Source organism: Eulemur rufifrons, chromosome 6 (assembly GCF_041146395.1).
Source record: "Eulemur rufifrons isolate Redbay chromosome 6, OSU_ERuf_1, whole genome shotgun sequence".
NCBI classification, from domain to species: domain Eukaryota; kingdom Metazoa; phylum Chordata; class Mammalia; order Primates; family Lemuridae; genus Eulemur; species Eulemur rufifrons.
This window is the reverse complement of record NC_090988.1, coordinates 28,255,008-28,317,003: the sequence shown is the minus strand read 5'-3', so window position 1 is coordinate 28,317,003 and position 61,996 is coordinate 28,255,008. Positions and strand designations below refer to the sequence as shown.

General features: G+C 37.8%; 2 protein-coding genes across 2 annotated transcripts; both read right to left on the bottom strand.

The window, feature by feature from the left end:
* Nucleotides 1–7,317: 7,317 nt before the first annotated feature.
* Nucleotides 7,318–29,159, bottom strand: LOC138384793 (caspase-13-like). The gene is made up of 10 exons (XM_069470471.1): nt 29,102–29,159; nt 28,371–28,433; nt 20,606–20,881; nt 15,926–16,035; nt 14,776–14,949; nt 13,379–13,613; nt 12,502–12,645; nt 10,902–11,011; nt 9,072–9,175; nt 7,318–7,346 (listed from the first exon to the last, which is right to left on the bottom strand). The coding sequence occupies exons 1-9, from the start codon at nt 29,157–29,159 to the stop codon at nt 9,077–9,079; spliced, it is 1,269 nt and encodes a 422-aa protein (XP_069326572.1). The 3' UTR covers nt 7,318–7,346; nt 9,072–9,076.
* A 914-nt stretch (nt 29,160–30,073) lies between these two features.
* LOC138383869 (caspase-1-like) lies at nt 30,074–43,038 on the bottom strand. The gene is made up of 10 exons (XM_069468994.1): nt 43,020–43,038; nt 42,132–42,398; nt 39,180–39,242; nt 36,025–36,140; nt 35,178–35,351; nt 34,513–34,747; nt 33,970–34,113; nt 31,371–31,480; nt 30,802–30,905; nt 30,074–30,154 (listed from the first exon to the last, which is right to left on the bottom strand). The coding sequence occupies exons 1-9, from the start codon at nt 43,024–43,026 to the stop codon at nt 30,807–30,809; spliced, it is 1,215 nt and encodes a 404-aa protein (XP_069325095.1). The 5' UTR covers nt 43,027–43,038; the 3' UTR covers nt 30,074–30,154; nt 30,802–30,806.
* Nucleotides 43,039–61,996: the final 18,958 nt, after the last annotated feature.

Sequence of the window (61,996 nt, the reverse complement as noted above, 5' to 3'; positions counted from 1 at the left end):
TGTCTTTTTTTCCTTTGGGTAAATACCTAGTAGTGGGATTGCTGGATCAAATGGTAGGTCTACTTTTTGTTCTTTGAGGTTTCTTCATACTATTTTCCATAGAGGGTGTACTAGTTTGCAGTCCCACCAACAATGTAAAATGTTTCTTTCTATTTGCATCCATGCCAGCATGTGTTGTTTGGGGAATTTTTGGTAAGAGCTATTCTTATAGGAGTTAGTTGATATCTCATTGTGGTTTTGATTTGCATTTCCCTGGTGATTAGAAACATTGAGAATTTTATCATGTGTTTTTTGGCCATTAGTATGTCTTCATTTGCAAACTTTTTGCCCACTTTTTAATGGGATTGTTTGATTTTTTTTCTTGCTGATTTGCTTCAGTTATTTCAGATTCTGGTTATTAGCCCTTTATTGGGTATAAGCATGCAAATAGTTTCTCCCATTCTGTAGGTTGTCTGTTTGCTCTATTGATTGTGTCTTTGGCTGTGTAGAAACTTTTTAATTTGATCAAGTCCCATTTATTATTTTTGTTGTTGCCATGATTGCCTTTGGGTTCTTCCTCATAAATTCTTTGCCTAGGCAGGTATCTGTAAGAGTTTTCCCAACATTTTCTTCTAGAATTTTTAGGTTTAAGCCTGTTATCCTTTGTGAATTAATTTTTGTGAGTAGTGAGAGGTGCACATCCTGTTTCAGTCTTCTACATATGGTATCCAGTTTTCCCAGCACTATTTATTGGATAGGGATTCTTTTCCCCAGCATATGTTTTTATCTGCTTTGTCAATGATCAGATGGCAATATGAGGATGGTTTCATATCTGGGTTCTCTGTTCTGATCCATAGATCTATGTCTCTGTTTTTGTGCCAGTACCATGCTGTTTTGGTTAGTATAGCTTAAAGTCTGGTAAAATGATGTCTCCGGATTTGTTCTGCCAGCCTAAAGACTATGTGTTGTGGTGATTATCTCTTTACAATGAATCTCTCAGGGGTCCTGTGTGCTTCTTGTACCTGATATCCAGATTTCTACCAAGGCTGGGGAAATTTTTGTCAAATGTTCCCTCAAGTAAATTATCCAACCTTTGTACATTTTCTTTTTCATTCTGAGGGATGTGTATGATTCTTGTGTTTGGCTTCTTTACATAATCTCACATTTCTTGTAGGCTTTGTTTGTTCCTCTTCTCTATTCTTTCTCTTTGACTGATTTGTTTAGCTCATAGGTGTTATCTTCAAGCTCTGAGATTCTTTATTCTGCCTGATATAGCCTATTCTTAAGGCTTTCCATTGTGGTTTGTAATTCCTTGAATGAATTTGACATTTCCAGAATTTCTGTTTGGTTTTTCTGTAATATTTTGATTTCATTAGATAATTTTTCATTCACTTCCTGCATTGTTTTTGTGGATTCTTTGTGTTGGGCTTCTATTTTCTCTTGTATTTCATTGAGCTTTCTTACAAGCCATATTCAAAATTCTTCATCTGTCATTTTAACCATTTTGTTTATGTTGTTATCTATTAGCAAGGAGTTATTGATTCCTTTTCAGTATGTCCTTTTGCTCTGATTTTTCATGTTTCCAGAGTTCTTTCACTGATTCCTTTTTATCTGTCTTCTTAATCAAGAGCTCAGGGTGCTAGGGCTGGCTTATGGCCCTGTCTCCAAGTCCCCAGTGATCAATCCCTGACCATGCTGGAGAGAGGAGTGCTGGTCCTGAGTTGCCTTTGCAGTGTTTAGCAGGTTTCATGTACCTCTCAGGTTATCTCTGACCTGTTGTCTTCACCTCTTCTCAACCTAGTGTAGGGAGTACGGTCCCCAGCTTAATCTTCAAGCTGATGGATTGTACTTCTGGGTGTGAATCTGCTGCTCGCTGATTGCTTGAGTTGAAAGGCACTATGTTTAGCTATGGGAGTGTTCTAACCTGTCATTGATTGTAATTTGTGTGGAGGAGCCAGCTGCCAAGGTAATCTTTTGTGCCTATGGTAGGCTCTGGTCCCCCTGGTGGGGCATACGAATACCCCAAGCTTTAGGAGGGACCCTGTAGCTCCCAGAGTTTACTTGGTCCCGACTCCACCAGAGATGGGGGAGGCACAAGACAGATTGTGGTTGGAGTGCAAAAGCCTGAGGGGCTTTGCTAAGCCTCAGTGGGGATCAGAGGTTCCTTATCCTGCCTCTAGGGGAAGATGCTGATATGGAGTTCAGGGTGATCTCTCCAAGCCCAGAGAGCTGCTCCTAAGGGGAGGGGCCTAATCATGTGATTGCTAAGGCCCTAAGCCAGGCTTTTTCCATCCCTGTCCACTAGCCCAGTTTCTCTGTGGGGTGGGGTGTTTGCCTTCCCTATTTTCTACCTGGAACTCCACAGCAGTCTCCCCTATGATCAGTCCACATGTGTTCCCTCTCCACCCAAGACCAGCTCTTGAGCTGCTCCATATTTCATGTTTGTGACCTGCTGACATGTGTCTGCATGATGCTGGCAGGTAGGGGGATCTCCAGTTTTGCACCCCTGTTCCACCACTAGATCCCCAGGTGAGGTAGGTAGGCCTCTCTATCTGCAGAGGTCTCCATCAGAGGAGAAGCAGCAGCTGACAAGTCTCTTGGATCACGCTGCACTTCCTATTATAGGGAGTGGTGGGAGGGGTCGCTGTTCCAGTTTAGCCCACGTGCCTGAAGCATTCAGTTGCCATGGGAACCAGGGGCAAAGCTAATTCAGTCCGAGTGCCCTTCTCCAATATGGCAGTTCTCCAGCAGGGGCCGGGGATGAGGCGTGCTCACAGACCCCTGCTCCTCTGCGCCCCTCCACACCCTCTGTTGGATATGGCTGCAAGGGCTATCTCACCATCCAAGCCTGGAACCACGTCCTCTCCCTTATGTCTCCCCGCCCCACCCTCAGGACTGGGGAACACCAAGTTCAGCCCCCTATCTGAGCCACCATCGGGTGATCCTGCCAAATGCCTGTGGGCAGGAAAATCGCAGACTGCAGCTGTCCTGTGGGCTCGGCTGGGAACACGCCCCCATGGCTGAGAAGCAGGCCTCTCAGCACAGAGCACTCTAGTGGCCACTATGGTGGGAGGACGGTCTGTGGTCTCCCAGCACTGCTCTTGTGTTTTGGGGCACCGGGTCCTAACCACCCAGTGGAGCTGCCAGCAGGTGATCCGCGCAGCTCTGCCACGGTGGCTCTGCTCTCCGAGGGGGCTTCAGCTGGGAATATGTCCCTGTCACCAACTGACAGGTCTCTCAGCACAGAGCACTTTTGTGGTTGCTCTGCAGGGGGCGGGGGCCATGGCTAGAAGCCAGCTTGAGCCAAAATTACATTCTGGGATGCCAGGAATGGAGGAGGTACACAGGGGGAGGTGTCCAGACGCAAGAATGCCACTTCTCTTTTCCCTTTCACTGGGCTCTGGGCCTCTCTGGATTTGGTCTGTGCCACCGATCTCTCTTTCTATTCTCCTGTCTCCCAGCTCCGCAGCTCCTCTTGGTGGGATCCCTGGACTCCTCTGCTGTGTCTCCCCATGGGCCACATCCTAGCAGTAGTTGTTCTCCACTCTCTTCCATACAATCCTCTATTTTTCTTCTGGGACAGTCCGTAAAGCTGTGTCTCTAGTTGTCCATCTTCCCAGAATGTTCATTAATTTGCTATTTTTAACTGATTTTTGGTTCTTCTGAAGGTGCTTGCTTGTATGGATAGTTGTTGAAAATCGTCATCCAGCTCCTTTAATTTCACAGGACAACGTAACCACAATTATATGTTTAGCTTGCATCTTTGTGAATGTCTTTTCTTATACTTGTGTAGAACATGTAATGCAATACTGATTTTATCAGTAGCCCTAATCATTGGTCTCCTTGTATCCATGCCCTTTGCCTTAACTCTGAACTGGCCTGATGACTTGGTTTTGGCCAACATGATACAGTAGAGGGATCTTCTGCAGTTCCCAGCCCAGGCTTTACAAAGCCTGTGCACTTCTCCCTCTTGGAAACCTGAAACTCCACAGGAATAAGCCTGGGCTAGATCACTAGCTGATAAGAAACGTCACATGCAGAAGAGCACAGTTGTCCAACCAAGCCCATACCAGCCTGATACTTTCCAAATACAGGAGAGATCCTAGCCTGGTTAGTAGAGATGTCTACCTTATGTGCAGGTGACCTTAGACACAGGAATGATTCCAACAGAGACAAGAAGAAACACCCAGCTAACTGGTTGCCTTGGGAACAATAGTCAATGCTTATTGAGTTTTTGGGTGTTTTGACATTCAACATTAGATCACTGAAAGATACATACTTACCTATAACTTTTTTATTATAGTGTCAGGATCATACAATCATATTACCAATAATGTACTTTTTTTGCTTGACTTCACAATGTATGACAAACGTTATAAAAAACCAACACATTAAGGATTATCTGATTTTTGGATGGCCGTATGGTATTAAAAGTGTTGATAGATTAAATCTTAAAATATTTTGTCAAATTAATACTTTCATGAGATAACTAATCCAGTAGTACTGAAAGGCATATAATAAAAACCATATTCTCTGGTACAACTCTCCCCAACTTCAGTATCCCATACTAGATGTAATTTCCATAAATTATTTCTGATTTTGTTTTCTGGTGATAATATTTGGAATTCTCAATTATGCCTATTTTATCTATTTCCTGATATATAGAATACAATGCCAATGACTACCTCATATAAATGAAATGTGGCTGCTATATCACTGGCCTAGTCTCCCTAATATTTGATGATAATGTGATTTTCAATTCTTTTCTTGTTTAATTTTGAAACATTAAATGATATATTAAACTTCATTTCTTCTTCCATCGATGTGGCTCAGCAGCTTAATTCTCTATGTAAGTTGATTATTAATAGTTGCCCTCAGGCAATTTTCTCTGTCTTTCTCACCTTCGATTATATCATCATTTTCTTCTAAATGTTTATTTTGGCAAAATGGATGTAACAAAAAATGTACCATCTTAGCCTTTCCTAAGTGTACAATCCAGTGGTATTAAATACATTCATAATTTCCTGTAACTGAGATAGGGAACTGGCGGGCACTGTTTAACACAGAGTGAAAAAGCCTCTAACCACCCTGATGAAAGACAGGATGCAGTGACAGAAGTTAAGAACAGTCAAAACCAAGATGGCAAGGAAATTGGCTGCTGCTTAACCTTGCAGCTCATTATGCCCTAGCTATAATGTATCAGCATGCTGACAACTACTCCATCCGCACCATGACAGTTCCAGGAGGGACCTCATAAAGTAAAAAAACGAGAAGGTTCCCAGTTTTAGGAAATCACCACCCCTTTTCAAGAAATAACAAATATTCTTCTGCTTAGCTTATGATCAGGACATTGCTAAAAATAAATAAATAAAATAACTAAAAGTGCTATTCTCCTTACCAGGGAGAATTAGCTTCAACTCTGTTTGTAGAACAGATCTTCCTCCATATTTCCTAAATAAAACTCTCTTTCACTTTACACTGTCAGCTTGCTCTTGAATTATTTTTTGTGTGAAGCCAAGGACCCACTTGGAATTCACGTGATTCCTAGCATAGGGAATTACTTTCCTGTAACATAGCTATCACCCCTGTCCACCTTAAGAATTCTTTTAATCTTATAAATCTTAAACTCTATACCCATTAAATAATAACTTCTCATTCCCTCCCCTCCCAAGCCCCTAAAAACCAGCATTCTGCTTTCTGTCTCTAAGACTTTGACTTCACTAGGCACCTTGTATAAGTGGAATCATACAGTGTTTGTTTGTTTGTTTTCATGACTCGCTTATTTTATTTAGCATAATGTTTTCAAGGCTCATCCATATTATAGCATATGTCAGAATTTCCTTTCTTTTTAAGGCTACTGATATTCCATTATATATATAAAAGATAAGAAAAATCTCAGGACCGCCACCCTTATTCCTTATGTAAAAAGGAGGGTCAAGCTTGGAAGCTGAGTTATGCAACGCCCCCTTCCAAATTAATAGCTGTTACTACGTCATGCATCAGCCAGATCCCTAGTAACAGACCAAAGGCCTCAGGCAACTACAAGGACTGCCCCCACTGATCATTCATAAGAAAATTCCTTGCTGGCCTTCTATAAGCAAGGACATGCAAATTGTAACTTTAGGTCTCCAGGCTACATCTAGTTTCTAAAACTAAAGTCTTTTCCATTCCACACTAATAATGAATTACAAGTTTACCTTCCCAGGTGCAGAACAGAGAAGATCAAGCATCCTTCCACCTACCCAGGGATATCTACATAATTAATGCTCCTTTCAGTTCCTTTTTCTTTTTTAATGTTCACCTTATCTTATGTAAAATGTAGATTTCCTGGGCCTCTCAAGAATGTAACCATTTTGCCTGACTGCCCACTCTCCTGCTCCTTTTTCTTTCTGTATGTCCTATCCCCCTTAGATGCTGAAGTTCCCAAATTCCCCTTCAGAAACAGCCTCAGATACTTCTATGGTTTGTGTTTTTCCTGGGGCATGTCCTCAAACTTTCGCTTAATAAACCTCCTTTGATTGAGATCTTTGCCGCCATCATTTGTTTTGGGTTGTCATAAGGATATATCATATTTTGCTTATCTATTCACCAGTCGATGGATACTTGGGTTGCCTCCACATTTTAGATATTGTGAGTAACACTGCTGTGAACATGGGTGTACAAATATATCTTTCGACCCTGCTATCAGTTATTTTGGGTCTATACCCAGAAGTGGAATTTCTGGATCATATGGTAATTCTACTTTTAAGTTTCTGAAGAACTGCCTTACTGTTTTCCACAGGGGCTGTATCATTTTGCATTACCACCAAGAGTGCACAGGATTCCAATTATTCCACATCCTTGCTAACACTCTTATTTTCTGTTTTTGTTTTTTTTACAGTAGCCATTTTAATGTATGTGAGCTGGTATCTCACTGTAGTTTTAGACAAACGATATCCTTTTACCCTATTGTTGAAAGTAAGTCACAGCCAGTTCTCTTCACTCAGTGAAGTGCAGATATTATTTGAGCCATAAAGCTAGAAAATACAGTTAGCTTCTTCTCCTTCATTTTCATTCACTCATCATTTTAATTACAATTATAGTCTCTATTAGAGAACCTAAAAAGACACAGTTCATTTTGTGCAGGTTTTTATTTTTCTTTCAAGAGATGAGGTTTTGCTGTATTGCCCAGGCTAGTCTCAATCTCCTGGCCTCAAGAAATCCTCCTGCTTCAGCCTCCCAAGTAGCTGGAGTTAGAGGTGCAAGCTGCTGCACCCAGCTTCGTTTGTTTTCATTTTTATTGAAATACAAAAGGTTAAATGCTTGTTCTGTACTGGTAAAGGTGCTTCTTGAAGTTGATAAAGGAGGGCTGGGCTGCCTGTGGTTTCCTATAGGAGACAGAAAAAACAGGTCAAGATGGTTATGCCTTGCAGCTTTCATCCCATTCTTCATGATTCTTCTTCCATCCACTTCCATGAGCTCTTGGTGCTTTCCTTGACTTCCATCTGTGACCTATGGAGGCTATTCACTATAAAGCACTCAGGGTTATCTTTGTAAAGCTTATGTTACAGTTTGTTCCTTCTCTGATCAAAAGCAACTCAAGAGTTTCCTATCTCACTCAGGATAAAAATTTTAAAAGACATACCACGTGATCACCAAGGTCCATGGGGTCAGCTTTCTGTCCATTTCACTGAATTTGTCTCTGCCATTTCCCCACTGCAGTTCTCATTCTCTCATACTGTCTCTTTACAGTTTTTAAAGCAAGTTTAGTGTATTTCTGCCCCAGGGCATTTGCACTTGCTTTATTCTGTGCTGGGACACTTTTACTGCATAAGAACCACATAGGTTACTCCCCTACCATTCTTTGTTCGGATTTCATCATTTCAAATAAGGCTTTCCTGAGTAATCTATTTATAGCAGTGCAAAATCCATCACTTTGTGTTTCCCTTAACATTCTTCATCTTTCTTCTTAGCTCTTATCACTCTCTGACCTATTATATATTTACCTGTTTATGTATTCAGGCAGAGCCTATCTCTACTCACTCAAATACAAGCTTTCTGAGGATAAAGAATCCTTTTATTTTGTTCAGTGGTATATTCCAAGCATCTAGAATAGAACCTAGTTCATGGTAAGTGTGGATAAATATTAGTTAAACAAATAATTCAAAGTCCAAATGTGGTCCGATTAAATGAATTGGGCACTGGAAGCTGTTCAGTGAAATATCTATGCAATTTTGCAACTGGGGTGTTAGAAATCAAGAGTAAATGCTTGTGTGGTAAATATTTGAATTATTGAGGCAAACTTCTCTAAAAATATAAAGTATGTTTCTGAGAGAGAAATTAATAATATGCTTTTAATATGGTGTGGTAAAAGCTGTTATTAGTGAAAAAGTAATCACTGGGTCTAAACTTGATATACCCATTCTAAAATATTTTGACCAAAACCAAAAAAGCTTAAATGTTAACATAGGAGCTTGAAGGAGTTTCTCAAAAGTAATTGAGAGTCTGAAAGTGGACTCTGAGTGATCTGTGATTTACACTATGAGAACAATCTGAGTACAGTCTGAGAACCAGAGCATGCATCGAAACAAATGTTATAGTCCAGGATATATTTTATACTGTCTGGTAATGGTAGCTCAATGTTAGTAATGTGATATTTGCATTAGAGAACTAAAGTCTTGCTTCCTCTATAGTTAGTTCCTCTGTTTACTCTGTTTTTTCTAGGGTCACATGCAATGTTTGGTAACTCAGTGTGTGTGTGTGTGTTTGTGTATGTCTGTGTGAGAGAGAGAGAGAACATAAGAGATAAGTGAATATAAGTAATAATGAGTACATTTCAATTTTAATAATTGCTATCCTGTGTCTTTCATTGTTTATCATATCCTGTCTTGGTTTTTCTTACCTCCTTGATTGATTAATTGATTGATCGTAGAGATGGGAGGGATCCAAATGCATATAGGTAGAATAAAAAATAGCAAAGAATAACCAAACTATGTCAACAAAGAACACAAATTTGACCATCCAAGCAGTCAGCTGTCATTCGTCATTGGACCTCACCACCATCATTACTCTCCCATATATTTTACCCATGCACAGAAGCTCTCTGTACTTACTATGTTCAATGTCCTGGAAAGAGGTAGAAATATCTTGTCATGGATAGTCGTTCAATGGTGGGCATCTGGGCTTGAACACTTGGTGTTTCAAATGATTGTTGTACCTAAAAAAGAAAAAGGCTCTAGATCAGGGGTCCCCAGCCTATAGTGAATAGGATGATTATTTCATTATATATTACAATGTAATAATAATAGAAATAAAGTACACAATAAATGTAATGTATTTGAATCAACCTGAAACCTTCCCCCGCTTCCTGATCTGTGGAAAAATTACCTTCCATGAAAATGATGCCAAAAAGGTTGGGGAACGCTGCTCTCGATGACATATGACTCTTTTGAAATCTCAGAAAACATCTTGTCCCATGAACCAGGAAATGCCAAGAATGAGGGGAGCTCCTGCGGTTGATGTGACAAGCCCATGGATATTCTATGTCACTCACAGGAGTCAGAATTCAAACCATGCCTCTTTGAGTGGACACTCCATGCCAGAATGTATTTATTAACTCGAAATAAACATCTCATTCCTAATCCAAGGCCTTTCGACCTCTATTTCCTTTGTTTTCCATTTCTGACCTATAGATCTGACAATCAAGTATCCCTTGGATCTGTTCATGAGAACTACATAAGGAAGGTCTCCCATGTTCAACCCCCACCAAGGCTGACTGCTCAATTTAGGGAGACCTAATTCCCAGGATCTTGTCTTTAAAGCCTGAACACTGACTCTTTCATATCCCCACCACCAAGCTGATCTCTGAAGTCTTTTACATGGACTGATCAATGATATCCCACTTACCCTAAATCCAGTGTTTCTAGTCTTTGTCTAGAAACACCCTTGAAACTATAATATCTAATTTCTATTCATCTGAAGAACTTAACATTTTAGATCCCTATTCATAGGAAACCTGACTCATGTTACCAAGGAATCTTCTCTAATCTACCAAAGGAGTATTTCTCTTTTCCCAACATAGTGTAACTGTTCTCTACAATTTTGAATTTAAAAACAATTATACTTTCCCATGTTCTTAATATCAATCCTATTTCTCTAAAAAAAGGAGGGAATGTATTCATTCATTCATGTATCTATTTATTTAATGGATATTAATTGAATGTGTGCTATGTGCCAGGCTTGTTAAGATGTTGAGCAAATCCCTGCTTTCATGAAGCTTGCATTTTAGTGAGTAAATATAGGTAAAAAATCAGACACATAAATAAAATACATATTGACTGGGTGCTGGTAGACCTATGAAGAAAAATATATTAGGAGGAGGACGAGGAATAAGGAAGTACCAAGTTGGGGAAGGAGTATGAAGTCTTCCCTTTTGGACCATTCCATTCAAAGAATGTATTATTTTAATTTTCTTTCACATGTTTTTATGGATCCTATCACAAACTGTGATCACACATTTGTTTATTGACTCACTTTTTTAGTGTTCACATCGTTCACAAACGTGTGAGTCCGCAGTAGGCGTATGTACTCGTGCCCCATTTACCCCCGTCACCAGGATAGGGCCCATTACAACAGACCACCCAATCCATATTTATTTAATACATTAAGCAATGAAAATTAATTCAAAGTACTTTCTGTGTTTTGAATTTTAAGAACTTATAGCCCATAACATGCAAGTTTATAGTTTATATTATTTTGTTCTACTTTAGTCACCTGCTGGGATATATTGACATCTTTTTCTAAACCAGAGTTCAACACCTAAATGACATATACCAGCTACCACTCTACTTTTGCTTGCCTGACAAAGTCACTTGAAATGTGAATAATGATAAATTCTTCCTGAACAAATAAATGAATGACTAATAGCGGAAAGAGAAGCTTACCTTCCGAAATACTTCCTCTAGGTGACAGCACCAAGAGTATTTCTGGAAGCATGTGATGAGCTGTGTGATGAAGAGGGAGCCCCTTGTGATGTCTCTCCAGGACATGTTATCTACAACGATAGAAACTGTTATGCCTTGGACTATGGTTTTCACTATTTTTTGTTTACATTTTTTTTGGTCATTTGTAAAAGAAAAGCCTAGCTCAGGAATTATCTTAACAGAACTTATAACCTGACATTAACTCATTTTCCACATAGAGAAAACAAAAAAGCTGGCGGAGGTTGAACTAAAGGGTCAACTTGTCAGAGCTGCAAGAAATTACAGAGTGATTACATTTGGACACTTGGAGCTGAAATTCTACTATGCGTCTTATGTTCATTCACTCAGCTTTAACATAAATGGGATTATCCCAAGTTATAGAAGAAAGAATAGAAGCTCTGAAGAATAAAGGAACTTCCTCATGTTCACACAGTGTGTAAGTGACCCAAAATGGCCACCTGGGTCCAATGTAGTTTACAAGTTACATCATGCTGTCTTTAACAATATAAAAAACAAAATAGATGAACCAAAGTTTCCATTATAGAAGACAAGTAAATCATAGAAATATACTGTACAGCATAGTGTCAGTAGTTAACAATACTGTATTATGTATTTAAATATATAAATTTAAATATACGCATATGTATATTTATGTATTTAAATATTTGGTAAGAGGGTAGGTCTTACGTGTGTGTTCTCATCACACAGAACCATAAAATGATGATGATTATTAATAGAGAGCTGCAGGAATCTTTTGGAGGGAGGGATATGCTGAAGTTATAAATTGTGGTGATGGTTTCACTGGTGGATTCTTATCTACAAATCCATTAGGTAGTATACAATGAATATGTAGTTTTGTATGCCAATTATGCTTCAATAAAGTGGTTTCAAAGAATAGGACTTCAAATTTTGCACATTTGAAACAGTCAAATGTGAAGGTCCTTAAGATGGTTAACTAGAAGTAAAAAACTAACCACTATTCCCTGTATTGGACCTACTCAGTCCTACCCTATTACTGTCTATTTCTTTCAAAGGGCATTCACATTCCTACTGGGGCATGAAATGCATCACTCTATGTAGAATCAGATGGCAAATATGAGGAAAAAGTCTTGGAGTGGATAATTTGAGAAACGGCAGCCAGTCCTGGGATCCACAAAATCTCTACTTAAAATATTAAATGGATTTAATAAAAAAAAGAAATCAATCATTTATGTTTAAATGGAGTTTAGTAAATGGGGTTCCTGGTATCAGGTTGCTTTTTTATTTGGTATGCAATTGACTATAAAGTGCAACGTTTATTTAAAAAAAAAAAAAAATGGCAGACTAGAGTCTACCTGCCAGCTCACCGCTCCCAAGAAAAAAAAAAGTACAATTTTTAACAGTGTGTATAGGAGGAATAGAATCTGTTCTTATAGCACGGATAAGAGAATGTAAAATATATTGACAAAACTCAAACTTTTTTTCAGATCATTTTTGCCCAGGGCCTATCTTGATTTTTCTAGAACCATTCAAAGGCAGCTTCAAGCCCACAAATCCCTGAATGCCTCTAAAAGTCACATACGTGGGGTGGAGGAGCAGAAAGCAATGAAGTCCTTCTCCACGTGAGTCTTGCAAACAGCATCTTCTTCCAGATTCTCCAGTGACTGTGAGGAGCTGGCTGCCAAGGCTTCTGGAGAGTCTCTGACCCACACGTGCCCACGGTTTGCTGGGGAGACATGAACTTGCTACACACCGCTGAGCCTCCCTCAGTGTGACTATCACAGTTGCCCACCTTGTTCTTCCTGAATGTTCATTCTAACTATTAATAATTTCATACACACACACTCAGACCACTTTGCCTTCTCTCTAATGCCATTGAGTAATGTGCCAATTAATAGTGACATCATCCTGTAGTTACCAGCTTTTAGCTAAATTATTTCTGCTTTTTATTTAAAGAGAGCTGCCAGTAACCATGATATTTTGGATGTCAGGAAAAAAATAAAAAAAACTTTGATAGCAATGACCCCAAGTCCCCTGATCTCCATACTCACTCCCCTTCAATATTTATGAAGAAAAATGATGTGCTGCTATTACATGATGGCCCAACATTCAAAAGTAATTCTTCTCAAACAAGATAATTTCAAAATGTCTATAAAACATTTACAAGACAAGCTACCACTAAGATACTTCCATTCAAAGGTGTGAATATTTCTGTTTAACTTCGATTTAGGGATTCTGATGATCTCCTTCACCACTTCCCCTGGATTAAATTGTATAGACATTTCTCAGCTGACCAGACAATCCTCATGATTCCAGCCCCATAGACAGAGTTTCCTCATCATTCAGTGCAGTGGATTTGCACTGGGTGGGTTAAGATTGTTCCCCCTAGATATAAACCATGCATCAAAGTTCTCTGCAAACTCCTTCATAACTGTTGGATTTTCCGTCTGAGAACTCACCACCTCTGCAGGCCTGGACAATGATGACCTTGGGTTTGTCCTTCAGACTGACGCAGTTGCGGTTGTTGAATATCTGGAAGACGGTGTCATAAGGCAGCACATCCCACGTTCCCTCACTGTGTCTCGTTCCACAGATTCCATCCAGGATGCCATGAGACATGAACACCACGAAGGTGCTGTCCGAGGACTTGTGCTCTGGTCGGGCAGCAAATTCCCGCAGCACTGACTCCATATCCTGGAGAAGACCAACGTCTCACTTCAATAGAGCAAGCATTGCAGCTATGTGACCTCCTAGATTTCCCATGAGCAGCACAAGAAACGCATGTAACATTCTGTCATGGTGCCTTCACCTAGTGCTGACTCAGTGAAGACAGCTGTTGTCTTTTCCTTCTTAATAGGCAGTGGGTCCAACTTTCTCCTGCTGCTGCTGCTGACATACCAGAAACTGTCTTCTCCATATACTGTCTATGCTTATATGTCACTTGTGTTACTTTTTTTCCTTTTGAGCTATATCTTTTCTCTCCTTATTTAACAATCACCATGTGTAATAAAAGCATCACACCACTTTCCTTCTCAAACCCATCCCACTGTGCTTAGAATAAAATCAAACCTCTGGCCTGACCCTGCTCCATCCTCAGGTTAGCCGCACTGGTCTTTTTGTGCCTCTCATGTGCCAGTTTCCTTTTCAGTTTAGCCCTTTCACATGTAGCTCCCCCTACTTGGAAGACCTTTCACTCACATCCTTCCAGAGCCATCTACTTCTGGTAGTTACAACTCACCTCCCGTGGTATCTCCTCACAGAGGCTTCCCTGGACCACCCCATCAAAGGTGCCCCCCCCCCAATTCTCTCTCATGTTTCTTTTTTCCTTTTCTGTTCACTTATTTTGACTTTCTTATCACGCTTACGTAGACACACACACACACACAAACACACACAATCTCTGAAATTGTCTGTTTGGCTTATATTTGGATTGTCCCTCTGCACTCTAACCTAGATCAGTGTGAGCTGGGAACTTCCCGTCTCACGGAAAGGCCTATCCCAGGTGGCAGGAAAAGCTCCTGACACCGAGTTCAAGACTCAATATTTGTGTTATGAGTGCACTTCTGCTTAACAGTCACCGCTCGAGTTGTCTGGGGAATCTCCGGGCTGACTCCCAATCACCTCACTTTGGAACTCAATAAGGATTGTGAAAACACACGCCAATCACATTTTGTCCAGTTTTATGGAATTGGGATGGTTGGAGCTCAAAAGAGGCGTGGATAATACCTTCGTTTTGCCAACACACACACACAAATACTGAGGATGTTAAAGCATTTGAGGTTTTCTAAAGCTGACTAGTTAGTGGAGGGATGTGTGTTGAATGCGTGTGAGTTTGGGGTGGGCGAGGGGCCCTTACCCTGGCTGTGAGTTTCTCTTTTACATCCACTCTGTAGCCCAGGCCCTCAAGCATCCCCTTCATCCCCACGATGTCATGGTCAGCCCCATTCCTTGGCGCAAGATGGTCAAACTCTGTATTGCATAGGATGAGAGCCAGGCGAGTGCGATCCTTTTTCTCCTTTATGGGATAGATCTGCAGGAGGTGGATATGCAGTGAATTTGATTATGCCCGAGTCTATTTTGAAACCCCATACGCCCAGCAGTGTTGCTTTATTAAAGCCTCGTACAGCTATTCTCTCCCCCAACGTCTACCAGAAGATCCTGTCTTCCTCTCTCCCAAGAGCCCAGAGCAAGGACCAGGCTATATTTGGAAGGATAACTCAAGAATGGACATGCTTGTATGTTCTGTCTCAGGGGGAGTAGGGGTGGGGGGAGGGGATGGGGGTATAACTACATGATGAGTGCTATGAGCACTGTCTGGGGAATGGACACGCTTGAAGCTCTGACTCAGGGGGATGGGCGCGACATGGCCAATATATATAACCTGAACTTTTGTACCCCCATAATAAGCTGAAATTTAAAAAAAAAAAAAAGAATCTTGTGAAACTTAATAGAATAATTCCTACTCATCCTCCCCTTTCTTCTCCATCTCTCAAGTCTTTCTTAGCATTGGAGGTTCAGATCCAATTTCATAAAAACCGAGAGACCTTTGTCATTGGCTCCAGTAATAATGAATTCACCAAAGATTATTTGCCTTTGGTAGAATTATTATTTTGATACTATTTTTGACACATCAACTCATAATGTTTTTCAAGCTTTAATTATATTTTTAAAATATGTTTCATATTCAGGTCTTTCAACTAGAGTAGAAACAGTTACTACTCAGCCATGTTATCTTACAAATATTTTGATTCTATGCCTGTAGTTGAAATTGTCATAAATCCCAAATAGGTAAGTGAATAAATAATTGAACAAAATAAGGCATCTGGATTTTATCATGGTGCTTAAACAGAATTGGAATCTGTATGGAGCCACATGTTCTCCTCACATTTATGAAAAAGGTTTCCACAGTTTTCACCACCAATTACTTAGTGTTTTAAGAAATTGTGCATTTAAGTGATAGCAATTGTTTCTTGCCACATCTCTATCTCATGCATAGAGCACAGCACCTCTCCAGCCCGTTCTTTACTCAGTCTCAGAAAGTCTTCATGAGGGCAAAGCTTGATGGTATCTGTAGATTCTGCTGACTCAGCTGGTCCAGCCTTGATTTCCGGAGGAGCTGCAGAATATGTCACATTATATTTATTGTTATTTCTGCCTTGGTGACCCAATTTATCACCTCAGAAGATTGAGAGAGTGGGTTTTGCACATAGGGGTTATAGTTGTATCTAACCTCTTATATAAGTAGATGCATTGTTACTGGGAGAAAAGAGAGAAGTCCCTGATGGAGAAAGCGGATCCACCCAGAAATGCAATAATAGATTCTGATAATTCTAGGGGAAACACCTTGATAACTTCCGGTCAAATCTAGCCTCTCTGTATTGATTAAAAACAGTTTGACTTTTCCAATGGTACTATTCTAGGGTACTCACCCATCTATACGGACCTTCTTTATACTCAGAGCAATAGTATATTGCGTAAATATTTATCAGTGCTATCTATTAGAAATATAATGTGAGTTCCATATGCAATATTAAATTTCCTAATATCCACATTAAAATATTAAAAATAAACAGGTGAAATGAATTTTAATAATACATTATATTTAACACAATATATCTAAAATATTATCATTTCAACATGTGTTACTAGCCAAGATTCAAGGATTTAATAGCCACATGTGGCCAGTGGATATGATATTAGATGGTACAAGTCCCATTTTGGAGTGATAATCCCTTCTTGATCCACACAACACATACAGATACCTTCATACACCATAATACTTATTAGAATCTTGAATCTTGTACCATCCAGTTATTATTTTTTCAGAACCTTAAACTGAATTCTTAACCTTTCTAGAGGAAATAGACTTCAATCATACCTCCCCATATAGTAAAGTCAGCTATTTAAAGGAGAAATGCTGAATAGTGACAATAGTGTTTTATCCAGAATTAAAGGAACAATTTTTTCGTTAGAGATTTTGACTAATTCTGGATGTCTTGTCTCCAAAGTGCTGAACAGCTAACACTAAGTTTTTCACCCCATGTTTTATAATGCAAGAAAATAATACATCTGTTTTGGAGAAGTTTGTTTCTGAGTATTTCTCAACTGTCTCCTAGACAAATGTAAATATATTTGGCATTGCTTGACCTTATTTGACTGAGATTGTGCAAGAGACTGAGAAATTCCAGAGCCTTTTTTAGAAGAGGAAAAGAAAAGGAATTTATAAACAGAAATTAGAAGAGAAGTTTACCAAGATCTAAACTACTGTGGTTTCTTGCCAAGATAGGAATGGATAGTCACGTTATTTCTGTTCAGTTACATGAAACAACATAGACATTTTCTGGTTAATTTTATTTAAATGAGAAGGTAATATTATCTGGTTTAAAATTTTCAGATTTTTATATTTTATAATTTTTCCTATCTCATTCTCTTATTTTTATTATATTTTAATGATACTTTTGAATAAATGTCTTTCTAAAAAATGTGATAAAAGCCTAAGGTCCAGAGATGTACCAAATTGTAAGAGTGTATGAGGATACCAAACTTCTGAGCATTTTTTTCATAGATTAAAAAGTGACACATGCTTTTCCTTCCCATTCCAGAAAATTTGGCCAACATGAGGGCATCCAGGGTCCTAGGATATTGCCTGATCAAAAGGTATGTTTTCTCATCCAAAGTTTCCCTTCTCCAGTTTATTTATAGGTTTGGAGTACTTTTTAACATCTCCTAACGACTATTATGTGGCTATGTACAAATATAGTATTTTCAAGTAAAATGAGGAATTAGACAGAATCTCTATCTTACACCCAACGATAAAATTAGCATTAAAATAGATTATTGCATCACAAAATAGTATATGGAACAGTTCCGTCCACTACCAAAAGGGAGTTCCTATTAGCCTGGCAGTGTGAAGAACAGGAATTGATAGTAGGAAAATGTGTGCTCTCTTTGATTCTAACTGATGCTATTCGCTTCTGTGACTATGCTTGCTTTTAGTTGTTTAATAAATATAGTTAATCAGAATGAAAAACAGAGATAAGAACAAAGGTAACTCCATGATAGGCTAGGCTTCCTGGATGTGAGAAGCCTAGTTCTGCTTCTGTATATATAGCTTGTTGGCTTGGTGCTTAGCATAAGTGGAGCCATGGCAGGCTTCACTAAAGTAAAGGAAAACAAAGCCCCGGGGAGGTAACTGCAAGTTGCTTTCTGATAAAGGGCTAGAGAATCCAGGTGCCCTCCAACCAACTAAGTAGATAAGAAGGGCAAGACATGATCAGTGCATGAACAGCTTGTGCAGGGCGTGTGTTCCCAGTATCGCTTGTAACCAAAAACTAGAAGGTATGCGACAACAGCCCCCCTCCCCCGTCGGAGACCCTCCTCTTCCCCTGGATGATGTTAACTACAACTGGCGCCAGTGCAAAAAGCCCCGAAACTTAGAGTCAACAAACCTAAAGCCAACGCGATCAGCCACTTCTAAACAAAAGGAACAAATAAACTGAAGGGGGATGAAGTGCAGACTAGTATGTCATGTGCAGACTAACGTGTTGTGTGCAGAATAACGTGTCGTGTGAAAACTAGCATACAGAAAAGTATAAAAGCCTAATCTTTACCCCAGGGCGGGGTCCTAGTTCCTGGAGAGGCCACTGCGTTGGTGCTCTGGAATTTGGACCCTGGCCTGGGGCTAGTTAATAAACTCCTTTGCCTTTTTGCAGCCTCAGTGACTCTGCCTCTCTGTTCCTGGGGCCAAGGGGAACCGGATCTAACAAGTGCAAGAGAAAAAAGTGAGCAAATTAAGAGTTTAGATAAACATTTTAATTTCTAGTTCTAATCTGTTATTTAATTAAATGCTTGGAATCCCATTAAATTGATACAAAAGGGAAGGGACTAGTATAGGGTAATACAAAGCCATCTCCCATGGAAGGTAGGGATTCAAGTAGTTACCTCTTTGATTAAATAACAGTGCTTGGCACATAGTATGTGAAAGAGAGAGAGAGAGTGTGTGTGAGTGTGTGTGTGCATGTGTGTGTTCAATGAAACTAAGAAATAAACAAATAACTTGGGTTCTTCCTATCCTCCAGTCCATATGCTCAATATTATGCTAGAAAACCTCAGAATTACATCCATGACCAAAGGTTTAGCCAGGACCTTCACCTATTCTAATAGCCCAGCCCGCCCAGCTTCCTGGCCTACTGGGCCAGTTCACCTAAACTGTCCTGGGATCACTCTGGAGACTTCAAGTGCAGATAGAGCCTAGGGAACCACTGGACCCTACCTGAGAGAGTCTACCTCTGCCTCCTTCATACCACAGCCTCTGGTAATTAGATAACTTATTTCAGTTTAAAGTTTAACACCCATTGTGATTCCTGGAGCTGTTAAAAGAATTTTGAAGCCCCTATTACTTTAATTCTAATTCCCATTTGCTGCATTATCTCTGATTTTTTAAAATCGAGATTATTCCTATGTCATCCCAGGTTTGAGAAAAAGCAAAAACTTTGAAAAAGAACCAGTTTAAATATTAATTAGAATGCAGCCTAGGTTACAATCTTGGACAACTATCATACTAGCATGTGCTTCCTGTTGGTAGGAACATGCCTTCTCCCTAGAGAAGGCTTTTTCAAAAAGGTCATTGGATATAGTGAGGTCTCACAAATTTATGTTGCCTTTTGTTCATCATCATCTGTCGTTACTGGTAAATTCCAGTATATGAGTACTGAAGATTTCAGTTTAAACTCTATGACAAATTGAGTCTATCACTGGTGAACTTGAATCTGAGAACATTTAAGCTCTAGTAATACTCATAATTCAATTTGGGTCAACAGTTTTGAAAAGTTAGAAAATTTTATACATTTTTAGAGGTTGCCCTGATCATATTTTTGTAACTCATAAAAATAGGTAAGTACTACATAAGTCTAAATCTTAGCACCCATATAATAATTATGATAACTAATATTTATAGCTTACATATCCTTCATTAGTTCATTCATCCTGTATTAATTAGATATCTTCTATGTGCCAGGCACTCTACTAATTACTGTTATTCATTGGCAGAAAAACCAGTTGCATTCTGCTGGGAGATAATTAGTAGATATTAATTCCATTTAATGAGATAGAGAGGGGATAAAAGCGGAACAGACTTGGTCAGGGAAACAAGTGTTTCATTTTACATATGGTAGTTTTATGAAGTCAGTGGAACATTCAAGCAGAAATATTGAATATGCAGCTAGCTGAATGAGTCTGAAGCTTGGAAGAAAGCTTTCTGGATGAGAGTTGATGTCTTGGGAGTTGTTAGCATATGCCTGGCATTACTGTGTTCCTAGCCTTACATGGCTTTGTGAGGCAGTACTTTATTTGTCTCCATTCCTAAGACTGATACCTAGGGAGCTAGGAAGGTTAAGGAACTTGGGCAAAGTCACATAGTTCACAGGTGACAGAATCTATGTTTAGGTTTAAGTATCCCTTACTCCAAAGTCTCTATTATTAACTATTTTTATGAACAGCTTATATACAACCACTCAGCATTTTAGCTAATTGCAAACTTGATCCTATTCTACAAAAGGACACTGATAGGTTTAGATAAAATGGTGGTTTAGTAAAGGAAGGATAGGAGGTTCACAGAGAACACAGCCTGAGCTTGGAGTTGAATAGATCCTGGAAAATTTGAGATGTCCATTGTAAATGATCCTTACCTTCTACACTGCTGAACATTTGGTCCACAGTAAGGACAGACTGGGTAAGCATTTCATCTGCCCCATGCTCTTCCACAGAGTTTACAAAGACCCAGGCCTTGTCATCAGTTTTGGTATCATAATTTTTTTTCCATTCTGCTTCCTTCAGTTTCTGTTCTTTTTTTTTCACCAAATTATCCATTATGCCATTGATGACATCTTTGTTCAGGTATTCCAAAATCTTAAGTGGATTTTTGTTTTGGTGGTTGTCCTCTGTCAAAAGTAGAAAGACTCCAACTGTGGGCACAGCTTACTAAGTTTAAACCTCACTTTTTCTGTAATGTGAAACACACCTGAGAATACATCCTATTTCACCATCTCCCCAAGAAATCATATACCTCTTTTCTCATATGTGTACAATTCTCTTACCCCATCAAATTCATGCAGGCTATTTAACAATTCATTCCCACTTGTGATTTTTGATAGCTTGTCATCTCTCTTCTGTGACACTGGGCCCAGTGCTAACTTCCTGGCCATCCACTGTATTCATATTTCTCTTTCTCTTGCTCACAGCCCATGATGATGAGGCTCTGCATGAAACATGTGTTCTCAGTAAAGGCCATGCTCTTGTTTAGGTTGTAAATTCCTCCTGCCAGATTGTAGGGTCTTTCCTCTTCTCTGTATTTAGTTTCCTTGGTGAAAGCACTATGTCTTTGAATCTGCATTTTTTTACACATATCCTATAGCCACATCTTTGTGCTAAAAATGCTTATAGGTACCTAATATGCCGGCCAAGCATATGAACTGATGAATAAATGGATGACTGTCTCTAGAGCCCTAATTCTTTAAGATCTTGTTTTCAACCAAAATTTAGAATTGAAAATAATCTGACAACTGAATTTCCATAATGATAGATTAATGTGAGACTGGATTTATGTATTAATCCTTCAAATAATTTGAATTTTTATGGATAAATACAGATATTAAAGTAATACATCTTTTATTTCAATAAAACAGATATGATTTGGGCAGGTAGATATGAGAAAGCTAGATACCTCATCAATTCTCAATTAACTCTATAAAAATAATTATCAAGTCCATCTATATGCAAGGATAGCTTTGCCACAAAATTGCATTTTCTAAGGAAAACACATCAGCATGTTGAACAAGAACTTTGGCCCCGAAGCACCAGCCTCATTGCCATATTATCCTGAGTTAATATTTTAATAAATGTTTGTTGAGCAACTATTATGAGAAAGGCACACAGAAGTTACAAAACAGGAAGAAAATTTACCTAATATCAATTAATTTAATAAATTATAATACCCCCTGTGTACTTATTATGATTAAAAAAGAAATACATACAAAGCAATGTAAATCATCATTAAAATTATCATTGTTACAAATCTCTGTACTAAGTATTTTACAAATATTAATATATTGGACCCTCACAATAAGCCAGTGGGAGAGTTATTATTTTTCTTACTTTATAGATCACTTAAGTAATAACTTGCCCCAAACCACACAAATTAGGATTATAATCCTGTTCTTACACCATATTCTATATAGTTAACTATGACTCAGCTTCAGCAGTAATAGTTGATATTCACTGAGCCCCCATCATACCAAGTGCTTTACTGAAATTTCATGAAAATGCCATGTAAAAGTACATTAATGTTTTTTGCATGTAAAAGGAAATGTACACAGAGGTTACTTAAGTAATTGACCCAAGTTGTGTGAAAAGAATAGAGTGTATAGTAACAGGAAGGCAAGAACTGAAATTCAGGGGTTTAACAACCAGAGCCCCCACTCTTAAATCATCAAATTGCATTATATGACACTTGGTGGAGATCTGCTTAAGAGAATTCAAACAAGATAATTAAGAGGCTCAAAAAAGGTAAGTGAATTCCAGCAGGGGAGATCACAAAGGCTTTTTGGAAGAGGTAGCAAAAACACTGGTTTTGAAATACAGTGTAGATATTGGAACAGAGAGTTTGAAGATTTGCAAACAGCACCAAGGTTAGTATGTGAAATACACACTTTGCCTAAGTTCTGGACTTCTGTTTTATTTGTGTACTCAATGAGCTAGGTAGAGTGTTGACTGAATGAATAATATGTGGAGAAATATGGCAAGCAATAAAACTAAGGAAGTTTACAATACAATAAATGCCACATATGACAAACTGATAGCTAATGTCATGTTCATAGTGAAAAGTTGAAAGCTGTTCCACTAAGATTAGGAACAAAAGAAAAGTGTTGAATTCACCACTTCTATAGAACATGCTAGATATTTTAGCCAGAGTGATTAGGCAAGAGAAAAAAAAAGGCATCGAAATTGGAAGGGAAAAAGATAAATTGCACCTCTTTACAGAAAACATGATCTTATATATAGAAAACCCTAATGACTACACCAAAAAATTTGTTAGAATTAATGAGCAAATTCAGTAAAGTAGCAAGATACAAAATCAACATACAAAAATTAATAGTATTTCTTTATAACAAAAAAACTATCTAGAAAAAAATAAGAAAACAATCCCATTTAAAATAGCTACAAAAACTGCAAAATACTTATGAATAAATTTAACCAAGGTGAAAAAAAAATACACTCAAAACTATTAAACACTGGTGGAAGAAACTGAAGATGATACAAATAAATAGAAAGATCTCTTGTATTAAGGGATTAGGAAAATTAATATTGTTAAAATGTCTATAATACCCAAGGTGATCTATAGATTCAATGCAATCCCTATCAAAATTCCAATGGCATTTTTACAGAAACAGGAAAAAATCCTAAAATTCATATAGAATCACAACAAAACCTGAATAGCTAAAGTTATATTGAGTCAAATGAATAGACTTGGAGGCATCACACTACCTGGCTTCAAAATATACTACAAAATGGTAGTAATAAAAAATAGCACAATCCTGGAATAAAAACAGACATATAGAACAATGAACAGGAAAGAAAGCCCAGAAATAATCCCAATTATTTACAGTCAATTGATTTGCAACAAAGGATCTAAGAATACACAATGGAGAAAGGACAGTCTCTTCAATAATTGATATTGGGAATATTAGATAGCCACATGCAGAAGAATGAAATTAGACTATTATCACTTGCTATATATAAAATCAACTAAAAATGGCTACAGACAGACATTAGAAGAGAAAATGTCAAACTACTAGAAGAAAATGTAGGAGGAAGCTCCAGGACATTGGAATATTTTTTAGATATGACACTAAAAGCGCAGGCAACAAAAGCAGCAATAAATAAGTGGGATTACATTAAACTAAAAAGGTTTTGCACAGCAAAGAAAACAATCAACAGAGTGAAGAGATAACCTCTAGAATGATAGAAAATATTAGCAAATCATACATCTCATAAGGGGTTAATATTCAAAACATATAATGAATGGAAACAATTCAATAGGAAAAAAATAAACCGATCAAAAAATGAGCAAAGGACCAGAATAGACATTTTCAAAAGAAGATGTACAAATGGGCAACAGATATATTAAAAAATGGTCAACATCTCTAATCATCAGGAAAATTAAAGCCTCAATAAACTATCAATTCATACCTATTAGAATGGCTATTATCAGAAAGACAAAAGACAAAAAGTATTGGAGAGGATGTGGATAAAAGGAACCCTTGCACACTGTAGATGGGAATGTAAATTAGTACAGCCATAATGAAATACAATATGGAGGATCCTCAAAAAATTAAAAATAGAACTCAAATATGATCCACCAACCCTACTAAGGGCTAATATCCAAAAGAGATGAAATCAGTATGTCAAAGAGATATCTGCACTTCCATTTCCATTGCAGCATTATTCACAGTAGCCAAGATACAGAATCAAGCTATTTGTCTGTGGATGGATAAATGAATAAAGAAAATGTGGTTTATATACATAAGGGAATACTATTCAGCTTCAAAAAAGAAGAAGGATATCTTGTCGTTTGTGACTACATGGAAGAACAAAGAGGACATTATTTTAAGTGAAATAAGCTAGACCATTCACCAAAAGAAAAATACTGCATGATCTCACCTATATGTAGAACCTACAGTGTTAAACTCATAAAAGAAGAGAGTAAAATGGTGGTTGCCAAGGGTCAGAAAGGGGATCAGATGGGGAGTTTGGGAGACATTGGTCAAAGGAAACAAAATTTCAATTGGATAGGAGGAATAAGAGATCTATTGTACAACATAGTAAATATAGTGAATAACGATGTATTGTATTCTTGAAAATTGCTTGAGACTGAATTTTAAGTGTTCTAACCACAAAAAAATGATGAGCATATTAAGTAATGCTTATTATAATTAGGTCAACTTAGGCGTTCTACAATGTGTACATATTGCAAAACATCATATTGTACTTGATAAATACATACAATTGTAGTTGCCAAATAAATAAATAAATAAATAAATTGTAAGAACAACAAAAAGACAGTCAAAGAGCCTGGTCTGAGGTTTTTCTTTTTTTTTTTTTTTTTTCTAACATATACATTATCATGGCATCAATTACATGCTTTAAAAAATAAATAAATGAGTCTCAAATTTATAGATTCAGCCCAGATATAGATCACAATATAGAAACTTACACATCCAACAATGAGACATCTTTTCTCCATATCCCATAAACTCATTAAACTCAATTTTTTAAACGGAACTGCTCATTTTTCATTCCCGTCCTTTGTTCCCTTCTCCACATACTAGTAAATAATATCTAACCTCGAAGTACAAGAAAACAGCAAAACCTGGTGACATTAAATCTCTTCTGTCTTCCTCATATATTTCCATCTTGATCAAATTGTATTGATTTTATTTGCCAAATATTTACAAAATCTGACCACTTCTCTCAATTCTGCTTGTTCATTATTTCTATTCAGGCCAATATCTTTCTTTTCTTCATTATACTAAGAACTTTATAAATCTACTCTTGCCCCCTTCTAATCTCTTCTTAACAGTGAAGCAGAGTGAGTGTTCCAATATAGAAATTTGATCATGGAACCTCTCAGGTTAATCTGACCTAGGCCTTCTCATTCAACCTCATCGTCAGATACTGTCCCCACCTTGCTCATTACATTTTAACCATTATACTCTTCCTTCAGTTTCTAGCAAGCCCCTACTTAGGGATCTCTATGATACTAGTCCCCCAACCCTCATTGCCTCCTGTCCTCCCACTGCTCTGTGTTTATCCTCAAGTTTCAGCTTAGATGGCACTTTCATCAGGGAATCCTCCATGATACTCCCAGGCTAGATAGAGTGTCAGAAGTCTGTGCTCCTAGGGCACTTTGTTTCTCCCTAGGCCAGCATTTTATTCCACATAACTGTGATTCTCAGCCTACTTGTCAGTATCCACCATTAGATTCTATGCTCTGTGAGGCCAAGAGCCATGAACTAGGCCTGCACTACTTCTAGCATTCAGTAATTATCTACCAAATCATTAGTCAAATAATTGTCTACCGATAATTATCTACCAAATCATTAGTCAAAAGATTATAAGAACAAATGGATAAAATGTAGGTGTGGCCCAACTCTTGAAGAATACTTAATAGCAAGCTAAGTAGGCTTGATTTTATTTAACAGGTCATTAAGTTCACATTGGGGGTTTTCAAGCAGAGGGAAGGTGTGTTCACTCTCAAATTCATTCAGTAATATTTAATGAGTATCTGTTTGTGAAAGATACTCTGTTATTGTTAGGGGGTACCATTTTGGTAAGGCATTTCTAAACATAAAAGTTCTCAGTTGAGTAGAAAGATATATATAGAAATAATTGAAATTCAAACTACTATAATAACTTAAATAATGGGTGTATGCACAGAAGAGCACGAGGAAGCATGAGTCAGGTGGAGGATGGACACTCACAGGAGGGAAGGCTGGGAACTGAAACCTGGAGGATTGGTCTGAGCCTGCCCCTTGGAGAAGGCGAGGGCTGCACCCCTGACAGGGAACAATGTGGGCAGAATCACAAAGCCTCCAGGGTGTCTGATGTAACCAGGGAGCTGGGAGAGTTGGGCTTTAGAAAGAATATGGCTGTAAATAGAAGACTACTGTCCAGACTGAAGTGGGAGTGATCAGAGACAGGGCAGCTATTTGAAGATTTTTAGAGAAAATTGGAGTAATGGCAGGACCTTGAGTTTTTGTATCAGGCCAACCTGGGATCACTCCTCTCAGTGGACATTTGACTCACGGCAAATTATGTTTTCCTTTTCAAAGTATCTTCTTCAACATCTAGCAATAATAGCACAAATTTAATTGGGTAGTTTTAAATATTCAATCAAAGACAACGTAAGATATAGCTGTCCTGTGGTAGGTATTTAAAAAAACAGTCATTATGTGTTATTTGTTTTGCTACAATTCATGCTGAATTGAAGTTGCAATGATAATAAAAATGGAGGGAATAATTTGGAGGACAAAATTCCTCAAGACCATAGATTTGGTCCCAAATTGTTGTAATGCTTTAATAGGATACTATTCCTCAGATACTTTAGTCAACAATAGCCAAGTATGCTCAATTGTTTATAATTATTGAACCACTTTATTTATTTTTTTTTTGTCTAGTACCTTCCAATTTCTCACATCTGTGATCTAATGATCCTCTGTTTCCAATCCAACAAGCAGTAAAATGGGCCTGCCTAGCCAAAGAGGAAGCCACAGTATTCATTTAACTTTCGTCCCCAGCCAAATGCTTTACTAGAATCATGAAGCTGACAAGAAAACAGTCAATCCTTGCATTTTAGGAGCTTATGTTAAATATGTGAGGTGAGACATAAACCCTGGAAAGATTTAACCACAGGGAGAATCAAAAGAGTAAAGAAACATGATAACAAGAAAGTATTCATGAGATAAATACAGTAAATTTCTGCTTTTTTATGAAGCAGAAGTCATGCTTTAGAGGAATTAGTGGAAAAATGCATAAATACACGTTGAATGGTAGAAAACCTGTCTGGAAAATTCAGACAGTTTTAAAAAGGTAATAGGGAGCCATTTTATGTTCCTGAATAAGAAATTTACAGTAATAAATACCTAATGTAAGAACTGAGAGTTAACTAACTGATCAACTTTCCTACAAATTCTAGTCTGTAGACAAACCTATGCCAGGCCAGCTATATAAGACTTATCTGCAGATCTTTTAAAGATTATAAATTCCTGTAATCTATTCAAGATTGAGCTATGCCAGGTCCGGGAAGGACAGTAATCTGATTTTTTATATGACTATATATGATTCATATATGTAATGAGGTTTAGAAATCTGTGGTATAGTCCAACCTGTTATTTTTCAAGTGAGAATGGATCCATAGAAGTTATATGACATTTTAGAATTCTAGCTGCCTGAATACCTAAGGACTTGATCTCTTACACCTTTTCAGCTTCTGTGTATAAGACAGGTGCGCTGGAAGGAGTGTGCAGGATGGACTGGAGAGCAAAGTCCTGGAGAGTGGGAGGCCAGTTAAAAGGGTGTGATTGTAACCCACGGAATATTGTGTTAGAGAGGTTAGTACCGGACCTAGAGAGAAAGGGGGAAAATTGGAATCACTTTAAACCGATGAAGAATGTCATTCAATATAAGGACTGGGAAAGAGACCAGAACTCAAAGGCTCTCAGATCTGCTTCTGGGAGGAAGGTTTATGATCTGGATGACAACTTTGGAATCCAGAGGAAGCAGAGAAGATTGCAGAGTGCATTTAGAGACTTCCAGGGGTTGTCTCTCACACAAATAGCTTACTATGGCTTTACCCTCCCTTTGATTCCCAGGAGCTGGAAGAAAGAAATCAATTACCTTCTTTCTGGCTGGAGGACATCTGGTGACTATACTCTGCTTCAGTGTCTCCAACAGCAGGTCCTGAGATTCAAGTTACACAACCAACCAGAGAAAGATTCAGCTTGCACACTATTGTTTCACCTCCCTTTTGTTATTTCTGCCTGTCACACAGCAATAAATAGTTTTCTAAGACCTGAATCTCTAGCTTTTCGTCAGAAAAGGACCCCTACTTACCAGCCATAGGGGACAGCCGCAGTCCTTTCGTTTAGTGCTGAAAAAAGCCTCAGACTCAAAACTAAAATTCACTGGGTCTTTCCTTATTGCAGGGCGTGTGGACATCTAATTACACATTGTAAAATTGCTTTTCAGAACTTGTAGGTTCATTTTCAGGAAGTCCCCTGTGATCCGTAAATTGGCTTCCCAGTCCTGAACTCTAGTTTCTTCCCTCAGATGGAAGAAAAAAAAAATGGAAATGACAAAACATTGTTCTGTAGGTTGGCACCTCAGACTGGGTTTTTCCTCCTTTTCCTTTTCTCTCTACAGTCCCCACACCTTCTTTTATCCATCCTTCTTTTCTCGTTTTGATCTCTCAGTATTTCTACTTCTGTTCACCTAAAAACTCAAATCCTAGAAGAGTTAAATCTAACAAATCTACTTTCATTGCCAGACAATAACAATCAAAATAGTTTGTGCTTCCTATTTAAATTGTGTAGATTGATCATGATGATGTTTTTCCCTCAATGTCTCACTGTCATCTTCATCTTTAATTAGAGATAGTTCTGCCAGAACCCTCTTGTCCATTCCCATAGCGTGCTTTTCTTTAACTGCCCAAGATTTCCGTAATATTCTTAACATTAAATTTTGAGTGAGGGTGACTCTTCACCTCTGCTTTTTGGTCTCCTCTGAACAAAGACTGATCATGGAAGCAGAATCAGGCTGTGGTAAAATGAACGCATGATTATACAAAACAGATATGCCTGTAAGAACTGTAAGGGAAAGCGGGGAAAAGGGGCCGTAATGGGTGCAACATGGAAGGTTTTCGAAAGGTCCAAAATTTATTTTCACTTTTAGTAAGTTTAGGATTAGAAAAGGCTCATAATTGCAAGTAGAAGGGTGGCTTTTCCAGTCCTTCCTAAATCTTGTTGCTGAGTGAATGATTTCACTCCAAACTCATTTTCCCTGCACCACACATTGACATCATTTTGCATACAAATGCACCCTAGCTTTTATTCATAGTATTAATAGCATTAACTGTCTGCTATTAGTTTCATGGTTCTTGACTGTCTTATCTTCTCAGTGGAACTGTGAACTGCTAAGGTTCTGTGGTGATATCAAAATTTACTTTGCATTCCCTAAATACCTTGACAAAGGGTAGAAACATAGGTTCTGGTCATGGCTTTGTCTTAGTAATTCTGGGATTTGGAAACAGTAACTTATCACACTATTCAGTAACTGTTATTACTGTCTGTCTTTTCCACATCTCTCCTGGTGAGTTCTAAATTCTTTTATGTCAGGCACCTGTATCCCTAAAACAGAAAGCCCAGCAAATGGTTTTTTGAAAGAAAGATGGTGCTTTTAGCCAGTTCAGCTCTTATGGATCAGGTCTAAAGACTAAGTCCATTACCTGCTGCAAGCTCCACTCCCTCTTTTCCCAACATGGAAAAAGAAAAAACAAAAACAAACAAACAAACAAAACAGGACAACTTTTTACTTTTTTCCAGATTTATTAAAATGTTTTAAGACTCTATTTCCAATATGTCTGATCCCCAAAACAGGTACAGAATGGCAGTACTCCTGGCTTCCTATAGGAAAAAGAAATAAGAGAAATATTTTTAAAAAGTTCTGCTAAAAGATATGCAAGTTATAAGGTCACAGCACCAATGGGAACATACACATTCATAAAAGGAAAGAGTTCATGCTATGTGTAAATATCCTTCTGCTGAGGTGAACAGGAGAAACATCCAAAAGTGAGCTTTCCTAATGTTAAGGCCGCCTCTAGATCAGTTATCAGCCAACTCTAGGGAGAGCAGTCTAACTGCAGGACTTTGAGAGAAGAGCAATGTGCTGTGCTCTGTACTGACCAGCAGAAAGGCATTCCTGCAGTACCCCCTGTGTATTCCACTGCAGGTTGAATGTCTGTTATCTGAAATGCTTGTTTTGCACTTCAGACTTTTTCCAGTTTTTGGAATATCTGCATTATACTTACTGATTGAGCATTCCTAATTTAAAAATCTAAATTCCAAAATGTTTCAGTGAGTATTTCCTTTGAGTGTCATGTTGGTGCTCAAAAAGTTTTAGATTTTGGTGGGTTTCAGATTTTGAATTTTTGGATTATGGATGCTCAACCTGTTAACCTGGAGACCTTGACCAGGATGGAGTATCAGTACTCTTTCCCCAGCCTCTCCTCTCCCTCCACCACAAACCTACCCAAGACATTCATACAACTTACTTATTTTAGTGTCCTGGGAAGAGATAGAAAAGTCTTGTCAAAGTTACCCTTTCAGTGGTGGGCATCTGTGCCCTACCATCTGGCAGGTCAAAGGAAAACTGGACCTGAAACAGAAGGGAAAGCCTGTAGACTTTTTTCTGTTTGGAGAATCTTCACTTAAGCCAGAAATACTGCAACAAATACAGCAAAATAAATGATAAAAACAAAAAGTATTTGCATCTATAAAAAGTAAGCAATATTCATATCTTAGCGTTGAATGACCCTCCTCACCACTTTTTAAATCTGCTACCAGATCTGATAGCCATGATGGACACAGGCAAGTTAGAGTCCACTCGTTTGTCTTTTCAGAGCAGCAGGGGAGTTAAGTAAACAATTGTTTTCTAGAGGTTATGTGTCACAACAGATTGAATCTGGCTTCCAGGATTGTCATCTCTCAAAGAACTTAAAAAATCCTTTGGAAAGTAGGGTATAGTGGGAAGATAAACATGTCCAGATGTTTTTTTAAGTTTCCAACTGGAATAGACAAACATCTAGGGAGGAAGAGTGGGAGAAGCACCTACAGCCCCTACCTTTCGGAAAATTTCCACCAGGTGATAGTACCAGGCATACTTTTGTAAATTCTCGATGAGCTTCATAATAAAAAGAGAGCCCCGTATAGGATGTCGCCAGGAAACATTATCTGTGAATAAAGCACACTTGAAATTTCAAGATAGTCTCTTGCTTGGATGTGGAGAGAAAGCCCTAGTATTAAAATTTCCACTCTAGCTGAGACATGCTATTGAATTTACCCTATTTTCTATACACCGTATGCCATTTTTCAGTGAATATGTTCAAAGTTCAACGAGTATATTTTTATCAACACAGTCCCTGAGTTCAAGAAGCTGTAGATTTAGTAGAGAGTAAGAGCAAGGCAGAATGGAGTAGAGGGGAGTGATTGAGGCTTGAGGAAAAAAATATCTAATTTGCAACCATGGGTAGTATGATTAAAGTTAATTATTCACTCTGAAATACAAGAGCCTCAACTGCAAAGGGGAAGGTAATGATTTCTGAGGATTAGATACAAGACACTACAGGTTTCTGGATAATAGAGCATATATAATACCCTATGCAGGGTAAGTATATTAAAAAACTTTTCAATCTATTTACTTCATGAATAATTTTAGTTAAAATTAAATAATATTGACCATAAGATATTTATAAAAACAAAATGTTAACCAAATATAAAAATAGTACAAACAGAACAAAAGTTCAAATCCAGGAAGGGTTCATGAGGGAATGATCACATCCTATTGGAGTATAAAAAATTCTTATGGAGAAGAGAAATATTAAAGAAGAAAGATATTAAGTTTTTACATAGTTGACACACAACGGTAACGAAGACATATAAAAATTATACGAAAATGTGTAAGAGAAAGCAGTAGCAATAGCTGTGTATTTCATCATGGACACATTCTTTAACCAAACCTTTTAGCCAATTATAGGTAATACAATACATATATATAAATAATAAATTACAATTCTATTTAGAACCACAGCTGTCTTAAGAGGCTGGCTCCAGTTAAACAAACTAGGTAAAAGAGAGGGCTGAGACAGGTGTCTCTATAAATGCTTTGTGACATTAAGGGAGTAGATGGTCATTTTTGTCGGGAGAGCACTATGATGTGGTTGGGAACATGGAGCCAGTGTTGGTAGTGGAAGTTGAAGGTAACTAAATTGGAGTCTCTGAGTGTCATCTGGAAAGGTGGGGTGAGGAAAGTGAGAGAAAAGAAGGAGACAGAAACCAGCAAGATTGATGTTGAGAAGCCAGGGGACCTACAAAGGACTACACAGACACAGGTGAGTGTCCTGTGGAAGGCTGGGACCAAAGGATTTTAAAGAACATTTATGCATAATATTAAAATCTGCTAAATATGAAAATACATATTTTTTTGTGTATGGGATCACTGTTTTGATCATTGGAAAAGTCAGGACATGGGCAACACAATGTAGAACCAGGCTCTCTCCTGAGCAGGGATCTCATTATAGAAAATCTGTAAGGTAAACTACCAGAGCAGAGGCAGGGCCTCTGGGCCAGAGGTGACCAAGAGAATGTGAGTCCTCAGGAATTTACAAAACCTAGTGAATGGAAGGATTCAAATGACTTTCATTTAAACCTTGGTAAGGAAAGTAACTGAGTTAAGTTACAAAATAGAAACATTTTTAATAACAGCATTCATTTCATGTGTACTTTACTCAGTCATGCTCAATGTATCCCTATATTATCTCATTCAATCTTTAGAACAATGATATTTATATTTATATGTATTTGTGAAGAATTTAAAAAAAAGCCCAGAGAGGCTAAATACCTGGAACTAGTTAACAAAGTACTAAAGGTAGAGTGAGGATATAATAGCAAGATTCTTACTCCAGGGCTTACATTTAGAATCACTGAGATGTATTTTTCTTCACACACTCCACATGTCTAGCTAAAACCCACGTTAATTCAGGACCCCAATATACCTGGCCTGCTTTTTTGCTTCTGTGGCCCCTGTCCTCACTGTTCTCCTATAAATACTTGATGCTTTTACAAATTGGCCTGCTGAGTGATCCCAGCATTGCAGACATTTTCTATGCAAAGTCAGATTCTAATTCACTTAGGTGTAAGATAGTCTTCCTTTTATTCATTTATTTATCTATTTTTTGGAATATTTTTTGTAATTTCAGAATATTACAGAAGTGCAAACGTTTTGATTACATGATTTGCTTTTGTGCAGTTTGAGTCAAAGTTATAAGTGTGCCCATCACCAAGGTAGTGTGTACTGTACCCATTAAGTGTAAATTTACCTATCCCCTCCTCCCCTCTCCCACCTACTTGGTTTCCATTGAGTTTTACTAACACCTTTTGTAACAACGTGTATAGTTTTCCTTTTAATGTTCTATTATTCCTCATAGTTCCAGGAAAATATTTTGCACCATGTAGAGGAGTTCACTAATTCCTAATTCAGTGAAAATATGTATATATTTGGTCTCTGTGGATAAAAGCAATTGAATGTATAACTGGGAGAAAGGCTTGAGTTGGTCTTCCAAAATTTATGGAAATTTCAACACAGGTATCTATGCTCTAAGGGATGGGTGCGGGTTCCTGTATTGCTAACCCCCACAGAGATACCCTGTACAGAGACCCATTACCTGGTGTCGAAGAGCAGAAAGCAATAAAATCCTTCTCTATGTGGGCTTTCCTAATGGCATCATCCTCAAAATCTTCTGGAGTCAGTAAGGGTAAGTTTCCAGAGGCTCCTACTGAATCTTTTAACCACACCACCCCATGGTTCTCTGGAAAGACAAGATTTTGTTTCCAATTATAGCAATTTCTAAGAGATCTACTTTCTCCTCTAAACCTCTGTTCAATCAAGTATATTAATTTATTTGTCTCTATCTTTCATTCACATGCACATACACACATACATCTCAGGAATTATCTTTTCAATTATCCTTATCTCTCCTAAACCTCAAATGAATTCTAACAACATCCAGACCTCAAAGCTTCAAGCTTGAACATGGAACAAAGATCTACTAACCATCTATACAATTCAGAGAAGCCACAATCCTTTCTAGTGACAGTAGGTGCTTTTAGACTTTAAGAAACACACACACACAAAATGGGAAAATAACAGATGCATACACATGATGAGGTCAGTATTTGGCCTGTGTCTCATAGACATCATCACTCACCACCACGGCAGGCCTGGATGATGATCACCTTGGGTTTATTCGTCAAATTTGGACAGTTCCAGGTGTTCAACATTTGAAATATTTCATTGATTTCTAATACATCTGGGTCTTTTTCAGAGTATCTCTTCCCACAGATGCCTTTCTGGATACCATGAGACATGAACACCAGGAAAGTGCTGTCAGAGGTTCGGTGCTCTGGACGGGCAGCAAATGCCCTCAACTCTGCAGTCATGTCCTGCAAGAAACCATATCACTGATTTTGCACTGTGTCATTGACTATCATGGCATCTTGGAATTCCAATAAAGAAACACATAAGGAAAATTTTAAATAATTCCATGAAAATCGAAGAAGCCGAAAGAAAAATTTAAATCTTAAACTGAAAAAGGTGAAGAAAAGTGTTATAGGATGCCATCCAGTGATTTCTAGTACAGAGAGGGTAGCATTATTGAGTTAACAGAATACTCCCCAATTAAAAGTTACCCCAGGCTGTTGCTAAAAGACTCTTATGTAGAAGGGGAATTTGTAGCCTCAAGTACTCTTCAATGGGAAAATTAGATTCTAGAATATCAAGAGATTACATTTCCCAGTGCTACAATCAAGCTTTCTAACATTACTTATGATTATGAAGGGCATGGCCATTGTCTCTACAGTATGGTGTCCTTACCGAAGCAGTGAGATTCTCTTTTACATCCACACTGTACCCCAGATCTTCTAGCAGCTTTTTCATATCTCTGATATCAACATCACCTCCTGTCCTTCTGGGAAGATTGTCAAACTCTATGTTACAGATAATGAGAGCAAGACGTGTGCGGTTCGACTTTTCCATTATTGGATAAATCTGTAGAAAAAGCAGACTGGATGAACAGCCTTGTTCTCTCCAATTAAATACTCATCTTGTGGGTTCGTAACTGCTTTCCCTTCCTAGCCCTATCAAGAAACCAAATACCATGATTATGCATTAAAAACAGGGATGGGGATTGAGTACTACAATAGGAGTAGGAACGGAGTTTGCAAATGCCCAAATGGCAGCTGAGCTACTGATTTAATTATTTTTGACAGGTAGGACATTGGAAGATGCATAAGCCTTGAAGCGAGAATGACTGAATTTTAAGACTGATTCCTCCAATTTCTGATTGTTTGACTTTGGGTAAAATATTTCACCATCCCATGCTTCAGTTTTTTGATCTGTAATATGGGTTGTTTTTAGTAGTAAAGGCATCATTATTTGCAAAATGCTTAGAACAATGTCTGACTCATACTAAGCATTCAGTAACTGTCATTGTTGCTATTGTTATGAGTATTACTATTTACTCAAAGAATTAGACCAAACCTGAAGCTTTTTGTACAAACTTGGAATTCTAGGACATAGGGATCCTTTATGTAAGGGGAAAGACAGGATGATTCTCCAGAACCTCTCAATGAACTTGGCCCTAAGGAAAAGCCACTGCACTTCAGAATGGCCTCCAGTGCATCTTTCACCCCCCTCTGTCCTTGTGTTCTGAGCATGGCACCTCTGCTGAATGTGCTTCCCAGATCCTTCGGGCTGTTTCAAGGGGGCAAAGCTTGAGGCTCCCTCCTGGGGCTGAGGATGTGAGCATAGCTGGGTTGTCCTGCACTGGCTGAGGAGCTGCAAGAGACAAGGAACATCATGAAAAATGGCGTCCCTGGGTGTCCCACTGTATGTTCCTCACAGCACCATCTATGCATGAAGCCACAGAGGAGGAAATGCATTCTTGGGAGGATAATCCCGAGGTAGTCATTAACACCATTCAGTGAGTTCACTCCTAGTGGCACAGTCCAAGCCAGGGGACATTTCCAGTGGAGTAATACAGGAATCTACCTTCATATTTGAGAATAAGCACTTTTACGAATATTTTAGATAAAAACATAGAAAGGGAGATTTTCAAGGCCATGAATCAGAAAACACTCAAAAAACATGTTAGATGATAGTTAAAAGGTAAAGTTATTTGAAGAGATTCATAGCCTAAGGTAAAGTTTTATGAAAGCAAGTCTTAATTTACTATTTTTAAATGTTTTAAAAAAATATATAATTTATCTATTTGTTTGCTTAGTAGACATGATAATAAGCATTAGACACAATTTTTTAAAAATGAGACTTTGTCCTGTCCTTCAAGATCTTTTTCTAGTATGTATACATATGGAGAAGAGGAGGAAGAATATTGAATATTTGAGCTAGAATGAATATGAAATAGAATGATAAATGCTAGAATCAAGGTGCACTCCAGACAGATTTATAGCACTAAACATTGATTGTACAAATATATGAGAAAGTTTTCACAACAGTTTATGTGAGAAAATCCCTGAGGCTTTTATATGATCACAAGTTCAACACCATCTGACAATGGGATGTACTTGCGAAAGAAATTAATGTAACATATATCTGTATAAAAATAGAAATAAGTTTTCTAGATATTGGCCATACCACCCTGAACATACCCAACCTCTTAAAAGCTAAGCAGGGTTGGGCCGGGTTAGTATTTGGATGGGAGGATCTCTGAGAAAATAAACTATTAATATGAGAAAATTATATTCAATTTTGAAAATTAATTTGAGAAATTTTTGTATAATCAGTTAGAGAAACCAAGGCAGCATGAAATGTGTTGACTGTGGAGAAGGTAAGAGCCAATTAGAATGGATATTTTGCACAAAACTATAAAAATAATCATTAGGTGGAAGAAATGTGTTTCTTCTAGGGAACAACAGAAAAAATAAATAGAAGTATTTGAATTGTATTTGAGCTAATTTTACTTGGAGAATAGTGTATTTGGTATATTGAGTTTGCCATCCTATGAAATATCTAAAAAAAATTCAGGGTATAATCACACTTTAATAGAGTCAGTAATTTCTAAACTTGATGAAGTATTTGTTTTACTGGCCTCTAAATTTATTTTAAATATAAGGTCCTTTAGTTTTGGGAGAAAAATGTCACTTTTGGACAAAATTATGATAGAATTGTGAGTGAAATACTGTTACAGGAAAAAATTGATTATCTAATAAGCAACAGACTGAACTCATACAAAAATAAAATTTTCTAATCAAAATCTTAGTATATGTTGGTCATGTCAGGACTCAATAAAACTGAGACCATGATTTTTCAGGGTAGAGCACTGAAATATTTATAAAGGCTTCCTTGTCATCTGGGACATAGATATTTCCTGTGCTACCTCTAATATTGTATGGAATAAAAATTTTTGTGCTTAAATTTTTGTGGCAGAGACTGGCTAGACACTCTAAATGTTTACAGTGAGAGCCAACAAGACACTCTTCTCTTGTTCCTAGGCACTCAGCTAATCTATGCTGCCAACCACCCTAGCAGTTAAATATTACCATATGGCTGGATTCTAGCTAATGAAATGCAAACACAAGTAGGAGATGACACAGCTTGGCTGAGGCTAGAAAAGTCTGCTGCAAATGACTCTCTACATCCTTTCCAATGCCACTAACTGGATGGTTATGACATCAGTTATTTTAGCATGGTATGTTGCAGATATCGGAGTCATAGAAGGGAAGAGGTCTTGGTTTCTGGGTTAGCATTTGGAGAAGAGCTGCCTACTAATCACCAGTAGCCAATTTAGAATTTTTGTAAATGATGAATAAGTTTCTATCATGTCTGAGCCATCATAAATGTTTGACTTTGTTAAAGCATCCTGTGGTATCTTAAGTGATACAGGTGTGTGTTGTGCTGTTTCTATCTCTATGTTTTTGGATTGGTTTATTTTGATAGGGAGAGATTCTTAAATATATAATCATTCATGATTCATGTACTCGTGCAAGCTCAATAACAGTGGGAGCATTGTTTGTCTTATTCAGTATTCCCTACGCAGTCCATAGAACAGGCTATGGAACATAGTTGGCATATGATTAATATTTTTCTCATGGCTTAGTAAATATAATAATAGTAATTCTGATGAAATTATTTAATGAAACATTCTTTTAACAAATATTTATTGCATGCAAACTATGGGCCAACCACTGTTAGAGAGTACCTATGAGTAAGTTAGACATGTTTATCTTTGTCATAAGGCTTAAAGAAAGAAAAGAGTGAATTTATTTCTTAAAATTATAAGACAAATGTTGTAAGAATTATGGCTGAAGAATTGCAGGGCCCTTTAAGAAGAGGGTCTCTGAAATATAGTAGTAGAAGTAGAAATGGAGAGACAGAGCTGGACTCTAGAGAAGAATCCATACAACTTGGCCACTGCTTGAATGTTGGAGGTGAGGGAGAAGGAAGAGCCAAAGATTAATTTCAGGTTTTCGGTTTGAACAAGACATTGACTAAGACAGGGGAAATTGGAAGAGAATCAGGGTAGGGAAACAATGGCAAGTTCAACTCTGGGAATGTTTAGATAAAAATGTCTGTTGGGGATGTGAGTGACTATGTTCAGTAGGTACTTCAATAGTCAACTTTGGCACGTAAGTGGATAAATTAGATTTGATACACAGATTCAGAATTTGTTAGTATAAACTTGGATAGTGAAGCTGTGGCAACAGCTCCTGCTAACGGAGAATAGCTTAAGAAGAGGAAAAAGTGTATGCTCAATTCTTGAGAATTATCCATAGTGTCCTCACCCAGGGTTCACCCTATGACATTAATATCAAGGAAGATGAGGTTCAAAGAACTCTCTTTCTTTAAAAATACCCTTACCTGAGAAGAAAGGAAACGCTGCTTGGGAATCCTGTAAAGTCAAGTCATTTCCAGATTGTGGACCTGAAGAAAAATGAATGACTTTAAAATAGTTTCTTACCATCTCTGAAGAATTTTACTCTAATGTATTGAATGCTCCCCACTGAAAATTCCTTTCACGGGCCTGAGGGATTGATAATAAATCCTGTTCACACTGTGGCTTACCTGGAACCACACTCATCACTGGGAAGCAGGAGCCTCTACATATGAATGACAGTTATGTAACACTTGAGGTGGAATTAAAGAGTATCTGTGAGTGACTTCTTTGATCTCTGATTTCTATGATGAACTTGGAATTGAGACATTAGGTATAGAACCAATAATTCTACTGACATGTGTATGCCAAGGGGCTTCCTGAGGGAACCTCTCCTACATAACAGGTGTGTCCAAAGGAGAGTTGCCTAACCCAGAGCTGACTCTGGCTTTGGAGAAAACTATGACGAAAAGGCATCTGTGTCTGGACACCTAAGCTTGCTCAGATATTTATCACAGCAGAAACGGTGAGGTGAACCATTGGCCACATCAGAGGGGAACAAACCCTAGTTCTAAGCCTGAGATGAATCGGTGAAGTTCTCAAAGGACTCTGCTTAGATCCCAGGAGGGATGAGGGTCAGAGAAATGAGGGGAATCGCAAAGTCTTTTTAAATCCGCTTTTAGGAAGAGAAGGTTAGTAGGAATGCCTTCTTCATTTTAAAATTACAGATATTTGTGCAAAGTCAATAATATTCCCTTACAAATTTCTAAAAAATTTTAAATTTATTACTCAGTTAATGATCTCCCCTGTGGTGTACTGGTGAAATTTCTATGGTCCAGAGGGACTCCTGACATATATGTTAGACTACTTTATAAGTTTAATGCTATGCTATATATGAAAGTTACAGGAAATTATTCTGTAAACTTTACTATATGACTTCTATCCCCCACCACTCTCTATTCTCTATACCATAATGGTATTTTCTCTACTTTGTCACTGTGAACTATAGGAGGAATAAAATTAATAATAATAATGTCTGATCCTTTAGAGGCATGAGCTCATTCAGCTCTGCAATGCATTATTTCAGAATGGTTTAGCAAATTTCGTAAATGTCAAAGAGCAGAAAAGTACTGGAGCCAGGATATGAACACAAATCTGTCCTGGCTATCAATCCTGGCCTCTTCATCACTAAGCTGCTCTGCCAGATGGCCCACAAGGGTGTCTCACGGTAACGTATGTAACAGGAGCTCTGACCACAGTCTCTAGACAATCTTCCAGGTAAATTCAGTCTGCCTGTCAGTACCTTGAACCCTACTTGGAAAAGGAAAGTGTTGGTAATCCTCAGTTAAACTATGTATAAAATCACTGAAAACTATTGTTACTATTTCTCCCAGAGTCTGGAGGACTATCAGTTCTAAGGACAAGAATTGAATTTAATTCTATTTACAGTTTTATAAGGATCTCAATATAAGAACATCTGCTTAAGAAATTTATTCTAAACACTTTAAGAACTGACAGACACAAGCTAACAAATGAATACTTTGCCTTCATTTTATAGAACATATTGAAGACAAGATTTATGCAGAGAAAATATTGTCCATTTCTTGCTGTTAATGTCATAGGATGGCCTACAAAACTAAGTCCAGGCAGCATGATGCAGTTTGTCCCAGCTATCCCATCTAGACTGCTGGACTACAATTACCACCAATAAATTCAAGAACATTTTCTGGAAAAGAACTTGTTACAGCTGTAGTGTACATGCCAAGGACTTTTATCTAGAAAGATCTCTCCCATTAGAGTACCTTCAAATACTATATATAATTATGATATCCCATGGCCCTGAAAACAACCCTGACTGAAGAAGTATTATTTGATAACCAGAGAGGCAAACCCCAGGAGTTAGAATTATCACAGTGGGGTGTGTAAGTATCTCTAGGATTCAAGGACTAAGGGTTGAAAGGAATGGGGCAAAGAAGAAGAAATTTTGGCTATTTTACATTTAATCTTAACCCTTATTGTTATTGATTGGTTGTCTTTACTTTAGAGAGTACAGGCGGTATAGAATGTAAAATATGTTTTGAAAAAAACAAGAAATTCCTTATATGCAGATGAACATAGAAAATATATGCAATGTCAGCAGATGTTTTCCCTCTGAAGTGGCTTTGGAAGGTGCAGCAGAGATGAGTGGCTGGGAGTCCCCCAGAACTCCCGTCTTCCCCATGTGGAAGGTCTACAGGTCATAAGCTCGGGCCAGCTCAGAAGTCCCGGCCCTGTCTCAGGCCCTCAAGGGGACTGGAGCTGGAGCGTGAGGCCTCACAGAATGGTGCACAGGCGGGTACCATGCTAGTGGTCAATCTTCCTCAAAAGAAAATGCAAGGAGGCAACTGGAGGAAAGAGCCCACTTGAAATCTTCACTTTTCTAGAATCATTCAACTTCTTCTGTGAGTGCTTACTCATCACTGAAATATATTTTATTCTTCCTAGACAGCAACAATTTACATGCAAGTTTTTAAAAAGTATTTAATTACAGACCTTACATCTTCATGTGAGAAAACTACACACATGCCCAGAAACACCCTGGATTTAACAAAACTAAAGAAATTAATAACAATGAAAATAATAATAACAATAATGTGCCTTGCTAGGAGAACTGGAACATAGAGTATGAAGAATTTCAAATGGCTCTCATGCACTTTAACAAATGATATACCACATAGTCAGAACAAGAAATGAGCTTCAATCAGAGAAAGGCTACTGAGGGTGAAGGAACAGGAAAAGAAGAGTCATGGGACATGCAATAGGCCCTGGTACAGAAATGGGGCCCTGAAACCAGAGATGAGGAAGTTGTCTGCAAAGTAACATGACTAATAAAGAAATCAAATGTCAGGCACAGAGATACAGGGAATATAATAACTCTAATCTGAGCCATCGACCCTTACCTGAGGAGAGCCCCAGCATCTGTGCAAGGCAGCAGTCATCGTTACAAATGTGCATGATGAAAATACGGCTTGCATTGGGCCCTTTCCGAATGACAGCATCAATCAAAGCTCGGGCTTTATCCATAACTGTAGCATTTTCATCTCTTACTTTCTCCATCTCTTCCTGGTTCAGCACCCTTTTCTCTAATAATTCATCCAGCAAGCCATTTATGGTACCTGTGCCCACTGAGAGGATGAACTGCCTCCTCTTCTCCTTCAGGACCTTGTCTGTTTGGAGCACAAGGACTTCTCAAGTCATGAAAACAGCCTCATTTTCCTCTCACGTCATCAACAGGGAGTGAATTCCTTGAGATTTCATCAGTCAAACGAGCCTCTCCACACACTTGGGCAATCCCTTCCCTTATTCTATCACCGTCCCACTTTTCCCCCCAGTGTTACCCATGTATGCTCATGGAGTGGCCTGAAGACAGATTTGCTATCCCCAAGTTAGCATCTGAAAAGCAGAGATCATCCTTTTGTGCCCTGTGCTTATTCAACTTTGAATATAAAATAATGAAACTGTGTTTGTTCCCTTCCTTTGGGGACAACAGCTGCTGGTCCTCATCCTGCACTGATTCTGCAACCTCTGTCAGATTTACAATGTTGAAGAATTCGGTTAGGATTGCAAAATGACAGCAGGATATGAACGCAGCCCCAGTTCCTCTCTGACCTGGTCTTTCTAAAGTCTGTGAAAGTCTGCTGGGCCTCTTCCCTCCTCTCTCCCGTCCCTCTCCCTCAGTTCTGCTCACCTAAACCTCCACAGAACTTAGTTATGGTTTCTAGAAGAAGAAGCTCCTTCCAAAACTATTTCTTCCCACTGACCTGTCCTTTTAATAGTAAAACACTCACCGGCCATGGCTTATTTCTCTTACCCGTGTGTGGAGTGAAACTGAAAGCGTTAGCTCTTCCTTTTTAGCAGGGCGGGTGCACATATTGAGAAATAACCACTGCACATGCGTATGCATGTCTTTATATTTTTTTCCCAGAGAAGTAATCAGATTGCTGAACTCAAATGTAGACTGCATCAGGGAGTGTATCCTTGGAAAATTTTCTTCACTTGGAATAGGTCAGGGAAGGAGGACATTGGGACTTTGAAAGTAAGATAGGAATGATAATATATGTATACAGCTAAGCTCACACAATAAACAGTCCCTGATTTTTTAGGAATTGGAATCAGGGAAAGTAGCTCCTTTGTGTATTAGTTGAACCATTGTTCCCCCTGCTATGCCCTACAGCCCTAGAGAGTCCAAGGAACTGTATGTCCCTGTGAAGCAGCTTTGCTTTAGGAATGGAAATAATTTTTACTAAAATCAAATATTTTCATATCTAATGTTCTTCCTTTTCAGATGTCTTTCTTTTGAGGAACATCACATGATTGAAAATAAAAGCGGAGGTGCTGGACTCAAAATGTGGAACTTAGCATTTTAGCCTGTTCTTCTTGGGCAAGATATTAAACTTTTCTATGCATTGATTCCTCTGTCTATAAAATAATTTTATTGATAGTACATACCTACATAGTTCTGAGCATTAAGTGAGTGAAAATGTGGAAACTCCATAGAACATTGCCTGGAACATTGTAAACACATAATAAATGATATAATTATTTTAATGTAAATATTTTACACTAGAAAAATAATCAAGGTTAATGATTTATAGATTACCCAGTTAAGTTTCTCTTTTGAGAAAATCCTCAAGCATCTTATAAAGTCATTTGTTTAGCATATGTATAAGGATGACTACTCCATACCAGACACTGTTGTAGGTGTCAGAGGCTCAGTCAAAAGAGACAATGCTGCCTGCCCCCATAACCTCACCTTCAAGATGGGAAAACAAACAAGTAGCCCAGTATTTAACTGGGATATTTAGAGTGTTAGAATGTGGTAAGTGCTAAGAAGAATAATAAATTAATTAGGGAAGTGGGTAATGAAATATTGGAAGGCTCATTAAAACTGTAGACAGAGGAGCCAGGGAAGGCCCAAAGAGGTCACTGCCTTTTGTAAGCACATATGCAATTGATTATTCCAGAAATAAACTCAATGTGGCCAATTTGTTTTATGTATATATTTAATAGAAGATTACCTAATAATAAAATGCAGATAGTCCTTCACAGTTATCAATTTCTTTACCAAAAATACTCTTGAGATTATTAACTTATTATCTTAAGGGAATAAGGACCTAAGTTATTAAAACTCCAGATTGTGTCTGTGTCTGTGTGTGTATGTGTGTTTTCATTTGCATATACACTCATGTGTGTATGTGAATACACACGACATATCTAAATTAAATATTGACGGCTGGATTACAATTGTTTTAAAAGTCTATGCATTCAAAATGAACTCGTCTTTTGACATGTGGTCCACCAGTTTTTCTGCCTGTGTTTAGGCTAAGTGTTAAATGTATTTTAGTTAGAATAGAATTCACCATGTACTAGGCAATGATGTGGATTTTTTTTCTCTTTGTTGATGATATGATCTTTTTATTATTATTATTATTTCAGCATATGATGGGGGTACAAAAGTTTAGGTTACATATATTGCCCTTGCCCCACCCCCCGAATCAGAGCTTCAAGTGTGTCCATTCCCCAGACGGTGCGCATTGCACTCATTATGTATGTATACACCCATCCTCTCCCCCACATCTGCCCAACACCTGATTAGTGTTATTCCCAAATGTGCTCTTAGGTGATGAGAAGTGAAATCAATTTGATGATGAGTACATGTGGTGCTTATTTTTCCATTCTTGGGATACTTCACTTGGTAGAATGGGTTCCAGCTCTATCCAGGAGAACATAAGAGCTCCTATATCACCATTTTTTATAGCTGAGTAATACTCCATGGTATACATATACCACATTTTACTAATCCACTCATGTATCGATGGGCACTTGGGTTGTTTCCACATCTTTGCGATTGTGAATTGTGCTGCTATAAACATTCAGGTGCAGATGTCTTTTTTATAGAATGACTTTTGTTCTTTTGGGTAGATGCCCAATAATGGGATTGCTGGATCGAATGGTAGGTCTACTTGAATCTGTATAAGGTATCTCCATATTGCTTTCCACAGAGGTTGCACTAGTTTGCGGTTCCACCAGCAGTGTATGAGTGTTCTTGTCTCTCTGCATCCAAGCCAACATTTATTGTTATGGAACTTTTTTTTTTTTTTTTGAGACAGAGTCTCACTCTTGTTGCCTGGGCTAGAGTCAGTGCCATGGCGTGTTATGGGACTTTTTGATAAAGGCCATTCTCACTGGAGTTAAGTGATATCTCATTGTGGTTTTGATTTGCATTTCCCTGATGATTAGGGCTGTCTTCTTTCGAAAAATTTCTATTCATGTCCTTTGCCCACTTTTTGATAGGGTTGTTTGATTTTTTCTCTAAGCGGCTTCTCAAGGTGTTTTCATCTTTACTTTGCCACTTACCCAATCCCTTTGCAACACACTCTTGTGCTCCTTACCACACGGGATACTTGTGGCAAGGAAAGAAGCAGTAATTTCATGTGCATTACTTCTCTTCCATTCATTTATTTACTTTCCCAAATACCTTAAGAATTTTACATGAGGGTTTCTCCACCAGCCAAGGCCGTGCACTACTGAGTTGAAGCATGACAAAGTGGCATCCAAGACACAGAAAGGAACGCCAGGCCATATGTCTGGGAATTAATAAACATTGATTTCTATGTCCTAGAAAGGTAAGCAGAGAACTACTAGATAGAAAGATCCCACTGTTTCCTTAGAAATGAAGATGCAAAAACTGGAAACAACCCAAATATCCAATACAGGTGTGTGAGTAAACAAAATGTGTTATATACATACATTGAAATACTAAGTCACAAAAGGAAAAAAAAATTAATACATGCAATAACATAGATGAAAACATTATGCTTTTATTATGAGTGAAAGAAGCCATATAAAAAAGAATACATACCCAATAATTCTAATCAAGTTTGCAGCATAGGAACAAGTAATGTACTGCAATAAAAATCAGATCTTGAATTGTCCGATGAGGTGGTGGAGGGAAATTGAGGGCAAAGGGCATCAATGAACTTTGTGGGGTGATGGAAATGCTCTGCGTCTTGCTTGGGATGGCATTATACCAGAACATCCCTGTATCATTAATAATTAAATTGTATTCTTAAAAGGGGTATATTTTATTTGATAAAAATGACACTACTATAACATTAAATTTTATTTTATTTTAAACATTAAATTTTAAAAACTAAAAAGATCAATACTTGTAATAACAGACTGAATTAGAGAATATTTTCTTCTCTTGATTTCAGGTCACATTCATGCCTCCACAAAGTAGTCAAAACTCTGGTAAGAGGGACAGGTTCTTATCATCATTTATATGGAATTACCCACAACCCAAGTTGGATGGCGATTTATAGACAGCATGGGGATAATTTATAAGGATTAGCATATCAACTAAGACATACACTGGAAAATAGAATTACATAGATAAATCATCTAAAATGAATGAATATAGCAGTTCAACTACAAGTATTTTAAATGAAGCATGATTTAAAAGTCCTCATGTCAGAATTGCCTGTGTTAAGTCTGTGAAACAATATTATTTTAAGTAACAGAGTAGATATTATAAAAATCTCTGACATAGAAGGCAGAAGACTCCTGTGCTTGAGTTTTTGTTGTGCCACTTCCAACCTTTAGGACGTCACTTACCTTTTCAGTTTATTCAGGTCATATTCATCTTTATATTTTTGGACTATTGGGACACTTTGATTAATACAACTTAGTAAGAGCACTAGTCAACTATAACATGAAATTTTATTTTTCCTTTGTCTAAAACTTTCCTCCCTTTTGCACAGCTTATCAGCATGGAATTTGAGCTCTAATAATCCTGAGATTGACTTTCATTTATTAGCTGTAGACCTTGGACGAGTTATTTAACGTCTCTAAGCCTCCGATTTCTCATGTGCATGAGGGGGTTCATAATCATGCTTTCTAGGATGCAGTGACAGGTGTGAAGACCATGCCATGGTGCCTCCCATGGTTAGTAGGCACCAGCCCTGTAGCAAGGTCATTTCGAAAAATACTGCTTTGCAAAGTGCTTCTAAATTGTTCGTATTCTTTATTTCATGGGCTGTTATCAATGACTTTGTAAGTTAGACAAGTCAAATAATCATTAATTATATGTTATGAATAAGAAGAGGTAAAAAGTTGGTTCAAAGACTTGGCAAGCAGAACTGGGTGAGATGCGAGCCCACTCCCTCCCCGAAACTTGTTCTGGGTGATATGCTACTCTTCAACATGGCTCTACATTGGGAAATCTGGAGTATATAAGCAGAGGATTGAACTATGCACCTGCTTTTGTAGATTTGAAGATAATTTGAGGGAAATAGAGCATAAGCATGAAAGAGTTTTAATGACATTAAAAGCGAACCTGGATAAAATAGTGCTGTGAAATACCAGAGGAGAGTCAGTTACATAGGGCCTGGAGCAAGCAGGGACGGCTGCTCCAGGCAGGCAGGACACCCTCTACAGCTACAGGACAGATGGTTTCTGGTAAGGGGAGGAGAGAGAAGATAACCAAGTTGTTGAATCATTTCTGTGTTCTAGATATGATGATAGGTCCTTTGACCCACTTGTCAATGTTGGGAAATTATTACTAGTATTCCAATTTTATTTTTTTTTTGTTTATTTATTTATTTTTTTTTTTTTGTTGAGACAGAGTCTCACTTTGTTGCCCAGGCTAGAGTGAGTGCCGTGGCGTCAGCTTAGCTCACAGCAACCTCAGACTCCTCGGCTTAAGCGATCCTACTGCCTCAGCCTCCCAAGTAGCTGGGACTACAGGCATGCACCACTATGCCCGGCTAATTTTTTTATATAGATTTTTAGTTGTCCATATAATGTCTTTCTATTTTTAGTAGAGAGGGGGTCTCGCTCAGGCTGGTCTCGAACTCCTGACCTTGAGCGATCCACCCGCCTCGGCCTCCCAGAGTGCTAGGATTACAGGCGTGAGCCACCGCGCCCGGCCTAGTATTCCAATTTTAAAGATCAGTATATTGAGGCTCAGAATGAACGTGTCTTTCTCAATAGTGGGGTCTGTAAGTGCACTGTGTAATTTTTTTTTGTTTTGTTTTGTTTTTTAATTTACAGAGAATAGAGATGTGAGACTAGTACAATCCAACGAGAGGAAATAACATGAACACAATGCAGAGGCCAAGAGTCATAAGAGGGAGAGAAAAAAAAATCAAAACATAATTTTGTTTGGGTCAAAAGAAACTTGGTTGGCATCAGTGGGAATTAGTTTTGAGAGACAGACTGGGTCTGGAATATGATTTATGACAGTCAACCTCAGTAAGGAATTTAAACAGATGTGATAGGCATAGGGAGCCAATGTGGCTTCTTGAGTAACAGAATCATATTAACATGCCCCTAAGTAGCTATTTAGTATTGAGTGTTTAACAAGACCCAGGCTCTGGAATAGGACTTCATCTATGTTGTTTCTGCTAGTCAAACTTTTTTGAAAATATTGATACTCAGGCTAACCCCAAATTATCAAATCAGAATCTCATCCTGAGCCTCCAAGAATAAGACTCTGTATTATGAATAAGTAAAAATAATCTGAGGTGTGTTTGATGCACATCTTCTATTTAATATCACTGCTGAATGAAAATGGGAACTCTCTGAGAACACCCCTCCCATGCACCACAAAATCTAGAACTTACTAGGACATGTTCTTTGAGGCATTGCTTGTCTCATAGGAACCAGGAGCTGGGTCCTGAGTGGCCAGGGTGTTGGGGTCAGGAGAAAGGGAGGAGTGCCTGGGAATTGGGGCTGACTTCAAAAAGCAGCTGCAGTAGAGGAGGGGACCTGAGGGGGAGCAGCAAAGATCTTTTGTGGACTGTCAGGCAGCCAGGAGGGGTGTGTGGTCCACTGGGGTCAGATTTAGCTACCAACAGTACAGAAAACACTGGCCCATGGGACTTTTGCAAGGTGGAAAGGCTGATCTTTGAATTGAATTTGGCCAAATCCTTGAAGAGAGATGCACATGGTCTTGAATCTGGTGTGTCGTCTGGCAGCATTGAAGCAGAAGCAATGCTTCCTCACATTCAGCTCACAGATCTTCCAGTCAAAATATGAACTATACTGATAGATGAAGTCTACAAGCACACTAGAAAGCAAATCACTACAAGAAACAAGAAGCAGAAACAGAAACAAGAAACCACGAATTTAGATCCCCCAAAATATGCATCTGTTGTACCAATCAGATATGGATTATAGAATGGCAGTGTATTAGGGGTTTAAATAAAAAAAGCAAAGAGCAATTATTTTATAAGGCATAATCAGAGTAATTTCATGAAAATGGAACATGCATAAAGAAAAAAAATCAGTTGCAATTAGTAATACACAGATTAACAGGCAGACACACAAAGTTTATGAAAGCATAAGTCACCTGGAAGATATATCCAAATACAGCTGACCTTAGAACAACATAAGAGTTAGAGGTGATGATCTCACAAACAGTCAAAAATCTGCATATAACTTTTGAATCCCCCAAAACATAACTATTAATACTAATAGTGTACTGGTGAATGGAAGCCTTACCAATAACATTAACCATGATTAACACATGTTTTGTATGTTATATGTATTATCTACTATATTCTTATAATAAAGCAAGCTGGAGAAAAGACAATGTTATTAATAAAATCATAAGGAAGAGAAAATGTATTTACTATTCATTAAGTGAAAGTGGATCATTATAAAGGTCTACATCTTCATGGTCTTCATGTTGAGTAGGCAGAGGAAGAGGAGGGGTTGGTCTTGCTGTCTCAGGATTGGCAAAAGCAGAAAAGGTAGAGGAGGTAGAAGGGGAGGCAGGAGAGGCAGGCACACTCTGTGTATCTTTTCAGAAATATATAGTATCTTCTGTCTGACTTTTTGCTCTTTCATTTCTCTAAAATTGTTTTCACATGGTACCAGGTATTCTTCTATTGTTTGATTTACTTTCAGTTCTCATATCATAGAAAGGCCCATTTCATAAAGGAATGCAAAAGCAATTTTGAATAATCAGAACCCTTCTGCTAGATTGTCTAATGCCAATTTGTTTTCTGGCACTGCTGCTTCTACATCATCTTCCTCATCATCTGGTACTGGTTCAGAAGCACTCATCTCCATCAAGTCCTCCTCTATTAATTTCTACGTTGTGATGTCTATTATCTTTTGAATTTCTCCAAGATTTATACAAAATAGTAGAGTTAGCCTATTCCTTCATGCCTTAAGTCCTGGTACTCACTTCTTTTCCTTACTAGTAAATGCTTTATGTGGATTTTTTTTTCCAGAATGGGACACTTTTGTCTACATTAAAAATCTATTCAGGCAGATATCCTTTCTCCTCAATGATTTTCTTTTTTATTTCATTTACTTATTTGTTTATTCATTTATTTATTTATTTTAATTTCAAAAAATTTAGGAGGTACAAGTATTTTTTGTTACATGGGTGAATTGTACCATGCTGAAGTCAGGGCTTTCAGTGTACGCATCACCAAAATAGTGTACATTATACTTGACAGGTAGATTTTTATCCCTCAGCCCTTCCTAACCCCCCTCTTCTTAGTTTTCACTGTCTATTACACAATTTTACAATCATCTATTTCTTTTATGAGTGGGAGTTTATCTTTTATTCTCTTATTCTTTTATAAATGAGAACATGCAATATTTGTTTTTCCATTCCTGACATACTTCATATAAGATAATGGTCTCCAGTTCCATCCAAGTCACTGCAAAAGGCATTATTTCATTCATTTTTATAGCTGAGTAGGACTTCAGGGTATGTATATATGTATGTGTGTGTGTGTATATTTATCTCACATTTTCTTTATCCACTCATCAGTTAAAGGGCAATTAGATGGGTTCCATATCTTTGCAATTGTGAATTGTGTTGTGATAAACATTCAACTGCAAGTGTCTTTTTGATAAAATGGCTTTTTCTTTGGGTAGTTACTCAGTACTGTGATTGCTGTTCAAATGATAGGTCACTTTTAATTCTTTGGGGACTCTCCATACTGCTTTTCATAGTGTTTGTACAAGTTTGCATTCCAACCAACAGTATAACAATGTAAGTGTTCCCTTTTCATAGTATCCATCCCAACATTTATTACTTTTTGACTTTTTAGTAATGGCCATTCTGACAGGGTAAGGTGGTATCTCATCGTGGTTTTAATTTGCATTTCCCTGATGATTAGTGATGTTGAGCTTTTTTTTTCATATGTTGTTGTTCATTTGTCTATCTTCTGAGAAAAATCTGTTCATGTCTTTTGCCCACTTACTAGGGTTATGTACTTTTATCTTGCTAATTTGTTTGAGTTCTTTGTAGATTCTGAATATTAGGCCTTTGTCAGATGTATAGTTTGTGAATATTTTCTTCCATTCTACAGATTGTCTGTTTACTCTGTTGAATACTTCTTTTGCTGGGCAGAAACTTCTTAGTTTAATCTTGTCTCTTGTTGGGGGGAAGCTGCTTCTCCTGTATCTTGATATATTTTATGCCAAACCTCTTTCTAAAATTATCAAACCATCGTTTACTGGCATTAAATTCTCCAGCTTTAGACCCTTCAGTTTTCTTTTGCTTAAAGTTGTCATATAATAACTTAACTTTTTCTAGAATCTTATTAGAGTCTGGGTATGCCTTTCTTATAGCACTCCTGCAACCACACATAAGCTGCATTTTCAATATGAGATAAAAAGGTATTTCAGAAAAAGTGCAAGGTTTTCCTGTCTGCTAATGTAGCTTCAATGATAGTTTTGATAATTTTATTTCCTTCTTCTTATTATTTTTTTTTTTTACAATAGTCCTTATGCTGAATTCATTTATCTTGAAATAGTAGGCAGTCACAGCAGCAGACCTCAGTCAATGGTATATATCAAACAATTCAACTTTTTCTCATAACGTCGGGACTTTACTTCTTAGGAGCACTTCCAGCATCACTAGTAGCACTTGGTATGGGACCCATGGTGTCATTCAAGGATTACAGTATTGCACTAAACAATGAAAAATACAGAAGACTTGTGAGAGATCCCTTTTTACTGCAATACACAATTTATGGAGGGAAGAACTGTGCATGCAGAGATGATTAGTGTCATATTGCATTCTAAGTGTATACTCAAAACACTCTAGATCACTGCAATAGCAACAGGAGGTGGCTATGAAATTATTACAGTAGTACATTATGTACTAAAGTTATGATTTAATACTGCATCTTTATGTTTGTTTACATTTTTTCCAGACTAAGAGTGGCACCGTCTATGGTCTGTAAACGTGTGTGTAAATTTTGATGCATTTTTACAGTTTATAATAGATTTGTGTATATTTTATGGTAGTAAATGATAAAATATACCCGTATCTACATATATTTCATGCATTCATGACATATCATTTTTCTCAGTTTTTTTGATGTATCTGGGCTGCATGGTTTGTCTGCAAGTGTTTTCAAATCTTTGCTAATCTCCAAAAAATTTTCAGTATATTTATTTAAAAAAATAATGTATAAGTGGATCCAAGCAGTTCAAACCCATGTTGCTAAACAAACTGTAATTTATCTAGAATATGGCAAATCAAGATGAGAAGGTAATTTGAAAGAAGAATTCAGAGATAGGAAGGATGAAATGAGAAATTCTAACATATACCTGATAAAAATTCCAGAAAGAAAAAATTGAGAGAATAGAAAAGGGACAAAATTTGAAGAAAATTTTTCAGAACTGAGGATAAGTATGATTCCACTGAATGAGGAAGTACAATATATCTTTTTTTTTCAGAGTATTACAGGGGTACACACATTCTGGTTAAATAATTTTCTTTTGTACAGTTTGAATAAAAGTTATAAGTTGCCCTTCACCCAGATAGTATGCATTGTACCTGTTAGATTTACCCAACACCCTTACCCCCACTCCTACCTACTTGATTTCCATTGAATTTTACTGCCATATATGCATGTAAGTATTGATCAATTAGTTCCAATTTAGTATTGAGTACATGTGGTGTTTGTTTTTTCATTTGTGTGATACTTCACTTAGAAGAGTGATCTCCAGTTCTATCCAGGTTGTTACAAAAGATACTAGATCACTATTTATTTTTTATATGTGACCAGTACTCCATGGTATACATATACCTCATTTTATGAATCTACTCATGTATTGATGGGCCCTTGGGTTGTTTTCACATCTTTGCAATTGTGAATCATGCTGCTATAAACATTCAAGTGTAAGTGTCTTTTTATATATCTTTTTTTCCTTTGGGTAAATACCTAGTAGTGGGTTTGCTGGATCAAATGGTAGGTCTCCTTTTGATACTTCGAGGTATCTCCATACTACTTTCCATAGAGGTTGTAATACATTGCAGTCCCACCAACAGCGTATAAATGTTCCTTTCACTCTGCACACACACCAGCATCTGTTGTTCTGGGACTTTTTAATAAGACCCATTCTCACTATGGTTAGGTGATATCTCACTGTGGTTTTGATTTGCATTTCCCTGATGATTAGAGACGTTGAGCATTTTTCATATTTTTTTGGCCATTAGTCTCTTTTATTTGAAAGGTTTCTGTTAGTGACAAATTTTTGAAGTACACACCTCCTTAGGTTCAATCAGGAAGAAATGAAACTCCTGAACAGACAATATAAGCACTGAAGATTGAAGCAAAAATAAAAAAAATCTTCCAACATAAAAAAGGCCTGGACCAGACAGTTTCACACCTCAGTTTTACCAAATCTACAAAGAAGAACTGGTACCTATAGTGCAGAAATTATTCCACAACATCTAGAACGAAAGGAGTCATTCCCAACTCATTCTACAAAGTCAATATCAGGTTGATATCAAAGCCAGAAAAGGACACAGCAAAAAAAGAAAACTACAGACCAATATCCCTTATGAATATAGATACAAAAATTCTCAGTAAAATCTTAGCAAACCAAATTCAGCTGCCCATCAAAAAAATAATACACCATGACAAATGAGCTTCATCTCAGAGATGCAAGGATGGTTCAAAAAATACAAATCTATAAATGTAATTCATCACATAAATAGAAGCAAAAACAAAGACCATATGATCCTCTCAATAGATGCAGAAAAAGCATTTGACAAAATTCAGCACCCTTTTATGATGAGAATGCTAAACAAAATAGCTATAGATGGGACATATCTCAAAATTATAAAAGCCAAATACAACACACCCACAGCCAGCATCATACTGAATGTGGAAAAATTGAAAGCATTCCTGCTTAGAACTGGAAACAGACAAAATTGCCCACTATCACCACTTCCATTCAACATAATGTTGGAAGTTCTAGCCAGAGTGTTAAAAGAAGAGAAGGAAATCAAGAGTGTCCTAATGGGGAAAGAAGAGGTAAAACTATCACTCTTTGCTGACAATATGATCTTATATCTAGAAAACCCCAAAGGTTCAACCAAGAGACTCCTGGAATTGATAAAGAAATTCAGCAAAGTCTGAGGTTAAAAAAACAATGTACAATGATCAGTAGCTTTCATATACACCAACAGTCAAACTGAGAATCAAATAAAAAATGTAATAATTTTCACAATAACAACAAAGAAAATAAAACACCTAGGAATATGTTTAACTAAGGAGGTGAAAGATTTCTATAGGGACAACTACAAAACATTGAAGAAAGAAATTGCAGAGGAGGTAAACAGATTGAAAAATATATCATGCTCATGGATCAGCAGAATGAACATTGTTAAAATGTCTGTACTAAGTGATTTACAGATTCAATGCAATCTTCTGTTAAAATACCAATATCATTTTTTGCAGATCTAGGAAAAATAGTTCTATGCTTTGTATGGAACGAGGAAAGACCCCAAATAGCTAGTGCAACCTTATTTAATAAGAACAAATCAAGAGACATCACTTTATCAGACTTCAAGCTATACTACAGGGCTATGCTAACCAAAACAGTATGGTACTGGCACAAAAACAGAGACATTGATCTATGGGTCAGAACAGAGAACCCAGATGTAAAATCATCCTCACATTTCCATCTTATCTTTGACAAAGCAGATAAAAACTACACTGGGGTAAAGAATCCCTATTCAATAAATGGTGCTGGGAAAATTGGATAGCTACATGTATAAGACTGAAACAGGATTCATCTCTCACCACTCACAAAAATTAATACATGATGGATAATAGATTTAAGCATGAAACTGTGAGAATTCTAGAAGAAAATGTTGTAAAAACCCTTGTGGATATTGGCCTAGGCAAAGAATTAATGAAGAAGATCCCAAAAGCAATCATAGCAAGAACAAAAATAAATAAATGGACCTGACCAAGTTAAAAAGCTTCTGCATAGCCAAGGAGATAATCAATAGAGTGAACAGACAACATACAGAATGGGAGAAAATATTTGTATGCTATACATCTAATAAAGGGCTAATAACCATAATCTACAAAAAGACTCAAGCAAACCAAGAAAAAATCAAAAACCCCTTTAAAAAATGGGCAAAATATATCCTAAATAGAATAAGGATATTCTAGGATAACTGCTTTATAGCAGCCCTGTGAGCAGGCATTCTTATGGGTTGAATAGTGTCCCATAAAAATATATTAAAATCTTAACCCCCAGTAAGAATGTGCCCTTATAGGAAATAGGGTCCTTGCAGATGTAATTAGTTAAGATGAGGTCGTATAAAATTAAGGTGGGCCCTTAATCACATATGGGTAATGTCCTTATTAAAAAAAAAAAGAGGCTCAGGGACAAAGAGAGATAGCGGGATAACATGTGAAGACACAGACATACAGAGAGACAGCAGGAATATGATGATGAAAGCAGAGAAGAGAGTAATTCAGCTGCCAGGAAGAAACAACAAGGATTGCCTGGAGCAACCAGAAACAAGGAAGACATGATACACTAACACTCTGATATCAGACTTCTAGTCTACAGAACTGTGACAGAATGAATGTCCATAGTAAGCCACCCAGTTTGTGGTAGCTTATTATGGCAGCCCTAGAAAATGAATATAGGCATTACTTGTTACATTTTGCAAATGAGAAAACAGTCTCAGAGAGATTAACTACTTAGCCACGTGAGTGAGGAGCATTCTCACCTCATATAATCTAATTGTAGAGCAGAGAGCAAATGGGTTAGAACAGATTGGTGACCCACAGATGCCATCATGAGCGCAGGTATACTTTCCTTGACCCTCAGAGATGTGATTTCTGTTAACATTAAATTATTTATCATAAGTTTAAAAATTGTAAAATTTCAAATAGAATTTTAGATTTCAGGCCTCTCTTGCCTGAATTTCCACATGGAAATAATTAATTACATGGAACTGAGTCCATGATGCTGCATTCCTGCATTCTTATGCTCTCCTGTTTTTTTGTGTCCCCATCTAACTTGATTAACTTAGTAAATGTTCCTTGCCAAGCCCATGGAGTTGACATATTTGTAGCCTCTGCTTGGGAGACTAGAGGCCAGATTTTGGACTTAGCCAATCTTATTAAGATTACTATTCATATAGTTATAATTATTAATCTCAATAATTTCCACTGTTGTAATGACTGGCATGATGATTATCCACTTCAAGTCTCAATTTTCCTATCTGTAATACACTGGCCTTTAAGAAGTTGTTGAATTAAATTTAATGTCTAAAAACCAGTAACATCTGTTAAACAACAGATATCTAGTAATGTTATTTATTAACTTAATACAATTTTTCAAGTATCTATAATGCCAGAACAATATGAGAAATATAAGAGAAAAGTTTGTGTAACAGAATAACAGTATGTTCTCACAAGGAATTCAAAGGGTGAGCATCTGCATCCATTTCAAGGGGAGGGGAGGGCGAAATGACATAGAATTATATTGGTTAACAAAAGAAAAGGAATTGACTGGATAAAGAATATAGCATAAATTTCACAAGCAATGTAGTATGTGATGTGATGTTAATTTGCTCTATGAACTGAGAAAATTGTCTTCCTCACATGCCACACCTCTTCAGTCCCCTTGATTTTAGTGCTGCTATGGTGGAGAGTTTACTTCATGTGGCCAGTATCACACATCAAGCCACTGTGCCTCAGATCTTTCTGCTTTTCTGCTTGCAAATGTTCGCCAAAGTATTAAGACTGCTTAACTGTGTGTATATGTGGAAAGAAATTTGGGGGAAGGGAGGGCCTGCCCCTGGGGGCAAATTTGAACCAATGGATGGCAATAGTCAGTTGATGGATGTCCCCAATCCCCATCTTCTAGTAAAGCAGTTTCTTCATGATTCCAGAGGATTCCCCAGAGAGATTAGTTGCTTGGAACACTAATGAATTCATTAATGCAACATTTTGTGGGATTATCTCCCCTTCATCTCCTTTTCGTCATTCCCTCCCTTCTGTGTATGGAGAACACTGTCCAAAAAGGCTACCTTCACTCAGGTTCCTGCCTCTGCCTCTGCTTTCAACAGCATCCAAATCGAGACAGTATAATCAGCATCATCACCACCACCATCATCATTATCATCACCATCATCACCACCTCCATCATCTTTACTGAGCACTCTCCCCATGGAAAGCACTGTGTTAATTTCCTACATATAACATGGCTGTGATTCTTACTACTATTAACTATCCTCACAGACAAAAATCTGTAGCTAAGATTAATTACACAGTAAATCACACATCTAATAACAAGTATGGGAAAGAGGTGGATTTGGATGCATTTGGATACATATCCAGACTAGTGTAACTCCCCAAATCCAGTCTAAGCAGAGGACTAGATTCTTATATTTTTAAGAGCTCTTGCTTCTCAGCACAACCTTCCTACCTTCACCTTTAAAGCCTTGAAACTGTTCTCCTCAGATGACTTATCAGACTAATGGTCTCAGCACCGTCCACAATGGCCATTCACTAGCTTGAGACAATCAAGACACTGAATGATCCCTAAATATCCATCTTGTCTGCCTGGTCACACTACAGGACTTTTGGGGATTTCATTGTATCTTAGTTTTGTCTTAGGGAACTCTAGATAATCCTCTGTGATTTTTCTACTACTCTTTGAAGAGACCATTAAATGACAGGTACACTGCATATTATGGGAATAGTTCATATGGTATTGTTTCTGTGCATAGTAGAATGTGAGATAGCATAGGGAGGAACATGTAAAACAATATGCAAATATCACTGTAAACACTAAGATCCTCACTTGAGCTGTTTAAACTTCTTTTCTTAGGTCTGCATATCATATGGCCTCCTGCTCCTTCCATTTCTGAATTTATTGATGTCTGGGTGCTGGTGTCCTCAAATCATAAAAACTTTCTACAAATTGCTTCCTTAGGATTGAAGGGTAGAAAGCAAAAAAAGAAAAAGAAAAAATCTTCCTCCTGCGCACTTTATTAGTGATATGGGCCAGTGCAGAAGTGTTCCCAGCATCTCTAGTGAGTTTTTCACACATATATATTCAAATAATGAACACAGCAATTCACTAGCAAAGAAACAATCAATTTTAGTCTTTCCCAGGCAAACGTTCTTCTTCACAGGGTACATTAGTCTCAAGAAATGATATCATACCTTTGGATCTTGAGGTATCTACTTGACATAATTCTTTCTGATCCTAGAATTACCTACATGTGGTCACTATGTGACATAGGACACTTGATTTATGATTTTTCTGTTAACCTCCTGAAAATCAGAATTCATTCTGCTGTAACATGCCTTAATTTCTTGAAATCTGAACGGGATTGACATGCTGTTCCCTTTGAGAACACTAGCTGCCAATAACCACCCTGTGCTCATTCTCACCCTCAGCTAACTCAGACCTCTTCAAATTCAGATGGTACTAGCAAAATCACAGGAGAAACCAATAGAGTCCCAGGGTATTCCTGGCCTTATTTTTCCTTCAAAAAATGCAGCAAAAGGCTGGCTGAGCTTCTTCCCTCCCTCCTTCTCTCTTCTGCTTTCCCCCCTCTACCTCAAGGCTGCTCACATATATCCTCACCAAGCCTAATGAGAAAGGCAATCCTTTCCCAAACTATTTCCTCCCCAAGATCTCTCCCCTTAGAGCAGGAAAGACTGACGGGCCATGGCTCCTCACGCTGGTGTTGGGTGTACAAGTGAAAGAGCAGGCAAGGTGGCCCTATGTTTTTAAACAGGATGAGTTTACAGATTGAGAAATAATGATCACACCTACACATTTTATAATTAAGAAATATTAGTCAGCAGCATTCATCTCTACAACTCCTTCATCTTAGAACACTGAGGCTATGTATCCATTAAGCAATACTTTCTCATTGTTGCCTTCTACCACCCCCTGGAAACCGACTTTCAACTTTCTGTCTCCATGAATTTGTTACTCTAGGTAACTCATATGAGTGGAATCACACAGTGTTTGCCCTTCGGTGACTGACTTATTTCACTCAGTATATTGTCCTCAAGGTTCATCTATGTTGTAGCATGGGTCACAATTCCTTTTTTTTTTTTTAAGGCCAATATTATATTTTATGTATATAAAACATTTGTTTACCCATTCATCTAACAAGGAAGACAGGTTGCTCCCACCTTTTGGCTATTGTGAATAATGCTGTTATGAATGTGGGAGTACAAATATGGCTTTGAGACTCTGCTTTCAATTATTTTGGGTATATACCCAGAAATTGAATTGCCAGATAATAGGATAATTTTATTTTTCACTTTGTGTGGAAGCATTATATTGTTTTCCATAGCAGCTGAACCATTTTATATTCCCACGTACAATACACAAGCATTCCAATTTCTCCACATCTTCACCAGTACTTGTTATTTTTTATTCTTTTGATAGTGGCCATTCTAATGGGTATGAGACCAACTAAGATTGCTTAACTCTTTTCCACTGTGCTCCATCCAAACTCTGGGCTGTCTCTAGATACAAGAAGGGTATGTATTCCTGTGAAACACTTTTGCTTTTGGAATGAAAATGTTTTTTATCTAAGTCTCTTTCTCTTTACATGGCTTGATTAAAAAAAATCAATTGAGGAAGTCTGTATGACAGAGATTCAGGGCATAGACTCTGAAGTCAGAACAGTTAACATTTTAACTGCTGATCTCCTGCAAGGAACTTAACTGTGCCTCAGTTTTCCTGTCTGCCAAATACGGTTGATGATAACTTCTACCTTATAGTGTTATTGTTAGTAATTAATGAATCACACAAGTTGTGAAAATATTAATAGTATCTGGCACAAAAGAAGTACCTCAATAACTATTACTGCATGTGTCCATGTAACAACCCTAATTCATCTCATCAATTAATTCAACATAAACACTCAACAGACTTATTTACTGAGGATCAACCCTCTGTGCCAGATGCTATTGTAGATGCTAGGGATATAGGAATGACCTAAACAGACAGAATTTCCTGTCCTATTAGAACTTATATTATCATGGGAGAGACACCTAGACTCATTAAATGCATACAAAGTACTTTATATTAAGAATTCTTTAGCAATTAAAACATATTCTCAGAAGATCTGAGAAATCATATTTTTCACTAATATACTTGTATTAGCTTATACATGTGATAATTTTAGGAAGGATGTCTGGCTCTGTTCAGAACAAGGGTTCCCTTGTTTCATGCTGTCTTGAGCAATTGCTCCATCTGGGTAGAAAGATAAGGGCGGACACTCCATTTTGGTGTTGCCCCACCCTCAACCCTATCCAAAGCAACTCCTACACCTGGTGAAGGAGGGAATGCTTGGCAATCTGGAAATCCCCCATCACAGGCGTAATAGGATTTAGAAAGTGACCTGGAGTAACCTAAGAGTAATTATTATGCCATTAGCTTGAATCAGCATTGTGGGTCACTTCCCAGGTGGGCTTTCATAACAAGAGCTCCTATATACGCGACCAGAAGGAATTTTGAGAACACCTGTTTATCATTTGATAAAATCCCCAACAGCCCCCCTCCAGACTGGGCTAATAAAAGGAATCAATCCAAAAAGAGAGAGAGACAGTAAGAGAGCGAGAGAGAGTGAGAGACACTGTCAGAGAGAGACACTGTCAGAGTGAGACACTGTCAGAGTCATAGAGTGTGTGTTTTTCTGCTCATGGAGACAGACCGGTTTTGTTCTACAACTAAGAGCTGCTAGTGTGAAACTACTTTCTGACTGAGGTAACTCCTTTGCATTGGCCCTTCTGGTGATTTTTCCAAGTAGGGAGGCAGAGGACCAGGATAATAGTCTGCACTTGACACTTTCACGTGTCTGATCAGTCTTTGCCCAAGAGAGCACCAAGACCCAAAGGCAGACTGCCACGACTGACAATATAATTTGATATGTATTTAAAATCTAGGCCAGGTGCCTCAGTTCAAGTTCTCATGAACTCAGGAATATATAGGGAGTGAGGGAAGTTGGGGTGGAGAGGTCTGTACTCATTTGACCTGCAGTCCACCTATTTGCCTCCTGTGTTCCTGACAAAAAATTGCATTTATTTTCTTGGGAATAGGACCTTCTATCTTGGCAGTGTGTTGTAGGAAATTGTGGAGATTTTAACCCAAGTTTTCCTTATATTTTCCCTTCCCATTTTCCCAACCAAGATTTTCTCATACTCTGTGTCTTCTTAGGGAATATTTGGGGCAGGATAGAAATTAGAGATGGACAGACACACTAGGATCTGGAGCAAGAGGAGGACAAAGCACAGAGCGAGTGACAAGTTGCTGTGGAAATCCAGGGAGAAGACTATTATCCTCATAATATAGTTTCATTCTCATGCACTGGGAAAAGAGATAGAAGTGTTTGGGTTCCCAGCCAGCCAGGAAAACACACCAGTGTGTGGCAGTACCATGAGGTGGTGTCTGACACAGCTGATGGCCAAGTCATACTTGTAGGAAGCAAAAC

Coding starts and splice junctions, on each gene's coding strand:
- LOC138384793 (XM_069470471.1), bottom strand. CDS start 29,159: ATGGGAATGGACAAGAGGGTTCTGGCAGAACTATCTCTAATTAAAGAT. Junction 16,036..20,605: donor AATGTTCAGCAGTGTAGAAG/GTAAGGATCATT, acceptor CATATTCTGCAG/CTCCTCCGGAAATCAAGGCT. Junction 13,614..14,775: donor AAGAGAAACTCACAGCCAGG/GTAAGGGCCCCT, acceptor GGTCTTCTCCAG/GATATGGAGTCAGTGCTGCG.
- LOC138383869 (XM_069468994.1), bottom strand. Junction 34,748..35,177: donor AAGAGAATCTCACTGCTTCG/GTAAGGACACCA, acceptor GGTTTCTTGCAG/GACATGACTGCAGAGTTGAG. Junction 30,906..31,370: donor TGGTGGAAATTTTCCGAAAG/GTAGGGGCTGTA, acceptor CTTCTGTTTCAG/GTCCAGTTTTCCTTTGACCT.